Genomic DNA, 72,089 nt, shown 5'->3' on the forward strand with positions numbered 1-72,089 from the left:
ATTTAAAATTTTTAAAATTGAATAATGCTAAGGTTTAGCTTATTAACTTTATTGTTGGGTATAATATATAATGAAAATATTAAACTATTAGAAAAAATTAACGAAAACTGAAAAAAAAAGTAATATAGAACGATTATCGGTTAACCGGTAACCGAACCGCTAATAACCGTTTAAAGTGGTTAACCGAACCGTTTATAACTGTTTCTAACGGTGCGGTTTGGGTTCGGAGTTTTGCCGAACCGAACCGTGTGCGAACCGAATTAAATTAGAGGTTCGGTGAACCGAACCGCGAATGAACACCTCTAGATAAAATCATGCGGGAGTTCGCCTTAGAGGGTGAGGGTGAGAGCCTTAGAGGTATCGGAAATTTAACAATCCAACTTTCGTATACATGATCCCATTCGATTTTTGGTATCGGAAATAATAATTTACAAAATAAAGCTAGTGAGGGTGAGAGGGTAAGAGCCTAAGAGGAGGAGGACTTGAGGGGGAGGTGGTGAGGGATGAGAGTAGGGTTTTCATTATGAGTAGTATATTTATATGGGGTTGTTACTTATATGGGCTACTTAATTATATGGGCAGTTGGGCACCGTTATTTATATGGGCCAAATTAGGCAACCCAAATTTTACTCCGTGTTAGTTAGTCTCTCTTACGATGCAGTAAGTCTCTCTTGAGATGGGTATATCTGTCTTAAGAATAAAACGGGTCAAGTAGTATATACCTAGAAAAAATATTGTAAAAACATTCAAGATATTCAAACTTAATTGCAAATTGCAAATGAAATAAGCGCGCAATTGCAAATGAAATAATTGAAATTGAAAATTTAAAATATGGCTATCTAGAAAACGTAATTATTATTTTAACTTAATTTAAAAAAAAAACGAAACCTAAAATGGCAAATCCGTGCAATTTACATGGGTTTAAAACTAGCTTGATTTTACCTGCTACAACTATGGGATCTAGCTACTAATTGTAGAGATTTATCACAACAATAGTGGTTATACATGATCATCAATTACACTCATTAGAACTAGCGGCTCAAGTTGAGTTTCAACCCTATATTAATGGATCTTTTTCAATTTGGGTCAAACGGGTCACGGGTCAAGATTTTTGAGCCTCGACCCTGGAAAAGACGGGTGGCTCGGCGGGTTTGTAAGATTCGTATATCTCTTATTAGACTCCTCTAATATCTAGGTGTTTATAAGTTTAGTCATAAAACTTAAAGGAATTTATGCATGCATAACTATTAGTGTAAAAGGGAAGAATTTAGTCATTCTTACAAGGAGGCCGAAAATGGTTTATACTAAATTGGTCTCCTACCAAGTTAGTCTTCTTAAGAATAATCCAAATGCCCCAAAAACCTTAGATCTAATTGCAAGATCTACTCCTCAAGGATTGTACCAAGGAAATCCTTCTTAATGCAAATATTAATTTGGTTACTAGAAATTAATATTTGTGTCCTTAAAAGTACTAATATTATTAGTATACTACTTCTAGTATTATGTAAATAATATTAGAGATTTATGTGAGAGTTTATTGTTTTTGTTCAACAAACAAAACCTAGAGAGATAAGTTCTTATTCATGTAAGCACTTATATGAATGAATAGAAATTATTTTAGAAGAGAAAAACTCCTCTAATTGATTAGGGTGGCCGGGTGGTTAGGAAGGGAAGAGTGCCCAATAACTTTGCTAGTTACTCTTCTCAAGAGTTTAGGTTTGCATGCCTATCATTAGTAGGTAATCATGATGTTACCCACTAATTAAAATAACAAAACACAAATCCTCCTTCCTCTCCCATTTTACACGGTTCATGTGTGTAATATGGATCCATTTTAACTTTGTCAATTTGTTAATTTGTATTGTGTGACAAATTGGACATGTTACTAGACATGTAGTTTAAATAATGCATTTTTAACAAATTAAAAATCATTATATAAATGAAATAAATCACATACAAAAATTAACTAGTAATTCTCAATTACAATTACTTAAAATGGGACATAGAATTATAAATCACAACTACTTGTATTTATTACTTGTATTTATAATAAACAATTCACTCTTTAATTTAAGTGTTTCATAAACAATAAATAAACCTTAAGTAATAAAACAATTTAATTACTTAGTACGAACCTTATTCAATCGGATTACAATAAGATACGTATTAATTCTCACAAAATCATTTGTTCAATTTTAAGGAATTAATTAACTTGTATCGTCATACAATTAATTAATTAGTCAATTAAGAATGTTTCCCTAGAGGTATGACCTTAAGGGATCAACTGATCACCACCGTCACACGACAGTAATGTCAAACTCTAGTCACCCAATCATTATTGATTAATGTGGATCAGTTGACGATAAAATGTTATTTTCCCTTTAGTATTCTTAATATGAGATTTAAACATGTGATCGCATTATTGTCGAGGACACATACTCCAACATGGTTTACAGTTGGGGTCATAATTTTATAGGCCTAGCTAAGATATATTTCACTTAACGGACCCCTTCTAATTATTTATAATGTATTGTATAAGTGTTACCTATCATTCTTTATAACATTACGACTAACGAGTACATTATTTAAGAGTTTTCACTATACACGGAGTAAAAAGAATTATTTATGTGATAAGGTTATTTTCAGTCGTTTGCTTTAATCAAAATAAATCCTAGCTTAGTACTAACAAAATAGCTAGCGGTAAGTCAGGGTCGAATCCACAGGGAGGCGGTGATTATCTAGTTTGTTTATATTTAAATCTGTCTTAAAGTAAACAATTGTGGGGCTTTGATTGTTTGTATGCTAATCAACTAATTGCAAATAAATAAAGACGAATAACAATAATATTAAAGAGTCTAGGGATCGGGTTCACTAGGTCGTCATCAAAGGGTAGTTTAATTCATTGATCGAGCAATTTATATTGTTGAAAGTCATATGATCAGTCGATTCAATATTTCTTTTAGATCTAATTTAACATGCGATCGCTATCATTAAATTATCTCTATTCAATTATCGTGGCCTATACTAGTCTTAACCCTGTCGGTGATAATCCTAGTTTATGCGATACCAATTAATCAATTCTGATCAGTAATCAACTAATTAGAAGTAGAACAATAATTGAACAACAATAGAAAGCAATTTAACAATCAATTCATAATAATCCCTTTTCTAACAACCTAGATCCCCTTTCACCCTAGATTAAAAGTTTAGCTACTCATACTAATTATAATAACAATAATAGGAACAATGGAAAACATAATTAAGAACATGATGAATAATAATAAAGATGAATAATGAATTCAAAAATAATTGAGGAAAGATTAATGGTAATACCGTAGTAATGAAGAACAAGCTTAGATCCGAGCAATAATAACGAAACTAAACTAATAACGAAACTAAACTAAACTAAAAGTATATGAGAGATTTTTAGAGTAGCTATCCTAAACCTACAGAAAATAAAGCATAAATAACCTAGGGTACGAGTTTTGGTATTTATAGTAATACATAACCGACTTAAGAAAAGTTGCGGAAATTATAAAACTGGAAGGTTCCTCGATCGAGCCTAAGTGGACTCGATCGAGGCACCAAAGTTCAAGAACCCCCAACTCTCGACATTGCGAAATTTAGTTGATTAGGTTGGTGCCTCGATCGAGCCTGGCTGGACTCGATCGAGGAACCAAATTCCTACTTCGCGCGCTGAACTTCAAACGGCCGCCATTTCTTCGTTACTTATCAGAAACAAACGATTTTCACAGCGTTGGAAAGCTAAGAGGATAAGCTTTCACCTCCAGTTGGAATCACTTGAAAATCGGTTTCAGAACTCGAGATATGGCTCTTCAAAGTAGGCACTTGTAATAAGAAGCTCTTTTCTTCGTGTTTTCTTCTTAACTTCTCTTCCTTCATTCTTGCGGATTCTCGTGCCATGTTTCGTGTATCCCTTCATGCCCACTCCGCGATGCCCATTTCATTCCTTTGCTCCTCAAATGCATCATTCCTGCATTAAACATCAAAAGGCGGAAGTATGACATTCTAACATAAAAGGCATGTAAATGATATAAACTAGCACGAAAACCGTATCAAAAGTAATTAAGGGGAGGCATAAATATGTATATAATTATGACTCATCATTATGTATAATATAAATTAGATGAATTGGTTACATTTTTATGATGTACTTTGTAGGTAACAATCATTTAGAATAAGTGGTTGATGAAAGAACCCAACAATTCACATGAATATCATCCAATTTTTATTTTTCAATTCATGATAATAACTTTTAAATTACATACCCGTGCAATATGCACGGGTTTAAAACTAGATTTTTACAATTTGATACCCATTTTCATACAGATTCATTTCGAATCTTTTTTTTTTCTTTTTACAATTTTTTACAATTTGATACCCCATTTTCATACGGCTTTATTTAGAGTTTAAGATTTTTTTTTTTTTCAATTTTTTACAATTTGATACCCATTTTCATACGGCTTTATTTAGAGTTTAAGATTTTTTTTTCTTTTTTCAATTTTTTACAATTTGATACCCATTTTCATACAGATTCATTTAGAGTTTATTAAGATTTGAACTTTATTTTTCGTTTTTCAATTTTTTACAATTTCATACCCTATTTTCCTACAGATTTATTTAGAGTTTACTAAGATTTGAACATAAATAACTTGGTAATAACTTGGTGGACTATCTAATCTCTTCTTCTAATACCATATTTCTCATCCATAAGTGATGCTTATCATCCTTATGAGGCTCGTCGAAATCTTCTTCATCTATCCGAAATCTGGTGGTCCTTTTGATGACTTTTCGATCCTTCCTACGCCTGTCATGCCGTAAATCATGCTCCTGGTCTTTATCCAAATGTGACTCCTGAATCAACCCAACATTTCGATGCCTACCATGTTTCTGCCTATCCTTGTAGACATGGTGGAGGTATTGATTGTGATCATTTAGCTGCCTGTGTGCGGTCGAGTGGTGATGCCTATGCTCACCTTGGTTCCTCCTGTGTTTATGGTTCAGCTCATGTCTATAGTGGCCATGGTTGGCTTGGTTCCTGTGATGACCATGGCCATGAGTATTATGAACTCCATGGTTTCTGCCACTTTTGTGGATCCGCTCACCGTCCCAACATTGGTCTTCCCACCAGTCGTATATGGGATAAAAAAATCCCTTTTGATGCAAAAGCCATAGCAGTACAAGCACTGAAGGCAAATTATGAGAACACCATTCAGTGATTCAGTAAATATAACTACTCCTACACCAGCTGGCGAACAATGCTACTTACGCTCAGATACAAGTATTTGACGCAATTATATGTTTAAGTGACGGACGAAGCAATTTATGAAAATTACTCATGTTTTTGCTTTAAATGAAGTCTTTTTGAGTGACATACCCATGCCAAGTGTAAGGTGTTAAGCCACTGGTAAGCAAAGTTAAATTTAAAGGTAGTGAATGTGAATGAATCGGAAGGAGAAAGGGTTTACCAGTAGGAAAGATGGACATGAATAGGCCAAGCATGAGTACCCAACTGATGCAAACATATTGCATGTGGCAGTGGAAGTCGAATAGACCCGAACATTTGCTTCTGCCCAAAACAACATTAAAATTAACATTGATTTAGAATAATCCAATCAGAACTCACATTAATCATGGGAAAATAAACTTCAAAAGATTCTTTTTAATGTGTTAACAAATTAAACATGAAGTTGTCATGAAATTAAAATTTTATTCAGAGAAGGTCTATGTTGAGACTCGGTTAGAAGTATCCGATGTTAATAATATCAAATCATAGGATTATGATTTCCTAAACTATATAAATCAAGCTAGTCAATCATGTATATTCTCTAGCCTTTATCTTCTCCATATTTTGTGGAATTTGTTTATCTTGTTACCTATTATATAGCTATATTTACATTGATGTAAACAGTATAAATACTCCTGTAACTCTCATTGAATGATATACAATCATATTCCAACCTTTCTCTTGTATCTTACATGGTATCACGATCCTAATCGATCCTAACCAATCTCGCCTTTCACATTCACGCACCACCCATGGCAACCTCCAACAATGGCCTCATTCCCAACCCCGACGAACCAACCAAACCACTCGTCTCAATCTCCTTTCCAAACTGCATCAAACTCACTCCCACCACCTATCGATCTTGGCAGTTTCAAGTCACCCGACTCCTTCGAGGCTATGGGTTGTTCTCATACCTCGATGGATCCTTACCACCACCACCATCCACCATTACCCCTGCTGCCACCGAGACCAAACCCAATCCCGACCCTATCTCCAACTCGGCTTATACCACTTGGTACAAGCAAGACAACCTCATACTCGGTGCATTAGCAGGCACTCTTCACGAAACCGTCGCACCCATTATCCTCGATGCCAACTCCTCTCACGAGGCTTGGCAAACCCTAACCCGTACCTACGCCAACCCTTCCCGAGGGCATATCCTTCAAGTCAAGGACTGCCTTCGTCACATCACTCTAGGAGATAGCACCATAACCGAGTACATGCTCGCTATCAAGGCGTGTACTAACCAACTCGTGCAACTCGGTAAACCTATGGATGCCGAAGACATCACCCATCAAATAATCCAAGGGCTCCCCGCTGACCTCTATAAGAGTGTCATTGATGCAGTTCGAGCCCGGGATTCACCTATTTCCTTTGAAGATTTTCACGAACGATTAATTCAACACGAGTTAATCGTCAAACGTGAACCCTCACCAACTGCCTTTCCACCCAATGCACACGCTGCAACCCGCTCTTACTCCAACAATAACTCTCGTTACACCTCTCAACCCAATCACTACTCCTCTTACAACCGCCAACCTATTGCAACCCATCACCAGAACCGCCCACCACACACGAGCAACCAAAACCCAAATCCAAAACCTTTTAAAGGCCGTTGTCAGTATTGTCGTGACAACGGACATGTCATAAGTGACTTCCCCGATTTCAAACGAGATTATCCCAATGTCGTGTTCCCACCACCTACCCGCCAACCTCGTCCTCAAGCCCACACATCCACCACTCCTCCTCCGTCGAACAGTGCTTACCTTGTCGACAGTGGAGCATCCCATCACATTACCAAAGACCTCGAAACTCTATCCCTCCATAGTCCCTATGAAGGCCCCGATGACCTCATCATTAGCGATGGCTCTGCCTTACCCATAACACACCACGGTTCCTTCTCTATTCTCTCCTCTACTCACTCTCTTTTGTTTAATGATGTTCTTGTTGTTCCATCAATTGCTAAAAACCTACTGTCAGTGTCTCAGTTTAGTCGAGACAACCATGCTATTGCTATTTTCTCACCCGATTCTTTTTGTTTTAAGGACCGCAACACGGGTGATATTCTTCTCCAAGGCCCGTTTCAAGATGGCGTCTACCAATGGCACCCTCCAACCACTCGTGCTCAAGCCTACCTCACCACCTCATCGACTCTCAGTAGCTTATGGCATGCCCGACTAGTAGCTTATGGCATGCCCGACTGGGACACCCCTCCAATGATGTTCTCAAATATTTAGCTTCCGTTTTTAATTTCCGTTTTCCAATTTATCGCATTGTAATTCTTGCCTAATAAACAAAAGTCACTAATTACCATTCAAATCAAACACACTCAAATCCGCTACACCACTCGACCTCATTTATTCCGACGTATGGACCTCGCCTGTGTTATCCCATGACTCCTACAAATATTACATAATTTTTGTTGATCACTACACTCATTATTTCTGGCTTTATCCCATTAAAAATAAATCCAACACTCTTATCACCTTTAACCGATTTAAAGCAATTGTCGAAAAATTCTTTCAAAAACCAATAAAACAATTCTACTCCGATAACGGAGGAGAATACACCAAATTAAACCCGGAACTTCTCAATAACGGTATAACCCATCTAACCTCACCACTCCATACACCCGAGCACAATGGGTTCGCCGAAAGACGCCATCGCCATGTAGTTGAAACGGGTCTCGCCCTCCTTAGCCATGCTCACATGCCACTTAGTTTTGGCCTTACGCCTTCGCCACCGCCACTTATCTCATAAACCGACTACCCACACCCACGCTCCAAAACAAGTCTCCGTATCAATGCCTACTCAAACACGACCCAAATTACACCAAACTCCGTCCCTTTGGTTTCCTATGTTATCCATGGCTTCGACCATACACACGCCACAAGCTCGAACCCAAATCCCACCCATGTGTCTTTGTTGGATACTCCAACACTCAAAGTGCCTATTTGTGCTATGAACCCGTCACAAAAAGACTCTATACATCACGCCACGTCCGTTTGTTGAGACTGAGTTTCCCTTCCCCACCCTTGCCAAATCGAACCCCTCATCTCTTCCCTTCACGGACCAATGGTGTGAGCTCACAATCCCACTCCTTGAACCCGCCTTACCCATCCCCAAACCGTCTGTCTCACCAGCCACCCCCACACCTCCTTCCACCCCGTCGTCACCCACACAGCACCCTCCCTCACCCACTCATACTACCACACCCATTACTCCCTCCACGGTTCCCTCTCCTCAGTCCCCTACCCAGCCCAACCAATCACCTACACCCCCACCACCACCGCCCCCTCCTCCTCCTCCCTCTCGAGCTGTGACCCGCCTATCAAACAACATAGTTAAACCCAATCCAAAATATGCGAAAACAGCCACATCCCCGTCCCCTCATGTCACACCCACCACTACAAAGCAAGCTCTAATTGACCCTAGGTGGAGAACAGCCATGCTCGATGAACACCAGGCACTCCTTCGAAACCAAACCTGGTCCCTTGTCCCTCGTTTCCACGTCCACAATGTTGTTGGTTGCAAATGGGTGTATCGCATAAAGTATAACCCGGATGGTACTCTTAAACAACACAAAGCAAGACTCGTCGCCAAGGGTTTTTATCAACAACCCGGTGTCGACTACTCGGAAACATTCAGTCCCGTCATCAAACCCGCCACTATCCGACTTGTTCTCTCCATTGCAGTAACCCAACAATGGCATCTTCACCAAATTGATGTCAACAACGCCTTCCTTCAAGGCCACCTCACTGACTCGGTTTTTATGGACCAACCTCCCGGCTTCATCGATCCCGAGAAACTCTACTATATCTGCAAGCTACACAAAGCAATATACGGACTAAAACAAGCCCCTCGAGCTTGGTACACCGAGCTCAAAACCTACCTCATCTCTCTTGGCTTCCGCAATTCCATTTCCGACCCCTCCCTATTCATCTTAAACACCACGGCCACCACCCTATTTGTCTTAGTTTATGTCGATGACATTGTTGTTACAGGACCAAACCCAACCCATATTCGCGAGTTCATTACAAGCATTTCGTGTAAGTTCTCGCTAAGAGACCTCGGCCCTTTATCCTTCTTCCTCGGCACTGAAGTAACTCCCACCAAAAATGGACTTCACCTCAATCAAACCAAGTATCTATCAGACCTTCTTCACAAATTTAAAATGCAAGATAGCACACCTGCCACCACCCCTATGGTTTCTATAACAACCCGACCCACCACGGTCGTAACACAACCCAATAAGATGGGATATGTACCTTTGGGCCCTTTACTTGTCCTCACTTAAGCCCAAAAGCACAAGGCCTTGTTACTAAGTGTTGGGTGGAATCCCTTATAAACATATCACAACCACCTCAATTCCCCGATGTACGACAACCTTACTCTCAATAACTTGGGGTGTTACAATCTCCCCCACTTAAAGAACACAACGTCCTCGTTGTGCCTCCAACTTGACCCTAGCCAAGTCCAGAATCCTCCCCCGCTAGGTGTGTGACCCGGGTACTCCCGACCACGGGCTCACCACACGGTTGCAAGGTCGCTCTGATATCATTTATAACAACCCGACCCACCACGGTCGTAACACAACCCAAAAAGATGGGATATGTACCTTTGGGCCCATTACTTGTCCTCACTTAAGCCCAAAAGCACAAGGCCTTGTTACTAAGTGGTGGGTGGAATCCCTTATAAACATATCACAACCACCTCAATTCCCCGATGTGGGACAACCTTACTCTCAATAACTTGGGGTGTTACAGTTTCTCATCCTCCCCTCCTCAAAGAACCAACACAACCAGTTGAAGACATCACGAATTATCGAGCAATCGTGGGTAGCCTCCAATATCTCTCCCTCACCCGTCCCGACATTGCCTACCCTATCAACAAACTTGCCCAATTTCTCACCCATCCTACCTCCACCCATTGGACTGCCCTAAAACGTCTGCTACGCTATCTCAATGGCACCCTACACCTCGGCATTCACCTCCACAAATCAACACCCCTCACTCTTCATGCCTACTATGATGCAGATTGGGGACGAGACACGACCGATTACATCTCCACCACGGGCTTTCTTGTCTATCTTGGCCAAAACCCAATCTCTTGGTCCTCGAAGAAGCAAAAAGCCTTGTCTCGCTCCACCACCGAAGCCGAATTCAGAGCTGTAGCCGACACTACCTCTGAGCTCCTATGGCTTGTCTCCCTACTCAATGAGCTCGGTTATCATCATGCTACACCGCCAGCTATTTACTGTGATAACCTGTCCGTTACTCACTATTCGGCAAATCCCGTGTTTCATTCACGCATGAAGCATCTTGCCCTCTCGTTCCACTTCGTGAAAGAACAAGTTCGAAACGGTTCAGTTCGAGTCCAACACATTCACGGGAATGACCAGTTAGCTGACTCCTTAACAAAGCCACTCCACAAATCCAGATTTTTCGAGCTTACATCCAAGATTGGTCTTCGTATCCGACCGTCCATTAATGCGTGTATTTTATATAAGGTTTTTACCTCATTTTTACACGCATTTCTGTACTATTTATGTAGCATCTGGCTACAAATACCCCTGAATATTCTACTTTGGTTCGTTTTATGTAATTTGCAGGAATAAACCAAAGAGGAGCTAAATCGAGCCTAATTTGTCCCAATTGTATGCATTTATGGAGAATAAGGAGCCGGAGCTTGGAATCTAACATTTTGGAGACGCGTGAGCTGGTTTCGGAAGGTGCTTTAATGTCTTACGTGCCAAGATAGCTCGATCGAGTAGATTTTCTACTCGATCGACTGCTTTATATGCTTAAGGTTGCTCGATCGAGCAGTTCGAGGAGTCAATCGAGGAGACATTGCAAGGAGTACTCGATCGAGTGGTTTATTTCCACTCGATCGAGAGGTTTGATGCATAGTTGCTCGATCGAGTGGTTTGTTTCCACTCGATCGAGTAGTTTATCCTGCTTTAGATTATTTTCCGCCTAATTTCGTATGGGCTTTTGTAATTAGTCCATAGATTAGGTTTAGAGTGGATTTTCGTATAAGACAGGGGGAAGAACTACGTAACTCCCTCTCTCATTCACTTTTTCACTCTATCACTTTCTACTGTTCTTGGATTTCGCTCTTCCTTTACACTTTTGCTACTCGGATTCGGATTTGTTTTGGTACTATTATTCTTCTTTAATCCCTTAATCTTAACTATTGCTTTAATTCCTTCTCTCCTTTATTGTTATCATAATTACTTTAATTCAATCTTCATTAGTTTTGTTATCATGTTTAGTTTCAATTATCTATATGTTGTTATTGTTAATTCAATGATGATGCGTAGCTAATTCTCTTTCGCTAAGACTAAAGGGGATCCGTAATTATGAAGGGATAGTAATCGACTTATTGGGTTAATGCTGGTATAATCTTTGTTGTTAACTGCTGCAATTATCTGTATCTGTCTAATTGAGTCGACGCGATTAGGCATTTATATCATAGTGATCCTTGACCTGGACCGAAAGGTTGGAAAAGGCGAGACTAGTAGCGAACAATAGGGCATTATAGTTAGGGCGAAAGCTAAGCTATTTGTGCTTTAGGGCGAATTGAGACCGAAAGGAGATATTCACTGCTCCTTAGACCATACCTGTATTGACCTGAGACCTAGATTACTTGACCGAATGATTATGGTGAACCGTCTGTCTTAGCTGTTTTCTCTTCTTGGTTAATCTTTATTCTCTTATTCTCTCTTCTCCATCCCTCTCATTAGTTTAGAATCAATCAATTAAAACCCCCCAATTTGGTTACCGTGACGAACTTAGACAAAGCTGACATTTTCCCATCTCCTTGTGGAGATCGACCCGACTTCCCTAGCTATATTAGTTAGAGCCAGTTGGTTATTTTTGATAGGTATACAACTGCCCTGTCAAATTTTGGCGCCGTTGCCGGGGAGGTGGCGCAATTTTGTTGCTTTATTTAAGTTTTTTTCTCCTCTCAAGGAATTTATTCCTTAAGACTGATCTCATTTCTGCAAAGTTTTTGATTATTTTTGCAGGTTTTCTGTTGCCTTGTAAACTCTGTCTGCCCAAATGCCTAATTTAGCCAGCCATTCAGAGCCTAATGTGGATTCCCTTCCAAAAGGTTTCTTACTACCCATTACTGAGTCGGGAACCTTTGGAATCCACCCATCCTATATGCAGCTGGTTGAGAGAAATCTCTTTAGGGGGGTACCTGAAGAAGATCCATGCAGGCACATAGAGTTATTTAAGGAGTATTGCTCTACCATTCCCCTTTCTGCTGGGGTGACACAGGACAAAGTGAAGGAAGTTCTCTTTCCCTTTTCTTTAGCTGATGATTCCCGGGAATGGTTGAGAGATCTTGATAGGGAAGCAGCCGGTGTTACCGACTGGAGTTCCCTTGCTTTGGCCTTTTACAGGCGATATTTCCCACCGCAGCGCACCAATGCGTTGAGAGCTCAGATTAGTTCTTTTGAGCAGCTGTCTAATGAAGATTTGAATGGGGCTTAGACTAGGTTCAAGAAGCTTGTCAGCTCTGTGCCTCATCACGGGTTCAAACGTTGGTTCCTTTGTACTCAGTTTTATAATGGACTATATCAGAGCGAGAGAGCTATTCTTGACAGCGTAGCTAAAGGGAGATTCACGAAGAATGTTGAAGATGACCAAGGGTGGCGTCTCATTGAGGAAATGGCTATTCATGTCTCTGAATATGGAAATCCCCGAGGTAGTGAGCAAGTTAATTAGTTGGCAGCAGCTGCAGTGGAAGCTCCTAGCAAAAGTGTAGATAATGTGGAGCTATGTGGTAGATGTGGCATGGAAGGGCATGACCCTATTGGATGCCTGGCAAGTATAGAGCGCGTCCTTGCTTATCAGAAATACAAGCAAGGAGTTCCTTTTTCTCAGCTGTATGAAGAAATAAAGAATGTCGCTACTCTCTCTACGCCAGCACCGCAACCGGTTTCCACTCCTGCAAATCAGGAAATTGCCGAACTGAAGTCCTTTATGTTGAGCATAACACAACAGTTTGATGAGAAGTGCAATAGAAAAGAAACTGTCATAGCGGAATTGAGAGAACAAGTCGCGCAGTTAACACTCGCGAAAGACCAAGCCAAGCTTCTACCGATATGCGATCCAGTTAGTGCAACGAATCTCCAAGTTGGTCTTACTCATGAAGGGCCAAAAGTACCAGAAGACGAGGTTTTGATAGTTGAAGATACCCCAGAAGATGATATAGATGAGTTTTTGGACGGAATCATTGCTGCGTGTGGTCCAGACACTCGATCGAGTGAAAAATCTACTCGATTGAGTGAAATAATTCATCCTATCACTCGATCGAGTGAAAATAATGGTCGATCGAGAAGTGCACAGATTGAAGATGGTCGATCGAGTGATATTCTTACTCGATCGAGTAAATTTGCTGAAGAAATCACTCGATCGAGTGATAAAAACGGTCGATCGAGTAAGGCAGAAAAAGAGAATGGTCGATCGAGTGCAGAGAATGGTCGATCGAGTGAATCCCAATGTGAAACCACTCGATCGAGTGGTAAAAGTACTCGATCGAGTACCAGAAGTGGCGGAGATCCTATTTTACTATCTAATGCCGCTACCGTGTCATCTTCCCCTGCTGTGGAGACGTCACGCATTGATAAAGGTAAAGAAAAAGTTGCGGGTCCACTCATTGCTACCAGAGTGCCCTTTCCAGGTCGTCTGAAGGACGCCAAGATAGAGCGACAGTACGGTAAGTTTGTGGACGTTGTGAAGAACCTCCAGGTAACTGTCCCTTTTACCGAACTTGTTACCCAGGTACCTACTTACGCTAAGTTTATGAAAGATATTTTGACGCGTAAGAGAGATTTAAGTGAATTGGAGACAGTTTTATTTATGGAAGAGTCTAGCAATTTCCTTTTAAATAAGGCTCCACCTAAAATGAAAGACCCGGGTAGCTTCTCTATTACCTGTATTATAGGCAACGTGGTTATTTATAAGGCTCTTTGTGACTTAGGAGCCAACGTCACTGTCATGCCCCTATCTGTCTGCAAGAAACTAAACATGAGTCATCTTAAAGTGACTAACATTACCCTACAGATGGCTGATAGATCTGTTAGGAAGCCCTTAGGTGTCTTAGAAGAAGTGCCTGTGAAAATAGGCAAGCTCTTTATCCCAGTGGATTTCATTGTTTTAGATATAGCTGAGGACACCCGGACCCCAATTATCTTAGGAAGACGATTCCTTTGTACAGCTGGGGCCGTTATTGATGTCAAACAAGGGCGTTTGACTCTTGCAGTAGGGGATGACGCGATCACATTCAGTCTGCCTAGTACTTTGGCTCGGCCAATGATAGAGGATACTTGTTATTCGGTTGATATTATTGACGAGTCTATTTATGACTTCTGGTCGGGTTCTTTTATAAAGGACCCACTAGAAGCCCTTATGCTTTTTGATGAGTGTGCAGATAACCCAGATAACGATGAAGCTGTGATGGATTTGCTGGTAGATGATTTAGATGAGCGCGAACTCACCGACGCAGAGGGAGAGCAAGTGGAACAGATGATTAGCACTCTTTGCTCCATTGAGGTAAAGGTGTCGGAACGTAAGCCCCTCCCTTCTCATCTAAAATTTGTTTTCTTAGACGATACTGAGCAATATCCAGTCATTGTTAGCGCTAAGCTTGATAATGATCAGCTAACCTCTTTGTTAGCTGTACTTAAGAAAAACAAGAAAGCACTGGGTTATTCATTGGACGATATCAAGGGGATTAGTCCCGATATTTGTATGCACATGATAGAGCTGGAGGAAGATCACTGATGCGTGTCCTTTATATGATGTTTTACATCCCATTTTACACGCATTTCAGAGCTCATTTATGTAGTATATGCTACATTTCTCCCTATTTCCGTCTACTTCCGTATTTTTGTACATTATTGCAGAAATGTGAAGAATCCAGCGGAAATCGAGCTAAATCCGTCCCCGAGTATCCTGCATTGCATATGACGTGAAGTATTCTCTTAAGGAACGAGCTTGGTGCGCAATCCAAGGCCCAAAAGATAAATCCACGAGTTTATAAAAGGCAAGTAGCAGCTCAACCAGTCGATCGACCACTACCTTCCGTCGATCGACCAACCATCGGGTTCCAGAAGCTACTGTACACTGCTAAGCAGTCGATCGACCCCTCACTTCAGTCGATCGACCAATCTGCTATTCCAGACGAGAATTAAAAGACCGAGGAAGCATAAGCCCACTATGTTTTAGGTTTTGATAATAATTGTTACGTATGTTTGCTATATAACGTAACATAAACATTCAGTTTAGGTATCTCGATTTAGACTCAAGTTTTCATACGATAATATTTAGTTTTGGAATTAGGGTTTGGATTATTGTTAAGCATTGGATCTTTGGTTCTTATTCCTAATCTTTCCTCTGCAAATTCGGTATTGATCTGCCCTGATTTCAGTTAATTGTTTTATTTCATCATTAGTATAGAATTGCTGGCTAGATTCCTGCAACCAAATCATTGTTTATGTTAATTGTTTACTTTATCGTTTCAAGCATGAATTCAGTAGTTAGTTTTATCATCGTTATTATTTGTTTTACCCTCAGCATGAGTAGCTAGATTATTTGTGCTAGGATGTAGGCGAATTATAGCATAGGCGGCAATAGATTGAACACGGCCTGATTCGCGTGTCAGTCAATCGACTGACATTCTTGGTCGATCGACTGACCTCGTGAGGTTACCTTTCATTTTAATTGATTTTAATGATGTATTTAACGAATCGAATGCATGCGACCAGTTAGATGCTTAATTTATGACTGGCCCATTAGATCGAGAGATAGGGAAAGTTGTTTGATCACCAATTAAGATGACTAAACTGTGCTGAGATCGAAAGATAGGTATAGTTTAGACTGTTAGTCACTTTTCAGGACGAGAGTCAGTATTAGTGATATTAGGGACCTATAGCGAGATCGAAAGATGCTATTTGTTAAGAGTAGACCGAGAGGACCTCTTGTTTCCCGCCTCACTTGTGTTCGATTTGGACCTGTTTAGTATGCTGCCGCCGAAGCTGTAATGAACCGACCATCCTAGTACCCCTTCTTTATCTGTTTAATCCGTCTTTTTAGTTTACTCTCTTTATTTATTCTTAGCTATAGACCAATTCAAATCAACCCCCACAATTGTTACCCTAGACTTTTATTAGACAACTAGAAATTACGTCTGCCTCCTTGTGGTTCGACCCTGTTACCACTAGCCTAGGTTAGTCTTAATAGGAAATTATAAATCTTATTTTTGGTACTCACAACGACGGGTATCAAATTTTGGCGTCGTTGCCGGGGAGGCAATAGTTCTAATTTTTAGTTGTTTTAATTTTAGTCTTTCTTAGTTTAAGGGACTTCTGTTCCTTAAACTTTTCTTATATTCTTTCTGTAGTTTCTTCTTATGCGCAGGTCACAGGGTGGTGAACTAGTACCATTCGACCCTGAGATAGAAAAATCTTTGCGCGAGTTAAGATGATCACAAAGGGTATTACCGACAGAGGAAGAGCTGAGTACTCTGTCAAGCTATTACGAGAACGAGCTGTTCGAGGAAGACCCACAGTCTTCACCCGTTTCCACTTCTTCAGCCGAGACAGTTACTTCTCCAGAAATTCCAGTCATGGCCGAGGAAGCGAGTATAGCTAGTCATTCTGAGCCGACAGCTGCAAATTTATATAAGGGGTTCGAATTACCGGAGATGTCGGGAAGTTCGAACCAAGGCCTTCATACATTAATATGGTTGAGAGAAACCAGTTCGGGGGAGCTGCAAATAAAGATGCAGCTAAGCACATGGAAACATTTATTGACTACTGCTGTTCCATACCCCCACCAGCCGGCGTAACTCAAGACCAGATCAAGGAGACCATGTTTATCTTCTCCCTTCGTGATGCTGCAAGGGAGTGGTATAGAGATCTGGACCGAGCCGCTCATGGGATCACCGACTGAAACTCCTTGGCATTGGCATTCTACAAGAAGTACTTTTATGCTTCAAAGTCGATTGCTATTAGAGCCCAAATCACGAGTTTCAAACAAGGACCAGATGAGAACTTCCACGAGGCATGGGTCCGATTTAAGAAGCTGGTGCGAACCATACCACACCATGGTTTCGAAAAATGGAGCCTGTGCAATCATTTCTATAATGGGCTGTATGACGATCAGAGGGCCATTTTGGATGTTGCAGCCAATGGCCGATTTGCTGAGAACTTGGGAGAGACCAAGGGGTGGAAGATCATTGACGACATAGCCACCCACAAGGCTGAGTATGGGAATTCCAGAGGAAACCAGAGGAGAGCCGATGAATCTTCCTCTGTTGCTGTGCTTGAAGCTCTCACTGCGAGATTTGACAAATATGAATTAGGAGGAGCTTCAAAGGGGGGTATTTACCAAGTAAATGCTGTGTCAGACGGTCCTTTCGTCTGTGAAAGGTGCGGAGCTGAGGGACACGTTTCGAAGAATTGTCCTAGTCCCTTTGAGTCTTGTGCTGCCTTTCAACACTATAGGCAGACAAACACGTACTATGAGCCGAATGTCCACCCCAACTTGAGATGGAGTAGCCAGAATGTCTTGAATCCGACTCAACCTCCACCACAGCAGCAACCCTATGTGCCCCCTCATCAAAAGCAACAACAATATCAAAAACCTCCTTATGTGCCGCAAAGAAAGAACAACAACCCCATGGTTCTCGATTTTGCTTGAGTTCAAGAGCTTGTTGCTAAAGGAGTCCCAAGCAAGAGAGGCCGGGATGAAGCTACTAGAGAGCCAAATTGCTCAATTGGCTAGTAAGAGTACCACTCGAGCTCCCGGACACTTACCGACTCAAACTGACCAAAAGGAGACCCTAAACGCCATCACCTTGAGGAGTGGGTCCACCCTTGAGGGTCCTGCCATGGTCGAGGACGCTGTTGAAAAAGATGAGCCGGAAACAAGTCAAAAGAAAGCTTCAACGAATAAATCAAAGAAACAAAGCGTCTACCGGTATATCGGTCGATCGATCGATACACCTTGGCCGATCGATCGATATGCGGGTTACAAAGAGCTTCGAATCGTGCACCTTGGTTGATCGACCAATATCACTGCTGATAGCGAGATTTTTCGTCCTTCAATGCCCGACAATTTGAGAGACCATTTGTTCCGAGGTTCGACAGTCCCGAAGACATTGGGACAAGACCTGAGTGCTGATGGGTCAGTCCCGGCTCCGAAGTTTGACCCAATGTCGGTTAACGGTTCTCATTTGAGACGGTCTGAGGAAGGGTCAAGCTTCAACAAGGAGAAGGTGACGGACTTTCAGCCTAAGTCCACGGATACCGGCACGCGCGATTTAGAGGAGAGGGCTAAGGTACTTCTTACAGCCCCATACCCGGAGAGACTAGTGCCGACAAAAGAACAGGTATCTTTCAATAAATTTGAAAAGGTTATCCGTAGTTTGAATGTACAAGTACCTTTCCTTGAGTTGGTCAACCAAGTGCCAGCATACACTAAATTCATGAAACAACTCCTGTCTAAGAAAAAGTCGCTTGAACATGTGCACACGGTCGCTTTAACCAAAGAGTCTTGCTCTTACTTGTCTCACACTGCACCCCATAAGCTAGAGGACCCGGGTAGCTTTTCTGTTCCTTGCAATATAGGTACCTTCTCTATTGAGAAGGCATTATGTGACTTAGGAGCTAGTAAAAGCGTCATGCCCTTGAGTCTAGCTAGGAAGCTCAAATTGACTAGGTTCGCAGTGACATATATGACCGTCCAGATGGCCGATCGCTCTGCGGTCCAACCCATAGGAGTCCTAGAGGACATCCCTGTCCAAATAGGGAAGTTTTTCTTCCCCGTAGACTTTGTGGTCCTTGACATGCCTGAGGATGCTCATATTCCCATTATTTTTTGGTAGGCCGTTTACGCACACTCGCCGGTGCGATCATAGATGTCGGTCTAGGTACCTTGACTTTCAAAGTAGGCAAGCGTTCTATTGTCTTTGCCCAACCGGCTAAGAAAAAGGACCCCATGTGGCTTGTGACTTGTAATACGGTTTCTGAAATGAAATCGTACTTTGTGCTTCCTGAATTGCCTGTCTCTATTACTACTTCTGTGTTAACCCCTCCGCCCCAAACTGGGAGCAAAAAGGAGGAAGAATCTGTTGTTTTAGATGTCGCAGGGGCTGGTTTAGGGAAGGAAGTCTTTGCCGCAAGTTGCTCCACAAAAGAAGCCGATCATTCAAAGAGGAGGTCTTGGTTGCATGAGCTATGGAATTGATGAGGTAGTTGATGACGAGCCGGCCAAAGCCGAGAGTCGATTTGGATTCGACAAGCCCGAAGAGATCATCGACTGGGGGGATGATGAGAGTGTTGACCCATTAAGTTCAGCGGACGTGGAAGCTAAGGATAGTGCAGCTGATCAAATAAGCACCGTTGAGGCTACCTCTAGTAGCCAGAAGCCGACGAAGTGGGCCATATCGTGGCCGTTTTTTATCAACTACTAGTTGGTCACATGTTTTCCAAACATTTTATTGCTTTTAAAACTTTTTATTGTTTTTGTGTGCGCGAAACTTCGCATTTTATTTCGCTTGCCTAGGATTTTATATGCTTTAGACTTTATTTTGGGTTTTGCGCAATTTTGGGCGCGTATTATTGTGCACTTGCAGATTTTAAGACCTCATTAGCTGAATTAATTGAGAAAACACGAAGAAATAGGGAGTACAGCAGTATTCTCAGTCGATCGACTGGCCACATTAGTCGATCGACTGAGTTGCACTTTCCAGGAGCTACTGTTCCTGAGACGTTGGTCGATCGACTGCCATCCTTAGTCGATCGACCAAGGACGCTGCTGTACCTGTTCACGACGTCTCCCCTGCTGTGTTTGGTCGATATGCGGACTTAAGGGAGTTTTCTACTCCACTTTATTTTCCGTCCAATTAATTATTTCTTCTATTTTCTCAATTGTGCACAATTTTACCGCTTCAAAATTGTCTTCTCGGTTTTATGCGTGGGTTTTCATTTGTCTTTTCAGGTACTTATTAGTAGCACTGCTGGCTACTGAAACCTCCTAGCTCACGCTGGTTTGGGGAGGTTTCCCTTTTGCTGCGCTTAAAGTCTTGTGAGTTCCCGATTTTCACTTCATGTCATTTTTCTTCATTTTCCCGCAAATTCCCATTTCTCTTTTCTTCATCACATGGTTTTGCACAATGGGGACATTGTGCTATTTGGTTTGGGGAAGGGTTTTGCGTCGCATATCATTTGCTTGCATTCACGTTTATAGTCTGTCTTGCACTGTTTATTTCCTTACATAAATACAGAAAATCCAAAAAAAAATTGAAAAATTTCAAAAATTTCCATAAAATGCACGTTTATTTTAGCATATAGGTCGAGTCGGAACGGTAGTATTTCAAGGATGATATTGCATTTTGCACCTGTTTGTCTGAGCCTTGCTTGATTAACATGTTATTAGTAGAATCGTAAATGCATATCTACTAGTTTTCGTTAATTATTTGCTGGACTTGAGACTTGACTTTGAAAATTGGCAAGCTACATCATATTTCTGAGATTTAGAGCCTATAACAGGTGACATTCATGACCAATTCATCTAGGAATGTGAGTAGTTAATCCTTAAGAGGCATGTTTCATAAATTTGCATAAATATGATCTTAATCTGCTTAATACATGTACGCATTCGGTCTGTGGTTAGTTGACACATGTGGTAGAGGTTTCCCCTTATTCGTTTTTCCCATAAGCTCCACACTGCCAAAAATAGCCTTTTTGTCCCATTACTACATCCTACATTTAGCCTGTCCTTTGTCAAGCTAGTAGTTCGTGTCCTTGGGATTATTACTCGTTTTTTGGTGGCATATGTTCATTTTGAGATGATGGTTGGGAAACGAAATGAAGGAAAGAAAGAAATAGAAAAGAAAAGAAAAAAAAGAGATGAAAAATGATTCGAAAAAATGAAAAAAGAGGTTCTGTACTGTTTAAGCAGTCGATCGACTGGCATCATAGGTCGATCGACCAAGGTTCGTGATAAAGAGAAAGAATCAATTCGCATAATTCAATCTTTATCTTTTGGCGATTTTTGCTCCCATGTATTATTCGTATTTTATGGGGAGTTAGTTGATTACTTTTATACCTGGAGATTGTGAGATTTGTGCTTGCTATAACACCGTTTCATTTGTTTTTGAGCAAGAAGTTGGATGTTTCCATATGGTTCCATTTTGGTACTAGCTTGATCACCTGTACCTCCACTTTACCATAGAACGTTTTGCCTCTTCTTACCCATACCTCACATTTCCATATTTATACCTCGGCATGTGTCATGGTCTCTTGTTGGTTGGAATGCGTATGTACGGTTGTAGAGATTGCTTTCATATTAGGCTGCAGGCATGTTCTTATGGGTCGTAGTTAGGTGAGAGTCACTACAAAATTAATTCTTTCTATCCTCTTATTTTCACCTGTGCTTATTTGAGTGATACAAGCGACCCGAGAGAGTCCAATTTGCTAAGTCTCTATAGTTAACGGTTCAGCAATATTTCTAACGACTTCATAACTCGTTTGCATAATTCATTTGCTAGTTGATTGTTGGTTGTGCATTAAATTGGTTTAGGCCTTACATGTTGCATTTCGCTCTGAGATTGAACTCGTTCCATTAGGTCAATAGATCGAGTCTAGTTCTTGCTTGGGGACAAGCAAGGCTTTGGTTTGGGGAAGTTTGATGCGTGTCCTTTATATGATGTTTTACATCCCATTTTACACGCATTTCAGAGCTCATTTATGTAGTATATGCTGCATTTCTCCCTATTTCCGTCTACTTCCGTATTTTTGTACATTATTGCAGAAATGTGAAGAATCCAGCGGAAATCGAGCTAAATCCGTCCCCGAGTATCCTGCATTGCATATGACGTGAAGTATTCGCTTAAGGAACGAGCTTGGTGCGCAATCCAAGGCCCAAAATGTAATACTCCGTATTTATAAGTCTTGGGGTACTCTATCGAGTAGGCCTTACTCTGTCGAGTAAGGTTAAGTTGCGTTTTAGAAAAGTTTCTGACCTGTTGGGTACTCGATCGAGTAGCTGGGACACTCGATCGAGTAAGGAGGTACTCGATCGAGTACCTCGGGTACTCGATCGAGTAGCCGGTTTTACGGGGAGTTTTCTCGGGTTTTGTTAATTATGCGATTAAGGTATATAAGCTTTGTCGTCATTATTCTAAATCACTTTTGCAAAACCTAAATTACTGTTTAAGAGAGAAAGCAAGCAAGTTCTTCATCTTAATCGCATTATTAGCAATACCCGGAGTTTGGAAGGTCAGTTCTTAGCGTTGATTATACCGTTGAGTTCCTTGCGTCGAGGGTAAGATCTATGTACCCTTTTTATTGTCTTTCCTTTGATTTGGTTAAACCCTAATTTAGAGATTTGGGGGTTTATGTGTAGTATGTGATTTGGTAGCCTTTATATGTTGTATGATAGGAGGAGGGTTCATAGAGGAAGCTTTTTGATTCAAAGAGAGAGACCGTCGATTGTGTGCTTACCGGTGGGATTTCCTACTCGGTATTAGTCCCATAATGGGATATTGGTTGATGTGTTGTGTTTGGTTGTTTGATATAGTAATTGTATTGTGATTGTGGTTGTGATCGTTGTTTAAGGTTCGCGAGGCGTGGCCTCGGCTGAGTGGGGTCACTTGCGGGAGTGGCTTCACGCCCTAGTTTCGCCTTCTGTGGAACCCGCCACAGAAGGGATGTGCACATTAATGGACAGGGTTATCGCTCACTATGTGGAGCGGGGATTTGGTGGGTACGGTGCGGTCCCCCATCGGGCGGGCTAGGTCCAAAGTGGACGATCGATGATTGAGATGATTGGAATTGGTTGGTTGTGTGTGTGTGACGTTAAGTTTATCTGTTTATCTTATTGTTGGTATATATTGAATTGTGTGATTAGTCTCGACCCCGGTGTTGTTTTGTAAACTGCGGTGATCCATTCGGGGATGGTGAGCGGATATTGAGCGGTATTGAGATGAGTACTTGGGATAGCCGGGATGGCCACGACATGATGATAGGAGTCTTCCGCTGTAGCTTATTAGTTATTTACATTTCAGTTAGAACAGTCAGTTTGAGAACATGTATTGCATTTTGGTTTGGTTTTGAGAATTGTACTCCTCACTAAGTATTTATATTTAAACGTTGTTTCTTCATTGTTTATTTGATTATCATTGCCTCGGGTAACCGAGATGGTAATGTCTTCATACCTGAGTGGTCCTGGTAAGGCACTTGGAGTATGGGGGTGTTACAAATGGTATCAGAGTGACGATCCTGAAACCTGTAACCAATGAACCTAATGAACATGGGAGTCAATTAAAATGAACCCGGGGTAAAAGTTGTAGGAGCTAATGCAAAGGCTTGGGAGACGTCCTAAAGTCGCGAAGTCGCCCTACAATTTTGAACCGGTCACATGGGGGGAGTGTTTGTCGAGTCGTATGTGTGTTTGGTTAACTTGTGTAAGAATGTGATGAAATGTGTTAATTGTTGGATGTTCGAAATAGAAGGTTGAGAATGTGAAAGAAAGGTTAATGAAACATGTGGAAACTGTTGATGGAATGATAGCATGTTGAATGTTTTACAATGTGGCATTTAATAGCATGATGAAGTGATCTCGTAGATCGTATGAAAAGATGCGTAGCATGTTTAGTTATGATATAATGTGGTTTTATAAAGTTTAGCATGTTAGCATATGACGTAGCATGCGGGTAGCTTTTATGAGTTGGCATGACTCGATCGAGTGGGACTGACTCGATCGGGTGGGTTTTTGACGATTTTGAGTCCAGAATCGTGTTTTTGGGTACTCGATCGAGTAACTAGGGGTACTCGATCGAGTAGGGGGTCACTCGACCGAGTAGCCTAGCTACTCGGTCGAGTATGTTAGAGATCAGAAGGTCTGTTTGGGGTCTGATGTTTGGGTACTCGATCGAGTATGTTGGGCACTCGATCGAGTATCCCGTTACTCGATCGAGTATGTTTGGGAACTCGATCGAGTAGCGTCTGGGCAGCTTGTTTTCATGTTTTGAGGTTTAGTACGTGTGTTTATGTCTACCCTTTCTTATATATAGTTTCAAGATGCCGCCCAAGAAGACTACTTTGTACGCGAGAGTTGAGCTTATGAACATAGATGACATCGTTAAGATGTTGGAGCATCAGGATGCTCTCACTGAGGCTTTAAAGACTGTGGGGAAAGATAAGGATAAGGATAAGGAGAAGGAGGTTGATCATTCTAAAATCAGCCTCTATATCGCAAGGTTTAACCCGAAAGAGTACAAGGGAGTTGGGGAGCCTAACCTTCTTGATAGTTGGTGAGAGAGATGGAGAACATATTAGATTTGGTTCACCGTCCCGATGAGATGAGAGTGGAACAGTGCGTTCTATCCGAGGGAGGCGGTGGCAAGTGGTGGGATACAGTGAAAGTGAGTGCTAAGGAGATATATACAAACCAAGGGTTACCCGCTATACCTTGGGAGGAGTTTCGTAGGGGTCATGAGGAAGGAGTTTGTACCGGAACATGTGAGGAGTAAGTTGAGGGAAGAGTTTGACAGTTGTAAGATGACCGCCGAGATGTCCGTGGCCGAGTACTACGAGCAATTCAATGAGAAGTCTAGGTATCTTTGAGGATATGGGTTTGAGTGAGGAGAACTCCGGCGTTGAGGTTTGAGAGGGGTTGACCCCAAGATTATGGATAAGTTACCCGGGGAGTCCTTACGATGTTAAGGAAGCTTATGAGAGGGCCGGGAGAGCTGAGAGGTTGGTGGAGATGGCTCAGGAGAGGTCAGGTGGAGAGAAGAGGAAGTCCGAGAGCGAGGGTGGTGGCCAATCTAATCACAAGAAAGGCAACCACAATCGATCTAAGGGGTTTTCTTAAGGGTCGGGGTTCGATCTTTTGGGCTTCCTTTGGGCGCGGCCGGGGAAGTGTTAGTGGTAGTTAGGGTGTGACCTGCTATATTTGTGGTGGTGTAGGCCACAAGAGACATGAGTGCACAAGTGCACCAGGATCTTTCCGAGACTGCGCGCAGAGCTTCGCGAGCAACAGACCGGGCCGGATCATGGCCAAACCGGGAAGTCGAGTTACCGTGGGAGGCAACCGCAACGGCGGTAATTCTTATCAGAAACCACCAACGAACAACAACAACAATCAAGGGTCGGGTGCTAAGCCGACCACATCACCAAGATCTGGTCCAGGGAGGTGGGCGAACACCAGTGGCAAGTTATTCATGATGGAGAAGAAAGCGATTGAGGAAGATGCGCACGTTATCACCCGTACTTTTCTTGTAAATGGTATTCCTACCTTTGTTTTGTTTGATTCGGGGCTTCTCGATCGTTTGTGTCTTGAGTCATGTTAAACGGTTGGGTTTGAGGGTATATGAGTCCGTTAGTGAGCGAGTTTTTATACCTTCGGGTGAGTCCGTATCATGTGGGAGATTGTTTAGAGATGTATCTATGATAGTTGGGCAAGTTGATCTACCTGTAGACTTGCTAGAGTTTCCTTTTGACGGTTTTGAGATGATAGTCGGGATGGATTGGTTAGGAAAGTATAAAGCTAAGATAGACTGTCATCAAAAGAAAGTGTCTTTAAGAGGTCCTAAGGGTGTTAGTGTGTCTTATCGTGGGTTTCTAGTCAAACCCAAAGTTAAGTTGATTGCAGCTGTCACCTTGAAGTCTTATCTGAGGAAGGGATGTCCTTTGATCTTATGCCATGTGAGAGATGACCGGATAGAGAGTCCGACAGTTGATGCGATACCAGTGGTGGGGGAGTTTGCCGATGTTTTTCCTGACGAGATTCTGGGGTTGCCACCAAAGAGGGAGATAGATTTCACCGTCGAGTTGAAACCAGGGACGGGGCCAATCTCTAAGGCACCGTACCGTATGGGTCCTAAGGAGATGGAGGAGCTTAGGAAGCAGTTGGATGATTTGATAGAGAAGGGATACATTAGACCAAGTGTATCGCCGTGGGGAGCACCAGTTCTTTTCGTGAAGAAGAAAGATGGGAGTTTGAGGTTATGCATAGATTACAGGGAGCTGAACCGAGTGACGATAAAGAACAAGTATCCTTTGCCAAGGATATATGACTGTTTGATCGGTTGAGTGGTGCATCGGTCTTTTCTAAGATTGATTTGAGGTCAGGGTACCATCAGGTGAAGATTAGAGAGGTGGACATACCAAAGACGGCTTTCACGTCGAGGTATGGCCATTATGAGTATGTGGTGATGCCGTTTGGGTTGTCTAATGCACCGGCGGTGTTTATGGATTTGATGAATAGAATCTTGAGACGTTTTGGACCAGTTTGTAGTGGTATTTATCGATGACATCTTAGTCTACTCTAAGACTAAGGAGGAGCATGAGGAGCATCCGAGGATCGTGTTGCAAACTTTGAGGGATCATGAGTTGTATGCTAAGTTTGTCCAAGTGTGAGTTCGGTTAGAGAAAGTTGCTTTTAAGGGCATGTGATCTCTAAAGATGGGGTAGTCAGTGGATCCTACGAAGATAGAAGCAATGACAAAGTGGGAAGCACCAAAGAATGTTGCCGAGGTTAGGAGTTTCTTGGGTTTAGCTGGATACTACAGACGGTTCGTGAGGGATTTCTCCAAGATAGCTAGACCTATGACAGCGTTGATGAGGAAAGAGAACAGGTTTCGTTGAAATGAGAGTTGTGAGACGGCGTTCCAAACATTAAAGGAGCGTTTGACCACAGCTCCTGTCTTAGCATTGCCTGAAGGGACCGAGAACTTTGAGGTTTATACAGATGCCTCGAAGAATGGGTTGGGATGTGTGTTGATGCAGAATGGTAAAGTGATTGCCTATGCTTCTAGGCAATTGAAGCCTTATGAGGAGAACTACCCTACTCATGATCCTGAGTTGGGGGCTGTGGTGTTTGCTCTCAAGATTTGGAGACATTACCTTTATGGAGCGACCTTTAAGGTATTTTTCGATCACAAGAGTCTCAAGTACATCTTCACTCAAAAGGAGTTGAACATGAGACGAGAGGAGGTGGATGAAGGCGATTGGCGATTATGACATGGAAATCATCTACCATGAAGGGAAGGCCAATGTTGTAGCCGATGCTTTGAGTAGGAAGAGTGTACATTCTCTCGTGTACAGCTCTCTCTTTGATGAGGCCGAGGGATGAGGTAGCGAGCTTTGGAATTCATATGATGCGAGAAAGGAGATGCCATGGGTGATATGACAAAGACATCCGGAGTTTTATGATGACATTCGGGATAAGCGAGCTTTGGATCCTAAGATAGTTGAGTGGAGAGTCGAGTAGAGAAAGGGACAGTGTCCGGTTTTCGTTCTTCATACGAGATGGTAGTTTGAGGTTTGATGGTAGGTGGTGTGTTCCGAATGACGAGGAGTTGAAAAAGACAATCATGACAGAGGCGCATTGCACACCATATTCGATTCATCCAGTGGAGACAAGCTATACAAGGATTTGAAGAAAACGTTTTGGTGGCCTGGGATGAAGAAAGAGACAACTGAGTTCGTGTCCCGTTGTTTGACATGCCAAAGAGTTAAAGGGGAACAGAGAAGACCACAAGGTAAGATTCAGTCTTTAGAGGTGCCCGAGTGGAAGTGGGAATCCATTTCCATGGATTTCATTGTGGGTTTGCCTAAGAGTCAACAAGGTAACAACATGATTTGGGTGATAGTGGATCGTCTGACCAAGTCGGCTCACTTTGTTCCAATGAAAGATACATGGACTAAGGCACAATCGGCTATGGCCTATCGAAAGAACGTGCTTAAGTTACATGGAGTCCCTAAGGACATAGTGCCTGACAGAGATGCGAGGTTTATATCGAGGTTTTGGAAGGAGTTGCAGGAATCGTTGGGAACAACTTTGAAGATGAGTACGACATTTCATCCTGCGACGAGACGGGCAGACGAGAGAAACAATCAAGACTCTTGAGGATATGTTGCGAGCTTGTGTGATGGATTTTGGTGGTAGCCGGGAGCGGGGTTGGACTTGATATAATTTTCTTACAATAACAACTATCACACTAGTATTGGTATGGCACCGTTTGAGGCTTTGTATGGGAGAAGATGTAGGAGCCCAATCTGTTGGGACGATAGTCTTGAGGCGAGTGGTTTTAGGACCGAGAGATGGTGCATGAGATGGTGGAACAGTTAAGATGATCGGGGAACGGATGAGAGCGGCTCGGGATCGACAAAAGAGTTATGCAGATCTACATCGCCGGGACATAGAGTTTCAAGTTGGGGATAAGGTTCTTTTGAAAGTGTCTCCTATGCGTGGGGTTATGAGATTTGGGAAGAAAGGCAAGCTAAGTCAGAAGTTTAAAGGGCCTTATGAGATCTTAGAGCGGGTTGGGGAAGTTGCATATCGTCTGGCTTTACCAGCTGCATTAGAGAGAGTGCATAATGTGTTTCATGTATCGCAGTTGCGGAAGTATGTGAGTGACCCGTCACATGTGTTAGAGGCCGAGAACTTAGAGCTAGATGAGTCCTTATCATATCTTGAGGTGCCTAAACAGATTCTAGACCGAAAGGTTAGAAAGACTAGGAGTGGTGAGACAGTTCTGCTCAAGATCCTTTGGTCTAACCACGAGACCGAGGAAGCTACATGGGAGCCAGAGGAGGCTATGAAAGAGCGTTACCCTTTCCTTTTTGATCAGGTATGTATGGTTACGGGGACGTAACCTTGTTTCTTTTAGGGGGTAGGAGATGATCGCGAACAGTTTTTAAGAGTTTTATACCCCTTTTATATGTTGTGTCGGGATGTTTGTCGGGATGAGTTGGGTTAGTAACATGTTTTATGTTGAATTTTGTTTGATTGTTGAGTCGGGAATGTTATGGGAGTACCTTTGTTTAGTAGTGGTTTGAACTTCGGGGATGAAGTTCCTTTTAAGGAGGGAAGACTGTAAGGGGTCATTTGGTTCAACAAGTTGGAATGGAGTGGAATGGAATTTGATAGTAGGGTGGTATGGGGTTCTAAATCCATACTTGTCTAATGTTGTTTGGTTCACCACAAATTATAAAGAGGAGGAATGGAGTTTGAATCCAAGGGGGGAGGGTGGGTATGGGATTTCAAGGGGTTGGGGTGGAGTTAGAATTCATTGGGTATCTAACTCCATTCCAAATCACCCCAACCAAACAATGGAATGGATCTAATCCATTCCATTCCATTCCAATATACCCAACCAAACACCCCCTAATACTCCGTATTTATAAGTCTTGGGGTACTCTATCGAGTAGGCCTTACTCTGTCGAGTAAGGGTAAGTTGCGTTTTAGAAAAGTTTCTGACCTGTTGGGTACTCGATCGAGTAGTCAGGGCACTCGATCGAGTAGGGGGTACTCGATCGAGTACCTCGGGTACTCGATCGAGTAGCCGGTTTTACGGGGAGTTTTCTCGGGTTTTGTTAATTATGCGATTAAGGTATATAAGCTTTGTCGTCATTATTCTAAATCACTTTTGCAAAACCTAAATTACTGTTTAAGAGAGAAAGCAAGCAAGTTCTTCATCCTAATCGCATTATTAGCAATACCCGGAGTTTGAAGGTCAGTTCTTAGCGTTGATTATACCGTTGCGTTCCTTGCGTCGAGGGTAAGATCTATGTACCCTTTTTATTGTCTTTCCTTTGATTTGGTTAAACCCTAATTTAGAGATTTGGGGGTTTATGTGTAGTATGTGATTTGGTAGCCTTTATATGTTTTATGATAGGAGGAGGGTTCATAGAGGAAGCTTTTTGATTCAAAGGAGAGACCGTCGATTGTGTGCTTACCGGGTAGGATTTCTACTCGCATTAGTCCCATAATGGGATATTGGTTGATGTGTTGTGTTTGGTTGTTTGATATAGTAATTGTATTGTGATTGTGGTTGTGATCGTTGTTTATGGTTCGCGAGGCGTGGCCTCGGCTGAGTGGGGTCACTTGCGGGAGTGGCTTCACGCCCTAGTTTCGCCTTCTGTGGAACCCGCCACAGAAGGGATGTGCACATTAATGGACAGGGTTATCGCTCACTATGTGGAGCGGGGATTTGGTGGGTACGGCTGCGGTCCCCCATCGGCGTGGTCGTCCAAAGGGACGATCGGTGATTGAGATGATTGAAATTGGTTGGTTGTGTGTGTGTGACAGTTAAGCTGTCTTTTTATCTTATTGTTGGTATATATTGAATTGTGTGATTAGTACTGACCCCGGTGTTGTTTTGTAAACCTGCGGTGATCCATTCGGGGATGGTGAGCAGATATTGAGCAGGTATTGAGATGAGTACTGGGATAGCTGGGATGGCCACGACATGATGATAGGAGTCTTCCGCTGTAGCTTATTAGTTATTTACATTTCAGTTAGAACAGTCAGTTTGAGAACATGTATTGCATTTTGGTTTGGTTTTGAGAATTGTACTCCTCACTAAGTATTTATATTTAAACGTTGTTTCTTCATTGTTTATTTGATTATCATTGCCTCGGGTAACCGAGATGGTAATGTCTTCATACCTGAGTGGTCCTGGTAAGGCACTTGGAGTATGGGGGTGTTACACAAAAGACAAATCCACGAGTTTATAAAAGGCAAGTAGCAGCTCAACCAGTCGATCGACCACTACCTTCCGTCGATCGACCAACCATCGGGTTCCAGAAGCTACTGTACACTGCTAAGCAGTCGATCGACCCCTCACTTCAGTCGATCGACCAATCTGCTATTCCAGACGAGAATTAAAAGACCGAGGAAGCATAAGCCCACTATGTTTTAGGTTTTGATAATAATTGTTACGTATGTTTGCTATATAACGTAACATAAACATTCAGTTTAGGTATCTCGATTTAGACTCAAGTTTTCATACGATAATATTTAGTTTTGGAATTAGGGTTTGGATTATTGTTAAGCATTGGATCTTTGGTTCTTATTCCTAATCTTTCCTCTGCAAATTCGGTATTGATCTGCCCTGATTTCAGTTAATTGTTTTATTTCATCATTAGTATAAAATTGCTAGCTAGATTCCCACAACCAAATCATTGTTTATGTTAATTGTTTACTTTATCGTTTCAAGCATGAATTCAGTAGTTAGTTTTATCATCGTTATTATTGTTTTTACCCTCAGCATGAGTAGCTAGATTATTTGTGCTAGGATGTAGGCGAATTATAGCATAGGCGGCAATAGATTGAACACGGCCTGATTCGCGTGTCAGTCGATCGACTGACATTCTTGGTCGATCGACTAACCTCGTGAGGTTACCTTTCGTTTTAGTTGATTTTAATGATGTATTTAACGAATCGAATGCCTGCGACCAGTTAGATGCTTAATTTATGACTGACCCATTAGATCGAGAGATAGGGAAAGTTGTTTGATCACCAATTAAGATGACTAAATTGTGCTGAGATCGAAAGATAGGTATAGTTTAGACTGTTAGTCACTTTTCAGGACGAGAGTCAGTATTAGTGATATTAGGGACCTATAGCGAGATCGAAAGATGCTATTTGTTAAGAGTGGACCGAGAGGACCTCTTGTTTCCCGCCTCACTTGTGTTCGATTTGGACCTGTTTAGTATGCTTCCGCCGAAGCTGTAATGAACCGACCATCCTAGTACCCCTTCTTTATCTGTTTAATCCGTCTTTTTAGTTTACTGTCTTTATTTATTCTTAGCTATAGACCAATTCAAATCAACCCCCACAATTGTTACCCTAGACTTTTATTAGACAACTAGAAATTACGTCTGCCTCCTTGTGGTTCGACCCTGTTACCACTAGCCTAGGTTAGTCTTAATAGGAAATTATAAATCTTATTTTTGGTACTCACAACGACGGGTATCAATCACAAACCTTGCAGACAGGGTCGGCGCGCAGACTGAACCAGAAGATGCAGGATGTTGTGATGGCTGAGGTAATGAAGCTGCTCGATGCAGGTATTATTTATTCTGTTGGTCATTCTAAGTGGGTGAGTCCAGTACAGGTGGTCCCGAAGAAAGGAGGGACAACTGTGGTTAAGAATGATAAGAATGAGTTAATACCTACTCGAGTAGTGACTGGTTGGCGGATGTGCATAGATTACAGACAGCTTAATGCCGCCACCAAGAAAGATCACTTTCCCCTTCCGTTTATTGATCAAATGGTAGAAAGGTTAGCTTCTCATAAGTTTTTTCTGCTATTTAGACGGGTATTCAGGGTTCTTTCAGATCCCCATTCACCCAAACGATCAAGCTAAGACTACATTTACTTGTCCTCAGGGCGTGTTTGCTTATCGCAGGATGCCTTTTGGTTTGTGTAATGCCCCTGCCACCTTCCAAAGGTGTATGATGGGGATATTTTCAGAGTATATTGAGTCTATTATGGAAGTTTTCATGGACGATTTCAGTGTTTATGGAAGTGATTTTTCTAACTGTCTGTCTAACCTTGAGAAAGTGTTGCGTATTTGTATTGAGGTTAATCTTGTCTTTGAATCGGGAGAAGTGCTATTTCATGGTCAACGAGGGAGTTGTCTTAGGGCACTTAGTTTCTGATAGGGGAATAGAGGTTGATAAAGCAAAGGTGGAAGTGATTCAGCAATTACCACCTCCTGTTAATGTTAAGGGGGTGAGGAGTTTCCTTGGCCACGCCGGCTTTTATCGCCGGTTTATGAAGGACTTCTCAAAAATTGCTAAAGGATGCCCCTTTTGTGTTTACTGATGAGTGTCTTTCTGCTTTTAACAGGTTAAAGCAGGCTTTGGTTTCTGCACCGATCATACAGCCTCCCAACTGGGACTTGCCGTTCGAGATAATGTGTGATGCCAGTGACTATGCACTAGGAGCAGTGCTAGGCCAAAGGAAAGACAAAGCTTTGACTTTTATCTACTATGCGAGCCGAACTCTGGATGAGGCTCAAGTGAAGTACACCACCACTGAGAAAGAGCTGCTAGCTGTAGAGTTTATGCCTTAGAAAAGTTTCGTTCTTATTTGATTGGGTCAGAAGTTACTGTTTTTACTGACCATGCAGCTTTGAGGCATCTCCTTGCTAAGAAGGAGGCTAAACCACGGCTATTGAGATGGATACTTCTTCTTCAGGAGTTTGATTTGCAGGTTAAGGATAAGAAAGGAGCTGAGAACGTTGTAGCTGATCATCTGTCGCGACAGGAAGGGGAAGATTCTCTACCTATTGACGACTCTTTCCCTGACGATACTTTATTTGCTGTTTTATCGTCTATTGTTAACCAAGAGCCTTGGTATGCAGATATAGCTAACCCATTTGTCGGTGGCAAGCTGCCGCTGACCTTTCTCATCGCCAGAGGAAGCGTTTTACAGATTACGCTAAGCGATATTTCTAGAATGATCCTTATTTGTTTAAGGAATGTGCGGACGGTCTCTACGGATGGTGTATTCCGCAGTGGGAGGCCAAAGTAGTCCCGGAAGGTCACTCACTCCTCTTCCTATGGTGGTCACCACGGTCCATCGCGCACCGTGGCTAAGGTACTTCAGTCTGGTTTTTACTGGCCTTCTTTGTTTGCTGATGCTAAGTCTTTTGTTTCAGCTTGTGATGCTTGCCAACGATCAGGGAACATTTCCAAGAGACATGAGACGCCACAAAACGGCATCTTAGAGGTTGAGGTTTTCGATGTCTGGGGCATTGATTTCCAAAGACCGTTCCCGTCTAGTAAAGGTAACAGGTATATCTTAGTGGATGTCGATTATGTGTCAAAATGGGTTGAGGCAATTGCCTCACCTCATTTTGATGCCAAGACCGTGATAAAAATGTTCAAAAAGGTCATATTTCCTCGATTTGGTGTCCCTAGGGTCGTCATTAGTGATGGGGGAATGCACTTTAAGGAAAAGAAACTAACTTCTATTCTGTCTAAAGTTGGTGTCCAACACCGGCGTGGTTTGGGATATCATCCCCAAACTAGTGGTCAGGTTGAGGTCTCTAATCGCGAGTTGAAAGAGATCTTTTCTAAGGTAGTTTCTAAATCACGGAAGGACTGGAGTCTTAAATTAGAAGACACATTATGGGCCTCTGAATCGCCTTTAAGACACCAATTGGTGCATCACCTTATAGGTTAGTTTATGGGAAATCATGTCACTTACCTGTTGAATTGGAATGTAAGGCTTGGTGGGCAATTCGTGAGCTTAACTTTGATCCTAAGTTGTGTGGTTAGAATCGTCTTTTGCAGCTAGATGAGTTGGAAGAGTTTAGGCTTAATGCCTATGATAGCTCGCGCATTTACAAAGAAAAGACGAAGAGATGGCATGACAAGAGAATTCTACCTCGGGAGTTTTATGTTGGGCAAAAGGTGCTGCTGTTTAATGCCCGATTGAGATTTTTTCCTGGCAAGCTGAAGTCCAGGTGGAGTGGTCCTTATATGGTGACAGCTGTTACCAAATTTGGATCCGTGGAGCTCGAAGATTCCGAAGGTAGTAGGTTCAAGGTGAATGGGCAATACGTGAAGCATTATTACGAGGCAAATGAAGCAGACAATCGTGTTGAAGTCTTGTACTTTGACGAGCTAGATGCGCCAGTTAATTGATGCCAGAAAGGTCGTGCGGGACCTCTTAAACCAGCGCTCTCCGGGAGGCAGCCCGGACTGTTTTTATTGTACTTTTGTTGAACTTTTTATTTCTCTTTAGCTTATTGTTGAACTTTAGACAATGTTTTACGAACTCTATATGTTCTCCTTGCTTTTAACGCGTATTGTGCAGGTCCAGTCACTCGATCGAGTAGTTTTCTACTCGATCGAGCACTTTTGGGGAATTATTCACTCGATCGAGTGATATTTATACTCGATCGACCAGATGCAAAATCACGTTTACTCGATCGAGTAGTTTTCTACTCGATCGAGTCTTTCAGACACCAGTTTACTCGATCGAGCTGTTCCAAGTTGCTCGATCGAGTAGTTTTGTCTTCCAGCTGCTATTTTACGTCTTTGGAGCTACTGCTTGACTTTCTTTGACCTCCCATGTTCATGGTCGGTTTGGGGAGGTCCCTCTTTACGACGTTTTGTAAGTTTTCCGACTCCACTTCTCTTTTTCTCTTCAGTTTGCATTTCTTTTCCTATTTTTGGTACAATGAGGGCATTGTACGGTTTGGTTTGGGGAGGTATGCATCCATATCTGTATCTGCATGTTTTCTTGCATTTTTGCTTGCACGTTTAATTGTTTTCGCATGCATTGTTGTTTAAATTAATTCAAAAAAATCACATAAAATTTAAAAAATTTCACGTTTAATTTGAGTCGGAACGTTTGAACATTGACGCTACATTAAATCCTTACCTGAGCCTTGCATATTCTTGACATTTAGTTGGCATGATTTTGTGCATGATCTACGAGTTGTTGTTTCTCTCCTATCTGAACGAATAGACTTGATTCATATATCGGCAAGCTACATTACATTCTGAGGTTAGAGCTTATTAAACTGGTGACATTCATGACCGGTTTCATTTAGGATGTGAGTAGTACTCTCTTTAAGGCATGTAACATCAATTTGCATAAGCATGAGTCTAGTCTTCTTAATACCTGTATGTATTCGGTCTGTGGATGGTGACACATGTTAGGAGAGGCAGTTCCTTTTATTTCATTCTACCCATGAGCCCCACATAGCCAAATTGCCTTTTTGTTCTATTAGCTACTTTCTATAATACTTCCTACCCTAGCCGAGCTAGTGACGAGTAGTTGTTGGAATGTTTTATTGCAATATGGTTATTTTATCTGATTTCAGAAGATGGTGGAAGAATTGAAAGGAATGAAAGAAAAATGTTGAATGAAAAAATGAAAAATGAAGTGAAAAAGAAAAAAAAAAAAGAACGAAAAAATAGATGGAAATAAGAAAAGAAGAAAAAGAAAGAAAAATCATGTGCGAAGAAAAAAAATGAGAATTGTATAATGATTTTCACTCCCATGTTTCACTTATATCTTATGGGGAGTTGACGAGTTTTTGGTGTTTCGTGAGTAGAGTGCATGGAATTTGCACCGTTTCATCCTGTTATATTGAGTACGAAGTTGGGATGCAGTTATATTTGGATCCATTGTTGCTAGCCTGGCTATTAACTCCACATATCCAAATTCATCTTAGCCCCTTCTTACCCATTACCTCACTTACCCAAATGTAAGTCCTCGGCATGTGTCTTGGTCATTAGTATGGTTGGAATGCATATGTACGGTTGTAGAGACTTTATTCATGTTAACTGCATGCATGTTCTTATAGGTCGAGTTAGGTGAGTGTCTTTACTTCTTTCTATCTTTCACATATATACTCACCTTGTGCCTAATTTTGAGTGACGAGTGACCCGTGAGAGTCCGATATCTTTTGAGTCTTGCAAGGTCGACGGTTCAGTAAGTTTGAAACATTGATTTAACTCGTTTGCACTTCTCATTTGCCACTCTGTCAGTTGTTGCATTAAACTGGTTTTGGTGGGTGATTTGTAGCTGATGTGTTGGTCCCGTTCCACTGTTTATTCTTAGTTGCATTCATATTTTGCTTGGGGACAAGCAAAGGTTTGGTTTGGGGAGATTTGATGCGTGTATTTTATATAAGGTTTTTACCTCATTTTTGCACGCATTTCTGTACTATTTATGTAGCATCTGGCTACAAATACCTCCGAATATTCTACTTTGGTTCGTTTTATGTAATTTGCAGGAATAAACCAAAGAGGAGCTAAATCGAGCCTAATTTGTCCCAATTGTATGCATTTATGGAGAATAAGGAGCCGGAGCTTGGAATCTAACATTTTGGAGATGCGTGAGCTGGTTTCGGAAGGTGCTTTAATGTCTTACGTGCCAAGATAGCTCGATCGAGTAGATTTTCTACTCGATCGAATGCTTTATATGCTTAAGGTTGCTCGATCGAGCAGTTCGAGGAGTCAATCGAGGAGACATTGCAAGGAGTACTCGATCTAGTGGTTTATTTCCACTCGATCGAGAGGTTTGATGCATAGTTGCTCGATCGAGTGGTTTATTTCCACTCGATCGAGTAGTTTATCCTGCTTTAGATTATTTTCCGCCTAATTTCGTATGGGCTTTTGTAATTAGTCCATAGATTAGGTTTAGAGTGGATTTTCGTATAAGACAGGGGGAAGAACTACGTAACTCCCTCTCTCATTCACTTTTTCACTCTATCACTTTCTACTGTTCTTGGATTTCGCTCTTCCTTTACACTTTTGCTACTCGGATTCGGATTTGTTTTGGTACTATTATTCTTCTTTAATCCCTTAATCTTAATTATTGCTTTAATTCCTTCTCTCTTTTATTATTATCATAATTACTTTAATTCAATCTTCATTAGTTTTGTTATCATGTTTAGTTTCAATTATCTATATGTTGTTATTGTTAATTCAATGATGATGCGTACTAATTCTCTTTCGCTAAGACTAAAGGGGATCCGTAATTATGAAGGGATAGTAATCGACTTATTGGGTTAAGCTGGTATAATCTTTGTTGTTAACTGCTGCAATTATCTGTATCTGTCTAATTGAGTTGACGCGATTAGGCATTTATATCATAGTGATCCTTGACCTGGACCGAAAGGTTGGAAAAGGCGAGACTAGTAGCGAACAATAGGGCATTATAGTTAGGGCGAAAGCTAAGCTATTTGTGCTTTAGGGCGAATTGAGACCGAAAGGAGATATTCACTGCTCCTTAGACCATACCTGTATTGACCTGAGACCTAGATTACTTGACCGAATGATTATGGTGAACCGTCTGTCTTAGCTGTTTTCTCTTCTTGGTTAATCTTTATTCTCTTATTCTCTCTTCTCTATCCCTCTCATTAGTTTAGAATCAATCAATTAAAACCCCCCAATTTGGTTACCGTGACGAACTTAGACAAAGCTGACATTTTCCCATCTCCCTGTGGAGATCGACCCGACTTCCCTAGCTATATTAGTTAGAGCCAGTTGGTTATTTTTTATAGGTATACGACTGCCCTGTCATCCATCTTGCGCGGGAGTGTTAATAATATCAAATCATAATCCTAAGATTATGATTTCCTAAACTATATAAATCAAGCTAGTCAATCATGTATATTCTCTAGCCTTTATCTTCTCCATATTTTGTTGAATTTGTTTATCTTGTTACCTATTATATAGCTATATTCACATTGATGTAAACAGTATAAATGCTCCTGTAAATCTCATTGAATGATATACAATCATATTCCAACCTTTCTCTTGTATCTTACATCCGACACGGGTGCGTGTCCATGTGTCGGATCCGACTATTTTTGTGAAAAAAATTCATGTTTTTGGTCTAAAATAAGTGTCCGAGTGTCCTACCCATGTCCGGGGGTGGAGTGTCCGATGCGGGTACGCGAGTAATATTGAAGACTCCAAGCAACATAGGAGAAGGTAGGAGTTGGAATGGAAAAAACTAAACACATTCGATATAAGTGCAATTCAAAATATTTTTAGTGCTTAAATGATCAATAAGCTATCGAGTTTGACAGTGTCGAAACATGTACCTGCAATATTTTCCCGTGATGAAGACTGACAAACCAGCCCAGAATTTGTTCCAAAAGCTTTTAATCGATTCGAAGAAACCTTTTGCAGACTTTGACGGTTGAAAGGGGGGTACCTGCAGTTTCTATGATCATGAATCATTTTGGTAAAATTTCATGTTTTGGTTTTGTGTCAGGTTTTGTTCAGCGCACTTGGTGTGTCCAGAATAAAGTAACATAGGTTCCAATAACCTAACAAGCTCTTGAACTTCAACAACTAAATTTGTCAAGTTTATGTTTACAGATGCATTTTGGGATTTTACTTCAAATCAACTGAATTTTCCAAGTGGCCTTTCACTCGAGAATCAGGATGTCCAGTGTAGTCGATCATTCTATGATTTCTGAAAGCAAAGCAAATAGGATGTAATACTTTAGAATGTGATTTCCGTCACAGGTGACTGTACAGACCTGTGTTCCATTGTCAAGCACTGTGGCTGTGGTGGTGAACTGGCACTCAGCCCTATCAACTTCTTTGAATTCTGAGTCTTTCAAAATTGCTGTAACAGGGACAATAATAAGTTTGCAAAAAATCAAATTTTGATTGTGGCCCAAATTCCCATTTAAACAGACACAAAATAAGAAAAAAGATGAGCAAATAGCTTTACCGGAACAAGCATACTTTGCAGCTTGATCAGTGGTTGGGTTGACTTTAAAAAACCGAGTGACTACCTCTTCTGGCTTCATGATAAAGAATTGCTCCTGCAATTAGATGTTTAAGGAAGTAGTATTCAGTTATAAAGACATAAATCGTGTAAATCCCAAATAAAGAACTTGAGAGTATCGTCACATGTACCTCCATCATCATCACACCTTTTGAACACTGAAACTGCATAAAAGAAGACGGGCTAATCTGAGAATTGTCAGCTGATTCATGAACATTACCCTTAATTAAGATTCAATGCAGTATTACAACACAGGGCACAACTTTGAGGGACTAGGGTACTGCTGTCGATTTGTCGTTGAGAGGTTTTCCGTGAAAAAAAAGTACATAGATTTTCAAGTCAGGTTATGATTGCATGTTAACCTAAAGAGGCGAGCTCAACTTGATTGCCATGGCTAAAACAAGTTACTGTAAGCCTCATGGCTCTAGCTCTCACTGGCCATAATGCCCATAAAAGATCAGAGTCTTGTTCTGAATTTCAAAAGATTGGCAAACCTTATGCAGCACAAATGAACGAAAACCAACATACCGTCAAACTGTAAGATGCTTCCACTTCGCCAACATTCTTTGTTTCAATCTTTGCAATCCCAAACTGTGCAAGTGCTTCAAATTTAGGCACAGTAATGCCTAAAATTTTGCCAGGGCTCCTAGAACATAAATTCCGGACACAATTTAAGAATATTGAAGTGGAGCATAAAGCATGATCATATATATAATACCATAAAATCAATTTTAAACGTAGAAGGGCATCTAAGATTGATTATAATTCATGCACAAAATATTAACCCCTAGTAAACATATTCGATGTCATCGGCTCCTAGTTCAATCAAGAGATTTGTATTAAGAACTTCAGTGATACCGATGGAAAACGAATGAGGCCCTGCATCCTATACACACTGGTAGTAAATAACAGTGGCACTTTAATTACATAATACAATTGTTAAAAGAATAAAGAACTCAACTGGATGGTCATTGATTCTCTCAAACCTTCCAACTACACGATATAAAGGTGGTTGATTCCTGCCAATCCGATTCTGGTCAGCCTGCAAAAACAGTTACTAGGAGTTAGGATCTTACAAGTCCTGGCCAAGGGAAAATATCCTGAGGTATTTTAGTTTCCAATTCATCATTAAGTCAAAACACCCTTTATAATCTAGTTAATAATTCAACAGTAATCTCCTACAAAAAGCCTGCAGTACAGTGGCTTATCTGCTTAGATTACTTCTTCCTAGGTAAAAGACTTCCATGTAATGCATAGGTAGGCGGCATCTTCAAACACGTGCAAAGATTTAAGAATTACGAGTTTGATTAAAATACTTACTAGACTCACTTAAGTGTTATTAGACTAACAACAGCAACAACACAAACACTACCCTTGCCTTAAGGGCTCCCAAAAATTTGTATTTAGAGTACATCTTGAGGTACTAACTTCAAAAAAATTCCACAGCTGGTTGTGTAAACAACTCCAAAAGGGGGCAGCGCAGAAGTCTGGCTGGCCATTAAAAGCCTCATAACCGACACCAATCTTATTGCATTCAAGCCCATCAAGGGTGAATCTCACTCTCTCAAGAAGCATCCACAATGAAAAGTTCCTCCCTAAATCTGGAGGTTGTCCTGGTCCATGCTTCAAAATAGAAATAGAACGAAAAAAGGTTCAAGTGATTATCATCATATCTTGTAGCAGCCTTAGATTGAGTTCAATTTAGTTACGTTTATCACATAAGGTAGTAAGCATACCTGCCTTGGTATCACCAAGTAAAAATCCTTAAATGATGGAATATTTGTATAACCAGCAAAATCTCCCACCATATTCACTCTGAGAAAATTGTCACTGGATATCGCAGTCCGGTTTTAAGAACCTCAAGCTGCTGTGAACAGAAAACAAGCAGGAGTCTTTGATCATTAAGAACCTCAAGCTGCTAAATACAGCACTTTTAAGCAAACATCTGATCCGAAAAATCATTTTTTCCATTCTAATGGAGCCAAAGACTAAGTTTGCTTTGAATTGAGGCAAGATGGTCACTAACTGTTTCATTTCATTGTGAAGTAATACTCGGTCCATTAAACTCATGACAGTTTTTCGTATTGAGCTACTTGGAAACATCCATAGATTATCAACAGGATAAAGTTGCATATATTGATCTCCACCCTACCCCGAGTGTCAGGGTATTATTGTTGTTGCTGACTTGTAGTAATCTTGCATAAATGAAGTTTCTACTTCTACTATGTAAAAACATAAAAAGAGATCGTAGTAACCTACGTAGATATAAAACAAGGAACCAACCAAAAAGAGTGAGTAAACATACCAATCCACAGGAAATCTTAGACAATGTGCAGTGTTTGCTTTTCCTTTTAGTATCTTGTCAACTGGTCGACATAGAGTATATGAGATTATACCACAAATACATTCCATACGATATAGATGTCAAATGAGTATGAATCAATACGAGGCACTTACAGAAGTTTCCACATGATGAAGGTACTCGTCTTCGATCCCCACAAGGACAGCAGATAGGCTGAATGTGAGAAATGAAACACAAAAGAAGATGAGAAGTGTTCATCTCTCAATCTATAGAACAAATAAGTCACAGGAAATACCTCAGAGGCTTCAATAATATGTCCTTGTTCATCCCTCAATCTATAGAACAAATTAAAAAAAGATAATCAATCTACGCTTCAAGTCCATATATGTTTAAATGAAAAGATTCCTTAACCATATTCAAAGACAAACATGAAAAGGTATCTCGAAAATTGAATCACTCAATAACCTGATGGCAAATTTGACGTATGATTCGAGCACATAAGGATGTAATAATTGAATGGAAACAAAAATAGATGAGTGACCAGACAGACGCACATTCAATACATGTCACAAAAGGGTTACCCAATAAATACTAGGAAGAAGAAAAAGAGTTTGCCTCTCACATATCTGCACTATTCTTGCATCAGCATATGGCTCACATTTGCGTGTCTGGACATAAAATTCTTGGGGTTTATAAGGCACATCCTGAAATTTGATCAAGGCCATGTAATTTCAAATGCCTAGTCAACTGTAATTTCTTTACTTAGAGGAACTAGAAGTACATAAATTAAGAAACGCGATTTCAAACAGAAAAAAATATACCTATCCACCATGACAGCAACATAGTCCTTAAAACTAGTTATTTTTCGGTCGATTACCAAGAATGAAAATGCGTATATTAATAGTAAGAAAGCAATAGAAGGTTCCTGATTCTAACGAAACTTGAACACTAGAAGCAGCTAGCAGTACATCGAGACTATTCAGCCTCTTGAAATCCTTAGAAATGAAAAAAGAAAAAAAAAATACTAGAAGAGGTGTGCAGAACTAGTCACCATACGCGTATATAAATCAGCTCGAAAAGTGCATATGCAGCAGACTTGTTGATTGTAATCACGGGAGGTACACGCAATGTCTGCATCTTGTTGGTAGAGTTTTCCTCCACCTCCACAACTTCTGCCACCATGGATGCTTCACCACCACTCTGAAAACAAAACTAGAATTATAACATGGCTGCTTCATAATTACCCTGAAAACAAAACTAGAATTATAACATGGAAACTTTACTATGGAACTCATAATGCTTCTCTGCAATTTGATTAATTCAATCTCACCGAAAACAGTGATGTTCTCAAAGAACCCCTCCCCAAACTATCACAAGCAAATCATAAGGGAGAGTTCAAGAACTCGGTACGTTATTCAAGAGCCACTAACGATGTGTATGGTGCAAAGTCATAACATGAAACTTTGGTGATGAATTCTTGCTGAAATGTCCATCCATTGTAATGAAAATTCACCACCAAAAAACAACATAAAATTAATGTAAAATTTTAAAAATGAGTAAGCAACAACATGCAGAGTGTTAGAACATGCAAACGGGTCGGACCACACTCAAACGGAGGAGAGACGCACCACTCGACGACACAAGGGAGGTTCCATTCTAAAACCAATTGTCAATAGGAGTAGTCGTCTCCTTGGTTATAAAGTTGTACAGTCTCTCTTTCTCCAACAATGTCGGACACTACATGTGGGTGATTTTATATTCTAACACGCCCTCTCACATGTTAGGTCCTTTGAAACCCAGGGCGAAATCATGGGAGCGCACAGGAGTGGGAATTAACGGAATCCTCAAAGAGGGCACTCCACCGGTGGCATAATTTGAGCACGGTCATAAAGCCTTAAATCCGAGTTAAAAGCAAAAAAAAAAGAGAAAATTTGTTTGCAAAAAAATCATGATGAAATTTGCATCGAGAATTAATAAAAGAAAAGGCAACATACACAGTTGTTAGGAATAGCAATGTTAACTAAAATCTTGCGGGTACAATTGAGGTCGCCATGAATGTTAGTATCTCCAGATGAGCTCTCGCATTTCTCGAGTTTTTTTTTTTTTTTGTTTTTTTTTGAAAAAGCACCCTAAGGGCACACTAAATTAATAAACGATCAGCCAAAGCAGCAGTGTTCGCAATCGGAGGTAAAACATCCGACCACACACATTTACCTTCTACTCTAGGAAATAAATGAGCTAAAGCATGAGCGACACTATTGTTTGTTCGACGCGTATACAACCACGAGACAGACGTAAAAGAACTGGCTAAAGATAAAATGTCACTAATAACTAAAAGGAAAATGCTCCACCCTAGCTTCTTCCTGTTGAGGGCCTCAATGACTTGTGCACAATCGCTTTCAATCATCACCATATCGAGTCCTCGATTCTTCGCTTCCTCAAGGCCTTCAAGAACAGCCACCGCTTCCGCAACACACGGCTCCCACTCCTCTTTCCAAGCCCGCGCCATGCCCCAAAGCACCTTCCCCGTTTCTTCTCGACACACCACACCAACTCCCACACCTTCCCCGTCCTTGACCCCCGCATCAACATTCACCTTGACCAACCCCCGTGGAGCTGCCACCCACCTATCGTCCCTCTGTTCCGTCCCATTTGGTTCCCGCACCTCACCATGCAGCTCCCCTCCAAAGCCCCCTCCATCGATTTCATGAAGCACATCTTGGACCCGTTTAGTGATGCCAGCCGGATTGATCCCCACCCCATCGAAGACCACCTTGTTTCGGTGCTCCCAAATAGCCCAACAAACCACCATGAATCTCCCTTGCTCCCTAACCCCAAGCTCCTTCCACCTCGCCTCAACCCAATATCGCACCCTTCCTCCCTCTAACTCGCCCTCACTCCCCCATCCCATGCCATCCCAAACCTGTTGAGCCACCCAACAATCCCGAATAATATGAAGACTCGACTCGAAATGTGAATGACAAAAAGAACAAAAAGGATACTCACCTCCAATTCGAGCTACAATATTCGCTTTCGTTGCCAAAGCTTCACAACACAGTTGCCAGAAGAAAAGTTTGATGCGAGGCCAAACCGGTACGTTCCAGAGTCGATTCCAAAGCCACTTCTCGCGTTCCCAGTCAGACGTTTCCCCCATGTCAAAGTTTTCCCCTACAAGACGACAATAGGCCGATTTCACGGTGTAATTACCATCCCGCTCCGCACACCAATACCAATCATCCCGAGGCCGATTATTATTAAGCCGTATACTGGCCACCCGAGAGCACTCAAAGGGCAGGAGGACTTGGTTAAGCTTCTCGTCATTCCACCCACCAACCCCGTCAGCCAATAAATCCGCCACCACCCAATTTTCACACCCCTGCGGGCACGGGGATAATACCTTACCCGTATGAGTACCAGGTATCCATGCGTCGCCCCAAACCCGAGTTGATAAGCCATCCCCAATGCGACGACGAAAACCACAAAACACCGCATCTCTCGCTTCAATGATCCCCCTCCACGTATAACTGGGATTACTTCCAATGCTTGTCGACATCAGCTCTTCATTAGGGTAATATTTCGCCTTCATAATTCGCGCCCAAAGACACTCCGGTTTAGTCATAAGCCTCCACACTTGTTTTCCGAGCAATGAGAGATTGAACAACCTGAAGTCTCTGAAGCCCAAACCGCCTTTGCACTTGGGTTGACATAATTTATGCCACGCCACCCAGGATAAGCCACGCTTCCCATCTCCATGACCCCACCAAAACCGTGATACCATCTACTTGAGATCGTTGCAGAAATTAGCGGGAATTTTAAAAATACTCATAACATAGGTAGGAAGTGAATTGGCCACTGCCTTTAAGAGAACTTCCTTACCCGCCCTAGACAATGTTTTCCCCCTCCATCCCTGCAACCTTTTACTCAATTTATCACGGATGATGTCCGTTAGGACTTTCTTCGAGTGCCCCACGACCGTCGGCAGCCCAAGGTACCTGGACTACTCCGCCACTTCCACCATTCCAAGTCTCGCCACAATGCTTTCCCTTCGATCCCTGACCACGCCTTTACTAAAGGAGACCGTGGTCTTTTCCAAGTTCACAAGTTGCCCGGACGCCTCCTCATACCGACTAATAATATTCGTGACTACCTCGGCTTCCCTCAAATTAGCTTTCAGAAAAATTAGACTATCGTCCGCAAAAAATAAATGAGAGACCGTCGGTGCCGCCTGAGTAATTCGAATACCATGGAGAGAACTATTAGCCACAGCTCGCCTAATAAGATTGGAAAAGGCTTCCGCACAAAGAATGAATAAATAAGGAGAAAGGGGATCCCCTTGTCGGAGCTCTCTCGATGGCTGTAATTCCCTTGTCGGTGACCCATTAATAAGGACAGAAAAGGACATAGTCGAGACGCATTCCATAACCCGCGCAATCCAATTTCGATTAAAACCCATCACCTCAAGCACTCGTTTTAGGAAGCACCACTCAACACGATCATAAGCTTTCGCCATGAACGAATATGAACTGTAATCCATAAATATGTATACTTACTAATAAGGAATGCCATTTAAACCCCCTCTACATTTGTCTTAGAGTATAAGTCTTACACTTCACAGTCAACAAAGCTCAGCCAACCCCTGCTTACATCTGCTTATTTTGTACCTATGATATGACCAGAACTTCAGGAATACCGGCAAACATGGATCTCATGAATCAGAAGCAGAGCCATAGCACCACATACAAAAGCCTAACTAAAATAAACAAGTGTCTATGAACTTATATACTAGCAAAAAGGCGAAGGAGAAGTAACATTTACCGAAGGGAAGTCCATCACTTATTTACACTAAGGCCACCAGGCCACCCATACTACATGGTATCTCAACACATAAACAACCTTCTTACCAACCAAAGCAAGCTCAAGAGGTTTAGAAGGCGTTGTGTACTTGTATGGAAGCGACACCGCAGACTCAGAACACGCATAAGAATTAGAAGGAGGAGAGTAAGAACAAATGCCCCCCCCCCCCCCCCCCCAAGGCAACTTCATCTTCACCTTGGGACGCAACTACCTGAACCGATTTCTGGCATAGAACTACCTGAACCCATGCAGCTAGATACTTCCCCACAACTAGACACCCATGCTACACATGTCGTACCTAACACGAAAGGGCGTAAGGAAGAGAAGAAGTGATGGTAAACGTATAAGCACAAGTAGCTCACCCAGTCACGCCGACCATGAAAGTAAGTAACAATACATTTTTATAACTTAATTAAATGTATAAGCCAAATTAGCAGTGCGTCGGGTTCAGGTGAGTCTAAAACTAGGCCATAAAATATATACTTTCAATGTGAAACTACGAACTTGAATTACTAACCAGATATGTCACCTGCAGGTTCGTCAAAAAATGCAACAACTATGGAACAAAGAAATCCGCATGCTGAAAAAGAAAGCAAGTGATAATATAGTTACTGGATTATACTGTGGAGCACTTAGTAGAGCACTTAGTAGACTGCTAACAATTTTTTTGGGTGCCAGGAGTGTTTGTTGAATCTCCTTGGGGGGCCAGCTAAGACATGTGAGTTTTGTGACGCAGTTGTGTAGATTGAAGAATCGGTTGGAAACCGCACAAATGGGCGCCCCAAATATTGCATCTGCTATCAAAAGGGGAAGGTAACCCTGCCATTACTAAAAGATCCACCCGAATATCTCCAAAGATTGAAGTACGATCAGATCTTAAATGGCGATACCTATCTTGCACACATGTACCGCCGAAATTGATGAAAACGGAAAATGCCGCCAATGTAAACAGACCATTGACTATCCAAGACAAAGGTACTACATAGTACATACTTTCTTTCAAGCAGCTAACATGTCGTCTGAAAAATATTCACCGTAACAGGTATATATTAATGACGACAAATTTGAGTGGCTTACAAAAGATGCCAAGTCCTTCATTCTACCGAACAAAATTTGCCGGCTAAATGTCCATAGCCCACACTATCTTCTCCCACTCTCCGAGGAAGCCGAGTCAATAATGCAACACCATAGGGAGGCCATTGCCGAGCCCTCCTCCTCTATTATCACTCCACCCTACCCGTTCACCTACCATGAGTTTCGACCCGAAAATGTTACGGTGGGGAACGATTACTTGACTATTTTGATGCAAGAAATGCATAAGCAAGCCCATGAAGACCGAGTCAATGAATATAGAGCTCAATATCCGCCCCTCTTACACGTAGCTAGGCAAGGACTTCTTGACCCATCATGTCCTTTGACTAGTTGGGCGGATAGGGAAGTTTTCTTTCCTAATGCTCCTAGGGATGCTAGCATGGGTGATGAGGAGGTTGTTGTTTAGAGTGGTGGAGAAGAAGATGAAGAAGGTGAAGAAGAAGAGGGGAGTGAGGAAGAAGAAGAAAGCTCAAGTGAAAGTAGTGAAGCCTCCGGGTCTATGGAGGTAGATGAGGATGACGATGCTAGTGAGGAAGTTGGTGATGATGATAGAGATGGTAGTGACATCGCCATGGGCAATGATTGAGGATTAGCAAGCTCTTGGGAGGATGCCACAATACTTGGTGAGTCTCCTACACCTCCTTTAGCTTTGTTCATTTCTCTTATTTTTTAATTTATTCTTGATCATGAGTATTGAGTCCTAGCAACATATAGAGGACTCCCACCTCGGTCCCATTGAGGTGTCTTTTATTGTTCCCACATGAAAAATCCAAAATAACAAAATTTAGTTTAGTTGCATGCATAGCATTTTTTATGCATGAACTCCCTCACTCTCACTTGGTTTGGGGAAATTCAAGCATATGCATTGGGAGTTAATTTAAATTATACTCTCCAACCAAACAAAAACTCATGCATCATATAGTATAGTGTAGTTGCATTCACTTTTGTATATAAATCATATAGTTTGCATTTAGCTTAGGAATCATGCATTTTCATATAGCTTGCATAATTTCCTATCGTATTGGCCATTGAGGACAATGCCCATACTAGTGTGGAGGTGGAAAATTCTAACATGAATTGCTAAACAAAAATGATAAAAATTGAAAAATACAAAAACATGTCTTTTATTTCATAATCATAAAAACTATAAAAATTTGAAAAATGCAAAAATTCAAAAACATGTTCATTTCCTTCATAGTGTAGTATTGTATATATTTTTGTATATATTGTGTTTGTTCGTCTTTTTTCACATTGATCGACTACGCCACATCCGAGACATGAGGATATTGAAGACCGCATGGTATGATCTTTCCAATCTCCTTTTTCCTTTTTATGTTAATAACTATGTGGCTTTATTTTGATTGATGCGGTATAAACAATGTGATTATAGGATTGCATTTAGATTATATGGCATACTAGTTGGTAGAAGCATATGCATTAGGATGTATAAATGTTAGTTGCATCATGGCATATAGTTGCATTTAGGAAAAATTTTGTGAAAGCATCTATTTGGGAAACTTGACAAGTGTATATAAGGCCCTTGTAGATACTTTTTCTTCTTAAGACTTTGCTTTTAGAATACTTGTAAAACACCCTAGGATGTGTCATGCTAGTATCCTTTGACTCAAGTTCTATTGATCCATTTTCCATCGTATCCACTTTTGTGCATGGTAGAGAGGGGACGACCCTTCTTCTTGTCTAGGCAAGAAGGGGAATTCCGCGATCCTCCAGTGTTTCTAACACCATAGGGAGTCTACTCTTGACGAAATCATTTAATGATTGAGGACAAAGGTACCCTAGCTTGACACAACTTGGAGGTGATTTATTGGTATCCTTCTAGGCTTAGTAGTTTGAAGAAATTGTATCTATAATGGAATATGTACCCTTTGATTGCTTCCCCTTTAGATAATTTCCACCATTACTTATTTTGTGTGCTTTAATGCTTGGATGTGTCGCCATTTTGGCAAACCCCACCTTGCCTTGCAAAAAGGCATCCTATCTCATGGTTGTCTTGTTGTGAGTTGAAGGGGCGGAGTGAGACCTGCTAATTGTCTCATATCGGCTATATTAGTAGGTTAGTTTGAATAAGGGTCCTAGTTTTTGTCACCTCTTTACACGGGGACGAGCAAAGGTTCGGTTTGGGGATGTTTGATGTGACTCATATTTGAGCACATTTAGTCCCCGAATAGCCTTGTTCCTATGCTTTATAGTGCATAATTGGGTCATTTACTATCTTTAGTTTCCGATTTTGCATATTATTTGAGGTTTTGTTTCCTTGGTAGGAGAGGAGTGCAAACCTTGCATTGACATGACAAAATGGAGCTAAATTGATCGCATCCAATGACCAAGCATCAAAGGGAAGACGATACTAGAAGGCCTATGTAGATAATAAGGTAGATTGGGCAATGATGAAAGGATCCTTGCATCCTCAACAAGATACCCGCGGATTGTTGAGGAATGAAGAGAAGAGAAGTTGTCTGACCCAGGATCCGAGCGGATTGCTAGCAATTCGGGCGTCTCCCTGCACAACAATCCGAGCGTCCCGAGCTTAAGACGCTCGCCTTGAAGCCCTAGGATCCGAGCATCTCCTCTAATGATCCGCTCGGATCTCCTGACATAACCCACCGTGCCAGCTTCCAAGCCGCTCGGGACGAGCATATCCATACGGGACTAGCAAAACGGAGATGCTCATCTCCTTGGAGAGGAGCATTTCCTCAACTTTTCTTAAGGGTCTTAATAGTCATTTAAGCCCTTAGTAACCCTAATTTATGTACCTAATCCTTAGTATAAATACCCCCATTGTACTACTTAGATTAGCATGCTCTCTTAATCAAGTTTTAATCAATTAGTAATCTCATCTTAATCTTGTAATCAACTCTTAATTTAGTCTTAATACAAATCTCAATACTTAATCTTTCCTTAATTTCTCTATTGTTCATCATTTATTTTGGGTAATTAGAAGATCATTTGGGTTTATTGGGAGATTGACAACCTTCCATCAATCATCAAGTACTTCTATTATTCTTTGCATTATTATTTTGGAATCTCCATAGGTATAATTCTCTTAATCCTTGCTTTAATTATTGTTAATCATTTTCATTCATTCATCATGTTTTGCCTTATTAATGTGATTGACAATCTTGTTAGCATGTTAAACTTGATCATGAGTAAGTAGTTTTCATAGTTAGGGTTAATGGGTAATTAGGGGAAACCAACATGGGGAATGATTCATGTTTAATCTAATAATATGTTCACATAATTTATTTGCTTGCTTGTTGTGATTTCAATTTATGCACATGTTATGTTTGATGAAATGCGAGGCTATGAATCCTTGCATTTTTTACCCATCACCTATCTTTTCAAAGAGACTTGTAAGACATAAACCAACTCGAGTCTCATTAGACCATGCATATAGTTGGATAGGAAGGACTAAGTCGACTTGTAGGTGTTGTACAATCTAATCGATTCGGCTCCGGGATCCAAACCTTCTTAGGGATTGTAAGATATACACTAAATCGATCCCATCACAACAATAATTGCTTGCTTATAATTCGAGAACATGTTTGTATAATCAACTCCCATGTATTCCCCTATGAACCCATGATACCCTAGTGCTTTTAATCAATTGTTTACATCTTCATTTTATCTACCTTGATTTGTTTTTATTATTGATTAGTTTTAATTGATCTCCTATCTCAACCCCAAATTGTGACACCTTTAGACACGATCAATTACAATTGAAAATCCTACATCAATACCCGTCCCTTGGGATCCGACCTTTACTTGCCTCTTTACTAAGAGTAGTTTGTAAAGTTATAAATATTGTTTTGGTTGGGTAAAATTTTGACAACAAGTTTTGCGACACACCACACTATGACCTAACCTAGCATGCAACAGATATGTATTTCTAAGGATTAAATATTGTAAGATCGTTGTTGCAAAAACAGAGTGATATGCACAATGACGCCCAAGTTTGGCGGTTCTACCTTCCAACTGTTAGTCTTGTTACTTTGTATAAGACGGTTTTATATTAATGTGGTTGTAAAACAGGTTGAAACACGATCCTATTTTAGTGAGTCGAAAGTGATCACTAAAAGTTCACGTTTTACGATAAATTTGAACAAAATTGTCTTATACAATGTTAGAACCATATTTGGTTGATGATGCCAAATTTCCTTGTGATTTAATGATGCCTGAAGGATGCCCAACAATGATCAAAAGTGTGATGATTTGCTTATCGAACATCACGAAGTATGTCTATGTAATCTTACTTTGGTGTTATAGGAGGTACGAGTTCATTTGCTAGTGCAACGATGCATTGTCTAAGCCATCGTCACTGTGACTTACGTCTGATTACTGCTCCATAATCAAACTTTGTCAAATATTATTTCGTAAATCATTTTATTGGGTTATTGATGAATGATTTTTGTCGTCAATGCTCACACCAAACAAATTTATAAATACCCAATTTAAAACAAGTAGTAATCGGGGTGGGGTCGAACTCAAGAATGATGGGGATTTGTACTTCGTTGGTTGCAAATCTTATTCTAGTCTAATAAATGAGATGTAGATGTGATTAACTTAACTATAACTACAATCAAAAGAGAGCAAGATTAATTAAAGTATGAAACGTAAACGATTGATGGAAAACTAGGGTATTCGGGTTCACCCAAGCAAGGTAGATTAGAAACGGTGTTACCAAGTTATGTGTAATTAATGGTCTAGGATTATGGGACTAATTTCTTAACCTCTCCTAAAATTGAACACAAAATTTTCACTTTGATTATCAACTCATCACAAACACACTATTAAGCATCCCGAAGAACTCTCATTCAAGGAAATACTAAGCATATATTGATAAAAGATGTAAACTTTCACTCACACATTTCATCAAACACCTTCAATGCATGTTTATGAATACCAATAAATCACCCAAAACATAAATGTTAACAACTCATTCACAACATCTAATCCTTACTTGAGATCCCCTAAGCCCTAGGGAGGACTACTCACTCATGTTAACAAGAGACATATAAACAATTGAAGAGAGAAACACAAACATAACAATAAACATTATGCTAATTCAAACAACAATTAAAGATGAAAATAGAAATATAAACAATTGAAAACTAAAGTGAACAAGGAAAGAAATTATACCAACACTTAAGAAAGATGGAACCTTTGCATTAATAATGGAAGAATTTCTTCAAAATCTTCACTTACAAACCCAAGTAATAAAGCTAAACAATTCAACTAAACTAGATCTAAACTAAATTGTAGAGTAATTAAGGAATGATTAGGGAAAGATTAAAAGTCTATGGCCTGCCCGGCTGGGAGTCTTATAATAGTTGAAACCCAAAACTCGGTCATCAGGTGTGCAAAGCCGGTCGGCCGGCTGCCGGTAGCCCACCCGACTTAGGGTCCTCAGTAAACCTTCTTCAAAATTCGATGTTATCAGGTATGCACGACCGGCCCCCCGACCGCCGGTTATCAGCCCGGTTGGGAGGCTCCTGGAACATTTCTTCCTTTTCTTCATCAAGGCTTAAGGGGAGGGTTCCCAGCTGGCTGACCGGCTGCCCGCAGACCGGCTGAGACACCTTCTCAGCTTTTCTTCCTCATCTTCCCTATGCTTGCTTCAAAACCGCCTTGCTTGCTCCAATTTCCTCATTTCCGCCTCAAGTCCTACAAGATGAGTCACAAACTCATAGTACGGGGAATCCGGACACAAAATGCAAGTAAGAGCACGCGAAACCGTATAAAAACAGGTCAAAATGCATAGAAAAGAGGGAGGAATTATGACAAAATAAACACACATCAGTTATTAATTTCAGAAATCTTATGAGCAAAACTCAAGAGAGTAACATGCTTTATCATATGGAAAATATCTAAGCTTTTTGGGTTCAAATAAATTCAAAGTTGACATATGCTTTTTTCTAAATGGGGGATTTTGTCTTCCTTAACTTGAGAAACCATGTCTTTTGCTTTATCATCAAATCTTTCCAAAGTTACCGAAGTCTTTCATTGAGCCTGTGTAGATTTGAATCAGCCACTCTACTCTAAAAAGCATTTTAAAATAATGAAAGTTTCATCATTTCTAAAGCTTAGATTTTTATATAAGGAGCTATTTCCCTCATTTACAACATAAGACTTTCTGAGCATTTAAACTTCATTATTTGCAAAAGTTTTTCAAAGTTGAAGCTTTTCGTTTTCTGGTTTTCTTACAAAGTTGTTTTTAAGTAAAAGTTTTCAAGTGATCAGTCACAGTCGGTTTCCCTGTTGCATTGTCTTATGTTCTTATATCTCATTATTAGATTAATCTTTGTCTCATCAGCTCTTAAGAGAACAAGTGCGAGACGACAATCTTGTAATAGTTGAGAATAGAACGACAAGTCTTGAAGCGGAGTAGCTTCAAGCAAGTGCAATCGGGATTGGTTGGCGAGCTAGTGATAGATAGCCTCGTATTTTTACTATCTATTTAGCATATTTTAAGTATAATAAAGCGACATTGAGATGCGGTTTTACATGATTTACGTCACTATTGCCGATTTCCGAGTGTCGGGGTAATAATGGAGTTTTGAGCAATAATCGAAAGCAAAGGCATGTCTTGAATTCTACCATGGTACAAAACATGTACAATCAAGAAGGAATACTAGCTAAGACATGAAGAAGTGAAAGGATGAAGCAACTGAAGATTTGGAGCTTCGTTTGCATAAGGATCAACTTTAAATGGGTATATTTTGAGTTTTAGAGCTCTTATCGACACAAGGCCAAGTGGAAGTGAAAGCTTATGTTCTTAGCTTTCCAACGGCAGGTCACACGCCTCATTTGGCCAAGTAATGAGAAAGATATGGTCTTCGGAAAAAGTGTTGTCATACCCAAAGGCGCACCTGCACCCTACGTGCTGTGTTTTCGCTCGTTACGGACTAAATATCCACTTGAAGCCCCTCAACCGCAATTAGGTTTAGCCTATAAATAGGTGACTACATTAGGTTTTCATTATCTACCATCTTATACTTTATATTTCTAATCAAATTATAATTTTGGGATTATCATCTTTTTATTTGGTATTTAGATCTAGAATGGAGTGCTAATTCTATTGCTTAATCCAATCCGAAAAGGTGTAATATTTGGTTGTAAGACACTCTAATCTTTCCCTAGTTATTATTATTGTTGTTAATTTCTTGTGTTTAGTTGTTGGATTTTGAAAATCTTATTTGATTAACTTAATTAAGTGTGGTTTCCTTGTTACTTAATCTTATCAAGTTCCTTAATTTCCTTGTTGTTGGAATTATTAAGTGTGATTTCCTTGTAATTCCATCTTTGCAACCCCTTGTAATTAGGCTAATGAATGTGATTTCTTCTTAGCTTAACCAACAAGAAAGAGATTAACTTGTGATTATTCATAAATTGTGTTCATTGTGTTTAATCACCTCTATTAGATCTTTCATGTTTTATCTTCTTATTAATTGAACCAATGTATGTGATTTCTACTTGGTGGGTTGATAGGGTTGATGATTAAATGTAATTTCCTTGTCATTAACAACTATTAAGAAGATTAGGAGATTTATCTCCATAATAGGGCAATAATATTTAATTGGGAATTGATTGTGCCTAGGATCAACCATAAGAGGTTTACTAATTTGGGTTGATTTACTTACTTAGTTGCTCTTTACTCTTATTTGAATTTATTTGCCTTTGATTAAAAAAAAACCCATTTTTACATAATTGTTCTTTAATTAATTGCAACTACTTTAATTACGCATTTGAAAACCGTTTACAAATTCCCCCTTTCTTTGGGTTCGACCTTGCTTTCCACTCCACTTTAGTTTAATTAGTAGGTAATTAGTGAGGTTATAAATAGTTAATTTGACTGTTTTAAATAAAGATGTTTTTAGCGAGTCAGCGAGTTATTTTCATTGAAAGGAGTTTTGTAGTTTGACTAAATTTCTAAACAAGCAATAAAATAACGGTTGGACGTAGGTTTCGGAGTAAAAGCTGAACCAATTTTTTAAGCATCGTCTTGTTCATTCATTTACTTTTATGTTTGCCTTCTTTACTTAGTTATTGCTTATCTCGCTGCCTTGTCTGTGTCACAGTTTCTCACACCGTGGCATAAATCTGCTCTTACTCGTGAACTTAAATTCAATAAGTTTCTCAAGTCTTGTATTTAATAAGTTCTTACTTGTATTATCAAATAACCAAGTTAAGGAGAATTTTTTTTAAAAGTAGACTTAGTTCACCTCCCTTTCTCTCTTAGGTGTTAATCGTTCTTAACTCTTCATACAAGTATTTGCATAAAATATATAGGGGAGGGGATTCAAACATGTGACTTGTTGTTATGATATTTTTTTCTTAATCACTAGGCTTTATAACACTCGTTATTCTCGTGTGAAATGGTCGAATACGACTTAATTTCAGTCGGCAATAGCTGCCATTTTTGTACAAAACTAGTTTCAATCTGGTACCGTTTGGTCAACCTGTATTTACCTTCTAAATTTTATATTTTATGAAATTGAATTGCATTCGCTTCTCTTATTCATATTATATTACCGTTTATACTATATGTTTGCACATGTCTCCTCAGAGACTGTTTTTTAATAAATAGTTTTTTCATTTTATTTTAATTTTCCAAATTATGCTGCACTATTAGTTTTTAATTATTTTTTTTTTAAAATTAATTAATTTCTTAAAACTATATAATATTATACTATAGACGGAGTAATATTATTATGAACTAGCTTGAAAACTCGTACTTGGTACATGTTAATGAACTTAAATATTCAAAACTAAAGTTATAAAAAGGGTGCCCATATTTCCGCGGGAGGTATGAACCAATCCACGGAAAATATGCGTAATATACCCAAAACACCATTTTTTGTTCACTGCAAGTGTCTTTTGTGGGTCCCACAGGACAATCTATAGGGGTATATATTGACAATTCCCGTGTCTTAGCACATAGATGCCGTGATTTTATGGGAACCCAATATAAAAATATATTATTAAATACTCCCTCAAATTTTCTAATATCTTCCCCTTTCTTTTGAGAACAAAAAAAAAAAGGGAATAAAGAAGGAATAAAGTATTGGAATTGTAATGTTTATAGGGGAGAGAAAATAATAAAGAATAAATAATGAATAAAGAATAAATAAAGTAGTGGGAGTTGTTGATTTTTTAGGAAAGATAAATTAAAAATGAATGAAACTTACCAAAAAAAGGAAAGAGGGAAGATAATCAAACTTGTGTTAAAAAGGAAATAGAGAAGATAATAAGAAATTGGAAGGGAGTAGATTTTCCGAAATTCATTATAAAAAATGAATAAGTCTAATTATAAATAAAATTATGACTTCATGTTGCCATTCTTTTTAATAACGAAGGGAACTTAACCTAATATTTTAAATTTAAATATTATAGCTATAAAGTCGATGTTAAATACCTATCCTCCCTATATTGTATTCTCTAGTGGCTTATTTTTGTCTTTAAAAATAAAAAACTGAATAAACTGTAATAATAATATTATTATTATAATGAATAAGAGAATTACATTATATAATTTCACTTCCCCCTTTTATCCTCCTTATACTAAAGGAATAAAAGCTTACTAAAATTTTACCGCCTAAATGAGTTATTCTATAATTAGACTTCATCATTATATCATATTTACAAGTTGGCCCTACTATTACAAACAATAAATTACTCTATTCCAATTTAAAAAGATATATTTTTTCAACTTGCATAGACATATTAATAATATATTCTAATTTTGTTACATAAATAAAATTGCACTAATTAAACGTATGGTGTGTTAGAAATATTTTACTGTTATTATCTGTAAAACTAAACATGATGACCACGAACACATTTTTTTAGAAAATACTTTCTAAATAATTCTACTATTCTGTCTTTTGATACAAACTTATGGACTACAAATTAATAAGTTTCATAGATATTTGTACTTCTAAAACGTAAAAACTTATGAATTATATATTTTTTTCTTTCCTTTTAACATAATATTTATTCCTGCTCCATATTATGTGAACATTAAATTTTGGTTATTTTATAAATGTTTTATATAACTTATACGGAGTACATAAGTATACTCATATATTATCTGATTGTATTACAAATGTCATTAATTCATGTTTATATTGCACCTTTAGTAGATATAATGATATAAAAACAATATTTTTTAAAATAAAATTAATAATACCATTTCAGTAAAACCGACAATTTTATTAGAAGTAAAAGTGTTAAACTTCCTCTTTTATATCTCTATCTAAAAACCGCGCGGCCGCGGGATCTATAATAGTCCCCTATATACTAATGAATTGGAAAAGCTTCACATTTTCCCGCCTAAAAATGTGGACAATGGGCCCACGGGGGCGCTTGGGAAGAGAACAAGCGTTTGCATTTTGTGGAGTCGCCACCAATTTATTGTGGAAAATTGGAAACCGTTCGAATACCTCGTGCCATGTCAAGACACAAAGTAGAGACATGAACACCAAGCAATCGTTACCCTTAGCATTCTATGTCTAGAATGACTCTCGTGGATGCCAATGAACACGGATGCTCACAGAGATCTAGAGTAAGGGGTGAGGGTACGTATTAGGAAGCTCTTTTGATCGAACACCTAATCCCGCCCGCCTCGATAGCGGCTTCTACTAATGATTAGGGACATCATCTATACTCGATATATCGTCGATTATATGCATGCAATGCACAATCCAAGTTTTAATCCTAACATGTGAAGATTAGACTAAGTCGGTTAACACGCAATTTAGCATACAATTAATGTCGAAGTAGGATTTAATGCTCAATTACATATGAAGGCATACAAATGATATAAGAAATATGATAAATACAATAAAAGAAAATTACAATAATGAAAAATTACAATAATTACAATGGATTCATTGATTTATGTCGAAAATACCTTTAAAACGGACAATTTGGGAAAAAAGAATAAAAAAAAGAATTAACGAACAGATCAGTAGGCGATAATACGAATAATAGTTAATTATACGTAAACTAATTAAACTAGGTCAAGGCAGAACGGAAGTTCAGAGACAGAAATCAACCTGAACAGCGCAAGAGATCGCGCCCTTTGGAAGAGGCGCAGGCGATTCTTTCGCGTCTTCCAAGGGTGTGTTCTGGCTGTGAAGCCGGGACTGCAAATCGTTAATATTAATTGGTTAATTTAAGGATTGCTTATGATATTTACTCGGATGGAAGTGATTATCAGGTTGTTTACATGTGATTGATGGTCATAAAACAACAAAACATGGATGAGACGGAATTAAGATGAATTATTTACATGAACCAACGATTGATTAATGACAAATTAATGACGAATATGACAATAGACAGATGAAAATATATCAAAGATCGAATTCCAGAAACCCGATATGAACGAATCGAATTTCTACAACCCGGATTGAATTTAATGACAAAAATCCGCAAATATTGGATTATAAGGGATTCAAGTCGGATTTAATGACGAATTAAACGTGTTAATGATGATGAATAATATACATGTGAAATTATTATGCTATTGTAACAAAGAATTAACGAAAACAAATAAAAACGAACGAATTTACATAGGACGAAGGAAGAAGAAAGGAAGCAGGAACTGCAGCAGCCTCACGAAGAGGCGCAGCAGGAACTGCGCTGCTTCGAAGAGGCGCAGCAATTGCTGCGTCCTTTCTCGACGGTTTGTCTTCAGGAAATCCGTAAAAAGGGTTTTAAACGAGGTTTTATAAATCGGTTTTAAGAGATGTTTTCGACATAAACCTTACATTAGTGCTACAAAAAGTAAATAACAATAATAAAAGAGAGATTATACACCATCAGACTTACATGTTTGACGAAACGAGATGAACTAAGTTATCGATTAGTGATGCTCGACTCGAACGTAGACGAAAGTGTCCTCGTAAGAGGAAAACGATTAGATTAGTTAAGTTGATTAGTTGTGGAGTTGGTCAAATTGGTCGGTCATGCAAACGAGGCTGGTACTCAGAAGGATCTGAGCTTACGTGGTCGAATGTTCAAGCACGTAGACGCTAAAAAGTAAGAACAAAGTTCTAGAATGCAAAGGGAGAAGAGAAGGGCGGACACTCGCGTGAGAAATATGAGGAGCGAAGGCTTCTATTTATACTAATCACGTGGAGGAATAGGGTTTTCGGAGAGACTTTGGAAGTGAATCTCGGAAAGATATGAAAAAGATACGAAAAATACACAGAAAAGGACCTGGGAAGAGGCACAGCAGTCACTGCGTCTCTTGCAAGAGGAGCAGCACCTGCTGCGTCTGTTCCCAGGTGGTTTCATCCTGCGGAAGAAAGATTTTCGTGTTTAAATTATGGAATAAAGGGATAATTTGGTTTTCCTTAATATTTTGTATGAATATTACGGGAAATTGTTTACCAAAGAATAAAGATTGTGAAATATTTATAAAATATGGAATAGAAATATCCGGAACATTCCGGAACATTCTGACTCGGGATTTAACGGTTATCCGAAAATGAAGACGGTTTTAGGCCCGGACTCCAAATGTACTCTAATTACTGTCAAAACGACCGTATCGGCGCGTAGATGACAACTAAGAGGTAGACATTAATGTTTGAGCAATCACTTGACTATAAATTTACGAACTGTCACAAATCATTCTGCGTACCAAACATGCGGCCCAATCATCACCGGGTGGTTTGCGAGGGGTGTAGAAATGAGGTATCTACAGAGCCCTCACTTTGACTTAGGCTTGGACAAGGCGAAAGTCAAAGTATAGCCATCAGGTCAATCGAAGATTACAACCTGACGACTATGGCGACGCGAGGCGGCTCAAGGGGTCTGAGCCAAGGACCTGTCGTCGGGAACATTTTAGAGTCTGTCGACTTACGGGGAGGGTCGTTTAAAGTCCATTAGACTAAGTAAGGAGGCTCGCCAGCCATAAGAAGAGATCATACCTGAGACTTCTGGACGAAACGGGACTGAAGACGCTTCGGCGAAACTCTTTGGTCTGAAGATAACTTGGTGTCTGAAGGCATGAAGGTTTATCCTGAAAAGGGGTATCTGAAGGGAGAAAGGTTGAGGGAAGGATTATCCCAAAGTTTATCTAAAGGGTTGTCTGAAAGATAAGAAGGTTCGCCTGGGGAATAAAACGATGATTTTAGGGAAGACAGCAGGACACAGTCTGGAACCGCTGGGAGAAATATGCTTGTGTTCAGCTTCAAACAAACTTCGGAAGAATTTGGGGTCGATGTTGATCTCCATGTCTCGAGAAGAAGTGACTGTCGGTCGTGAACTCTCGTTGGGGAACATAATCGGGAACTGGTCTCCATGTCTCGAGAGGGATTGTCGATCCGCTTACTCTCGCTGGGGGAATACAATGAAGGCGTGTCGAAACACCTGTGAAGGAATACCTGCTCGTTGTGACAAGCAAAGTCTTGGAAGCGATAAATAACGTATGATAGTCTGCAGTTGGCTTAGAGATGCGGGTTTGAACGAAGAATGATCGTCAAACGAGCCAAAAAAAGATAAAATGGCATCGGGGAAGAGGCGCACCAAAGATGGGCCCACAAATAACGAACTCATAACGAATTTTTGAAAACTCGTATGGAGGGAACACCAGGAAGAGGCGCAGCAAGAGCTGCGTCTCTTGGAAGAGGCGCAGCGCCTGCTGCGTCTGTTCCTGGAGGTGTCTTTTCTGCGTAAAAACGCGATAAACAGAGGGTTTTAATTCATTTGCTCGAAACACAAATTCCTCAAATTCTCTCTCAAATCTTAACCATTTCCGCCAAAATTTGATCCAAAAGCTTGCATTCATCATGACTAATCGAGGTATGTATATCATTCTTGCATCAATCCTTTATATTTGCTTAATTTGGATCGAAAAAATTAGGGTTTCAACCCAATTAATTCGAAAATTTGGGGCTTTTCCCCCAAATGGATTTGCCTTGTAAAATTGGTATTAGAAACGGATAATTGGTAATATAAGGAACATAACCATGTATTTGTTTCGAATTTTCGTTGAGTTTTGAGCATTTGAGTGAATTTGAGACGGTTTCAAAGTTAAACCGTAAATTGCTTCGAAAATAGCCTTAGGATTGCCCATTTGCGATGAAACTTGATATTTGGGATCCTTGGATGATGGGTAAACTTCTTACCATCTTGGAATTTTGGTTTATGACGGTTTTTTCAGGACACTTTTCTAGGGCATAATCGCCGTTATAACGAAATGCTGCCGAAATTTCGACTAGAACCCGTGACTAGGCTTCAACTTAGGCTTGACTTGACCCTAATTACCACATGAGTGATCAGGTTTGTGAGAATATGGCCAAAGATGGCGAGAAAAGAGCGATTTTAGGGCTTTCGAAGGCTCGAAAATCCCCTAATCCAGGCTTGTCGTCACGTGACGCGACCTAAAATTACTTTAACGTTGCAGGTGATGAGGCTTCTACTTCTGGGAGAGCTCCCACAGAGATAGACACTGCTGTTGATCCTTCTCGTGTCATCGAGGAGGCTTTGGAGGAGGCTTTCACCGCCGCGTGATGGCTGCTGGGGACGAGGTCCACGAGGAGGAGGCTGTTGAGGAGGAGGAGGCCCCGAGGTGGGCCAACGTTGGGCGAGGAGGTCATCAGCTGAGGGGAGCACCCGCGTGGGCTGAGACCTAGGACAACAGGCACTTGCTCTGGGCTGCGGAGGGTCACCTGTCCTACAGGACGGTGAAGAGCTTGGTAATCTTTGAATTCATTACTCATCACTCATCTTCTTTCATTCGATTTGCTCATATTTTAGCCAACTTTCATTCAAAACTAAAGATAGCTTTTGTTTCAAATCACAATAGGAGGCCGGGAACATCAGGTCATTCTCGGATTACACGACGGCGATGGAGTGCTACGAGCGGCTTTCGGCGGAGGAGCGCGCCATGATCGAGCGTGGAGCGTTTGGTGCCCTGGTGCAGGCTTGGAGGGATATCGCGAAGAGGAAGCTGCGGGCTAACCTTAGCCTGGTCCGCGCTTTCTTGGACCGATTCTGGGACACGACTTCCACGTTTCACATGCCTTTTGGTGAGGTGGGAGTCACTCTGGAGGACTACGGCATGATTTCTGGTTTGCCGTGTGGGACTGAGGCTATAGAGTGGCCGGAGACTGCCATGAGGGTGGACTCGGCCGAGGCTAGGAAGTTGATCGGCTGGAACTTATCGCCGAAGGCTGTTACAGTGCCTGGTTTGGTACCCAGTTCCTATGTCCGAGACTACTTTGCGGGGAAGACCCCGGCGCTGGTGACGATCGACGGGAGAGAGACGGCCCCTCCTCCCTGTACAGCTGAGCAGAGGGCTCGTTTGTGGCTTTGGTGGTTTCTGTCTTCGATCTACCTCGGAGACAAGGGTGAGAGGCTGTCGACGAAGCTTCTTCCCTTCCTTTCTGACCTGAGCTCCCTAGGGCGTTAGGACTGGGTCACTGCTGGCTTTGCGGTCCTCATCCGCTTCATGAGGGCCATAGTTCGTCCGGAGTTGATGGAGAAGGCCTATCCCGTCGTGAGGGATTGGGTAATGTGCAGGACGAGGAGCAAGCGTTCCTCTCACGGTGTTTACCGGCGGGACGTGAACGCTCTTCAGCTGGACAGCGTGAGCATCTCACTTATATTCATTTTGCTTCTACATTGCTTTTAATCGATCATAAGAATGATTCCTTGTTTGTCTTGTCCCAGTGGGTGCCCAGGCCTTGGGCGGAGTACGCTGGAGCGCCTCCTTTTGTGGCTGAGGTCCTTAGACCTAGGAGCTCGAGCCGGTTTCTGTTGAGGACATCGATGGGTCCTGTATGGTACTCGGGATGTGTTGACGGTTCCCATCGATCCTCCTAGGACGATGTTCAGGGAGCCTTCTGAGGCTGAGAGGGAGGCTGACTTGGCTGGCGTTGGTGGTGACGCCCTCCTTCTTCCTGGTGAGGACTACTCGGCGTTCCTCTACGGGAGGTTGGCGTACTGGCCGGTTGTGGTGGGCATCTTTACTCTCCTTTATTCTTGATTTTGAGAATATGATGAAAGATCATCGATTAATGAGAAACATTTGACTTTGCAGGAGGTTGAGGCGGCGGGCATCGAGCCCCCAGAGTACCCCGAGACCCTCGAGTACACTGACGCGACCGGGAGGATGACGATCTCCGAGCTGCGTGACTTTGACGTGGTTGTGACGGATGCTGGCTTGGACGACTGGCAGCATCTGATTCGGAGGGTGATCCTCTAATTTGCATGATATTTCTGTAAGAACACATTTGGTTGAACTTATTCAATTATTGAGAACTTCTTTTTGAAAATGTAGGTTGCGCCATCTCGGTTCGTGGCGTTATGGAAGGTGGCCAACCGGCTGCGAGCTACTACCGTCGAGGCACTTGTCGGCGGTCGAGGTCGTCAGGTATGAACCTTGTGTCTACTTCATTTTTGAATTTTGATTTTCCAACTTCTCTTGTAATTGCTTGAAACGATTGACATGAGCCAATTTTGTTGTTTGCAGGGGGACCGTGAGCTGGAGCGGGAGTTGGCCCAGTCTCGGGAGGAGACAGCTCGCTTGTTGAGGGAACTCGAGGTTCGCGACGCCGAGGTTGCTGCTCTCGCGGCAAGAGTTGCGGAGCTGGAGGGCGACCGGCAGTAGTTTTGTTTTATTATTGTTTGTATCTTGCACGTTTGTACATTTTGGACCTTCATTTTGGACATTTGGACTTGGCTTGGGCTCGAGCCCCCAGTTTGCTATACATTTCCCTTTTTTGTTGTATATATGATGGCCTGAGTGCCTTTGCTGCTGGGTTGCGTTGCTTGTATCTGCAGGTTAGCTTTGAACAGGTTTGGTAGATGACGGTTTATGCCGTCATGCTGCCGAAATTTACATAGAAATCACATAGAACGTACATTTGTATATACACATGGCCTGAATTAGCGCAAAACGAATGACTCAAAAGAACGCAAAAATGCAAGAGAAAATACAAAAATGCAAAAATTTTGCCGAAAATGACCGGACGGTAGGGAGGGTTACCCCTAAAAAAAGAAAAAATAGAAACCTATAAGTTAGAAATGAAATGATTAAAAAGAAATGAAATAAATATATAAATGAAATAAATATATAAATTTGGAAATGAATTAAATTACAATGAAAATTATTTCCTAAAATGAGTTATATTAAAATGAAAATTATTTCCTAAAATGAAAATATACAAGTGTGGTAAAATGACGAAAATGTTGATGTCGCCTCGAAATGCGTGCCCGCGAAATTAGGAAACACGAAATATGGTAATTTCCACGTATTTACCAAAATAATAACCCGTAGGAATAGGAAATTATTCGTCAAGGAATTTAGGAAAGATCCAACGCGGAAAATCACAGAGACCTTGCTGAGGAAGAGGCGCAGCGTGAGCTGCGTCCCTTTGAAGAGGCGCAGCAGGTGCTGCGCCTTTTCCCAAGTATGTCTGTTCTGGCAGATTTTAAGAAACAGAATTTAGTATAAATAGAGACGTCGATGGAGGTTTTATTCACACAATTCTTCCGTCTCTTCTTCGTCTTATCACATAAAACTCTCAATACAAGCATTCATCATGAATACTTTGGAGATTCGCCTAAAAGAATGGACCAACGAATTTTCCAACATGGAGAAACACGATATGGGCGCCTATAATCTTGGATCTTTGTTGAGTTTGAAGCTTATCAAGGTTTTCAAACAATTCTTAGATGCTTGTCTTGATTACTGGGACCCGAATTATCATGTTTTTGCGTTCCCTAAAGGCGACATTTGCCCATTTCCTGCTGAAATTGCTGCGATTGGTGGGTGGGATCCTGAACACTTGCCTGCCATTCCTTCTACTTCGCAAGGGTATAAGAGCAAATTTAGAGACTTGCTTGGGTTGACTAGGCTTGAGGTTGACCGTTTAGTGACCTCGAAAGGAGTGTGAATGTTGGACTTCATTGACCGATTCATTAACAGGGCCGACCCCACCGTTTCTTATGTTGCTAGGCGAAGGGCATTCAGATTTTGCTTGTTGCATGTGTATGTCTTCCAAGGGCATGTTGATGAAGACTTGAGGGGTGATCCCCGTCTTCTGAGCCTAGTTGAACAAATGGAGCTGCGCAAGAGCCCAGCTTGTTTATGCCTAGGAGAGATTCTGTTGGGCTTGGATAATAGGAAAGCCAATCGTGACCTACCGTACTTGGGAAGTCCCGTTATCTTGCAGGTAAAAGAACATTTTCTTTTCTTTTTCTCTTTTTTTTCTTTTTTTTTTCTTTTTTGTTCGTTTTTTTTTGTTCGTTTTTTTTTTTGGTTTTTCTAATACCCGCTTTTGGTAGGTTTGGCTTATGGAGCGCCTTCGATTGATCGAGCCCCCAGTTCATGTTCCTTCTTATCGTGCTCGTTCGATTGCAATGAGAACCAGGCTTTACATGGTGGACTTCACTCGAGTTTGCAATTATTGGGAGAATAAATGTAAGAGTGATGATGGCCCTTTGATTAGGTGGATTGTGCCATGGTGGCACCTCAAATATGTCACTGGAGTCTCTTCCTTGGACCCTACTCGATCTGTGCGCATTCTTGGCTTGGAATTCATGGTGTGCATCTTCCCGAAAAGGCTGATGAGACAGGTTAGACTAAAGCAGACGATCCCGAAGCTTGATACTGTCCCGCAGACTGCCGTGGCGCTTACTACCGAGAGTCGAAGGGAGTGGGCCATTAAATGGGCTCAAAGAAAAGTGTGGTTCTTGAACTCTTCTGCTAATGCCTTATGGGTGTCGGATTCCTATCTGCGATGGAGGAAAGCTACTACTCCGGAAGAGCGCGAGAGATTGAGGAAGCGTGAGCCTGTTGACTACAAGGTGCACGAGGTGGAAAAAGAGAAAGAGAAGCATCTGACTGAGGGAGAGGAGGAAGCCGGGTTTCAAGTTGTTTATCCTTCGAAGAAACCGAAGACCTCTCCTGTCGTGGATAAAGTGATTGATAAGAATGGGAAGTCTAGGCCTCGAGAAAGACCGTTGGTGATTAGGTCCGAAGTGGCGCAAGAGCGTCCGGCTCGAGGCCGTGACAAGAAGTATGACAAGAATGACAAGGGCAAAGGGAAGACGGAGGAATAGCCCAAGTCTTTATTATTATTTATTATTATTATTATTGTTGTAATAAAAAGGTGGGGTTTTTAGAATCCTAGCCTATTTTTATTTTTATTATGTAGCGTATTATTATTAGAAAATGAATGAAATAAAAAAGGTTAATTGGTCATGAAACCGTTGTGATTTTCTATTTATTATTCTTGTCGAATTCCAAATGCAATGCAAATGTCCTTCTATTTACATTTTAAAATAATGGGTTGTATCCTGTGAAGGATTGCCTACGTATTCATTTAGAAAAATAAAATCAAACCCTTGCACGTAGTTCGAGTAAATGTAAAAGAATAATTGTTCTAAGCAAGAGCTTGTAATGAACTTAGAAAATAAGCATGAGCTTTTTGCTTACTCTGAAGGTGCAGTTTAGTTTATTTGATGATATGAGGATGACAAATTTGTCAAAATGCAAGAGCAGAGTGACAGTAGCTTATTTCAGCTTGGCCAGGGGCCGTCTATTCAGTGCCACAAGAGCGACGCGTGAGGTTATGCGAGGCGCATTTTTGTTCCTATTCTAGGCATAATACCGTTTTAGTTGGTTGAGGTTTGTCGGGTTGGAAAACTCATTCCCATCTAGGTCCGTGTTTCTAACCGCACCCCCATGGAAGTATGGACTTGACTAGAAATGGCCCGGCCCAATTAGGTTTGAACTTTCCCCGTGGGTCGACAGGTAAAAGAGCTCTAACCGATTTGAGTACTAAGTCTCCTTCCTTGATGTTTCTCGACTTAACCCTTTTGTTGAAAGCTCGTTTGATACGTGCTTGATATGTTTGGACATTATGCAAGGCGCGTAGCCTACGTTCATCTAGGAGGATGAGCTCTTCATATCTAAACCTCTTCCAATCGGCTTCTGGGATTTGACTCTCGAGTAGGATACGCAAGGATGATATCTCTAGCTCGACTGGTTGTACAGCTTCCATGCCATAGGTCAAATAGAAAGGTGTGGCCCAGTGGGCGTCCTAACAGATGTACGATATCCCCACAAAGCAAAGGGTATCTTGCTTGGCCAATCTCGATAGTTTCAATCATTTTCTTGAGAATTGTGACAACGTTCTTGTTTGCTGCCTCTACCGCGCCATTAGTCTGTGGTCTATATGGCGAAGAGTGGTGATGCCTAATTTTGTACTTGGCTAGCAATTGCTCAGTCTCAGCTTGGAAATGTGATCCATTATCACTAATGATCTCATGTGGGCAACCGTATCGACAGATGATATTGTTTTGTATGAACTTTGCCACGTTTTTAGCCGTGAGACTAGTGTAGGAAGCCGCTTCTACCCATTTGGTGAAATAGTCGATTTCCACTAGGATGAAACAGTGACCTCCTGTTCCGGCTGGGGTTATCTTCCCGATTATATCAATTCCCCAGGCAGAAAATGGCCAAGGAGATGTCATCGTTTAGAGCAACGAAGGAGGGACATGTTATACATTCCCGAAGATTTGGCAATTGTGGCAATGTCTTACGTATTTGATGCAATCGGATTCCATCGTGGTCCAATAATACCCTAAACGTGTGATTTTCTTTGCCATCATGGGCTCACTCATGTGAGGACCGCATTCTCCATCGTGGACTTCTTCCATCACTTTCCGTGCCTGTGAATGATCAAGGCAACGTAGGATTACACCAAGAGGTGTTCTCTTGTATAACTCTCCTTGCATGAGAACGTATTGGGAAGCTAGTAGGCGTATAGCATGTTGTCCCCTTTTGTCCATATCTGGTGGATAGGTGCCGTTGAGCTTGAAATTTAGGATTGCTTGGAACCAGGGTTCCTGTGTGACTTCCTCTTCGTCGGTGATTTGGTGGACATAAGCTGGCTCTGACCGTCGTTCGATGCATAAAGGCATTTCCACCATGTCATCTGGCATATTAATCAAAGATGCAAGTTTTGCAAGAGCATCTGCAAATTGATTTTCTTCCCGAGGTAGGTGTAGATAGGTCACGTGATCAAAGAATTGGGCAACTTGGTCTATTCTAGCTTGATAAGGTGCTAGGCTCTCGCTTCGGATTTTCCAAGATCCCGTAACTTGATTGATGATCAGGGATGAAACCCCATGTACTCGGAGGTTTTTAATGCCTAAGCTCACTGCCGCTTGTAGTCCAATTAGACAAGCCTCGTATTCTGCAGCATTGTTTGTCACCTCGAAGTCGAGTTTGACAGAGATTGGTGTATGCTCGCCTTCAGGAGAAATGAGCAACACTCCTATTCCAAATCCTTTTAAGTTCGATGCTCCATTAAAGTAAAGGTCCCAGGAGTCTACATCAGTTTGGAGTATATCCTCGTCTGGAAATGACCAAGTATCTATTGTTTGTGCATCATTGATAGGATTCTCTGCAAAGAATTCGGCGACAGCGCGCCCTTATATAACTTTCAGAGGCACGTATTTGAGATCGAACTCTGAGAGCATCAAGGACCATCTTGCTAGGCGTCCGTTGAGGACGGGTTTTTCGAAGAGGTATTTGACTGGATCCATTTTGGAGTATATTTTGACGGAGTAGCTAAGCATGTAATGGCGTAGCTTCTTCGTTGTCTACACAAGAGCGAGGCATGTCTTTTCGAGTTGTGAGTATTTGCACTCGTACTCCAAGAACTTCTTACTAAGGTAGTAGATAGCCCTTTCTTCCTTTCCTACGGTTTGAGCTAGCATGGCACCCATGGCTGTTTCGGTCACTGTGAGATACAAACCAAGAGGTTGATCTCATTGAGGTGGCATGAGCACTGGTGGTTTAGCCAATATCTCCTTGATTCGGTCAAATGCCTTTTGACAATCATCATCCCACATGGTGTGGTCCATTTTCTTGAGCTTCTTGAAGATAGGTTTACAGATCATGGTGACTTTCGATATGAATCGACTTATATATTGCACTTTCCCTAGGAATCCTCTGACTTCCTTTTCCGTTTGAGGTTGTGGCATTTCGATCAGAGCCTTGATCTTGGAAGGGTCTATTTCTATACCTCGTTGGCTAATGACGTATCCCAGGAGTTTGTCAGATGTTACTCCGAACGCGCACTTCTGAGGATTGAGCCTCATGTTGTACTTTCGTAGCCTTGCGAAAAATTTGCGAAGGTTCGCAATATGCCCCTCTCTATCCTTGGACTTGACAATCATGTCGTCTACGTATACCTCAATTTCTTTTTGCATCATGTCATGTAAGAGTGTAGTTGCGGTGCGTTGATATGTAGCTCCGGCGTTAATTAACCCAAACGGCATCACCGTATAGCAATAGGTTCCCCATTGAGTGACAAAGGCGGTCTTATGCATGTCTTCTATGGCCATCTTGATTTGGTTATAACCCGCATACCCATCCCTGAAGGATAGTAATGCGTGGTCTGCAGTATTGTCCACCAATATGTCAATGTGTGGTAGAGGGAAGTCGTCTTTAGGACTTGCTTTGTTTAAGTCCCTAAAATCAACACAAACACGGATTCTCCCATCCTTTTTGGGTACAGGTACTATGTTGGTTACCCAGTCAGAATACTCAGAAACTTTGATGAACCCGGCTTTGAATTGCTTATCGACTTCTTCCTTAATCTTGAGAGCCCATTCTGTTCTCATTCGACGAAGCTTCTGTTTTACAGGCTTGAAACCTGGCTTAATTGGGATTCTATGTACGGCGATATTTCTGTCGATCCCTGGCATGTCTTTGTAGGACCACGCAAAAACGTCTTTGAACTCGTGTAGGAGGTCTATGAAGTCGGCCCTTTCGGTAGAGGTCAAGGTAGTCCCTATCCTAAGTTCTTGGGGTTCTAGTTCGGTTCCTACATTGATGGGTTCGGTGTTCTCTATTACTGGTCCCCCATCCCCTTCCTGTAGTATTTCTTTGGCTACGTAAGGAGGTATTTCGATTGAGTCTGGGTCTTGGTCATCCTCAGTATCATCGCAAACAGAATTGCACTCAAGATAACACAAAGAGTAAGCAGAACCTGATTTGTTCATATTAAAGTTTGAGAAAAGTTGAAACAAAGAAGCCATCTGATCTGTGGTCAGTGGCGGTAAAGGGACAGTGATTGGGACATTTCCCGAACTACTGTTACTACTTAAGGCTAAGCTAGGAGAAACAAAGGGAGTGGGATGACGACAGGAGGAGACTCCTTAGTGACTTCTCTAGACTTCGACTCTGACTCTGACTCGAATTCATCGTCTTCTGGTTCTCCTTTGAACATCTCTCTTTCTTCAGTGGTGAGCTTGAAGAGCCTTCCTTGATTGTTTGTCCACTTGATTGATTTTCTCCATCCTTTCTGCTGACTCGCGTTAGCTTCTGTGATTAACGCTGTGGGGTTGAAGTGATCGTCTTGAAGTATCATGGTAATGATCTCATCCTGCGCGGCTCTAACAAATCGATCCTCCCTAAACAATAGACTAACAGCTTGTTCGTCTAAGCAAGGTGCTTGACGGGTTTTGACGGTAGGAACCGTTTCTGGAGGGATGAAGTAGCAATCGTGAAAGATCTCGATTCCGGCTAGCTTCCTCTCAAGATAATGCCAAGGCTCAGGAAATCCGTGAAAGAGTTCTAGACTTCCTTCCTTAACAAAGCATCCATTTAGGGTAGGGAGATAGGGTCGCATTTGGACTCCTACGTACTTACGGTTTTGCACTTGAGCAAGCATCTCGAGAACTTCCTCTTTAGTGGGTTTGTACCCTAGTCCAAGTGGTATCCTTTTTTAGTTGCCTTCCTTGTATGGTGCGAAGGTGTTTCTTCGGATGGGGTTTAAAGGCATTCCAGGGAAGTATCCCTGGGATTTGAGTATGTGGTTGACCACCAAGTTGGAGTAGGGATTGTAGTATAAGGGTGCCAATTCGCTTTCTATGACACTTATGCTTTGGAAGCCCCCAAGTTCATATACTGGATCTGCAAGGACTTGATTGTTCGACTTCTTTTCGATTATTGCCTTGATGGGTGATGAAGTGATCGTCACCACTTTGCCATTTAGTGGGATCTTGATCTTTTGATGAAGGGTGGATGTCACCGCTTTGGAAGCGTGAAACCAAGGTCTTCCTAGAAGTATGTTGAAGGAAGCTTCAATGTCCACTATTTGGAAGTTAACCTTTCGCTCGATTGGCCCTGTGGCTATGGTTAGGTTAACGAGTCCTACTACCTTTCGTCGTGTACCATCATATGCGCGAACACCTTGATTGGTAGGGGTCCAATCCGACTCTTTCATGCCTAACTTGTATGCCGTTTTGAGGGGTATGACGTTGACCGCGGAGCCATCATCAACCAAGGTCATTGGCACATTCTTCTTTAGACAAATGACAGTGATGTAAAGAGCCAAGTTGTGACTAGCGCCAAAAGGTGGCAAGTATTCATCTGAGAAAGTAA

The 72,089-nt window shown here is 41.1% G+C and overlaps 1 pseudogene; it reads right to left on the reverse strand.

Moving 5' to 3' along the window:
* Positions 1 to 4,003: 4,003 nt before the first annotated feature.
* LOC141656753 (uncharacterized) lies at positions 4,004 to 45,482 on the reverse strand (annotated as a pseudogene).
* Between the last annotated feature and the right edge of the window lie 26,607 nt (positions 45,483 to 72,089).

This window comes from Silene latifolia, chromosome 1 (assembly GCF_048544455.1).
Source record: "Silene latifolia isolate original U9 population chromosome 1, ASM4854445v1, whole genome shotgun sequence".
Classification (NCBI taxonomy): Eukaryota; Viridiplantae; Streptophyta; class Magnoliopsida; order Caryophyllales; family Caryophyllaceae; genus Silene; species Silene latifolia.